Raw genomic sequence first — 63,781 nt, 5'->3', positions numbered from 1 at the left:
TTGAATGTAAAATTGTTAAATAGATTGACAATGTAGTAATCTTTAAAATATCAATATGGTGGTCCAATACAAACTGATCTATATGTTAAACATTTAAGTATCTAAAGTAGATTTGAATTGGGATATGACTAATTTAATTACTTTTATATCTATATGAGAATAGGGTGGTTTATTTAAGTATCTGTAAAAGAAAAGTTATACAAACATGCTTCTTTTCATGCTTGTTGCTTTAATTTGCTTACAATATTAATTGTTAGGCCATCCAAAACAAGTAAGGTGTTGAACGGGAAATCTGACTGAATGAAGCATTGCTACCAATAAACATATAGTTTCTGATCACATGGGCCAGGTTATTTTTCTTATAATCAAACCAGCCAGATTCATTTGATTGTTCATGCTCAACTGCCGGTCATAATAATGGACTGAACTAGATTATAGGCTAGTTTTGGCTTTTCGGGGGGGACCGGCAGGTCCAGTCTGGGTTATATAATACTACTTTGCTCTTATTTTGAGTACTGGTACATTCTTTATTATGTTTATTGCCTACTTGGTTTGCCAGAATTTAATTAATCCCCAGACCTATCAATTTAGTTGAAATTTTAAATCTGTTGGGCAAAGAAAATCAAGAGCAACTCCACAAAATATCATACTTAAGTGTTGTCATTTGATGCTTTTTCGTAATGGGCCAGAAAATTTATAATTATCACAAGTACAGTATTTAATTCAGCATGAACGGGTATGCTATAAGAAAACTATATATGGACTGATATGCTAATGACTAATTCACTAGATACAAATATGGTATGGATTTGCATATCTGTGCTATATATAATAATCAAGCTGCTATCTACTATTATAACAGCATCTATCAAACTGCTAGAGTTGATGGATGAGTTTCACCATAATCTTGCCAAGATTGTTGGAATATGTAAGTTTTTTATTTAGTTTAATAATCTTGTCATTTGATATCAGTAATGACAAGTTCAGATTAAGAATTCAACATTTAATGAAGAATCCATCATAAAATCTTGTAACAATAATTGACTTGCCTGATCATAAAAGAAATTCTTTCAAAGTCTAAATCATTTTCCATATAAGGTCTGCTGATCATTTCTGGGTACAACTAAATTGTCAGAAGAAGTCGGTAATAGAAATGATTAGTCTGGTGGTTACAACTTTAGAGTGATTAATTGGTTCTTTCAAGAAAATATTCGGTCTGTGTAATGCAAATATCCTTGCATCCATCTTTTGGTCAATCATGATCTGTTGGCCGGTCCCTTTTATTTGATCGATTACATTGTCAGCTTAAATATGGATTTTATTTATGTCAATTTAGCTTATTTTGTGCATCTTATTTTGATTAAACTATGGTTTTTGGAGGGTGGTTAGTTTAAATTTTATGGACAAAATTCCTGTTTACTCATTTAAAATTTGATTAATTTTTTTGTGTTAAACTTTGGAGGCTGTAATTGACTAATTTCTGTTGCATTGCTGCATCCTGTCTCTCCATATTTGGAACTAAACGAAATTTAGTCCCATTGATCCTTCTTATGTTGCTTTTATGTGATTCATTTGTTGTAAATATCATGTCTGGGTTTCCATATACTATATATATGTGCTACTGAATGAGGGAAACAGATTATTCTTGGATGTCATATTTTCCATTGGGAGTGTCCATCAGTACATAATACTTGATATAGGCCAGGAGTTGTTTACATTGCAAAACCTAAAATAAGAAGCGTGAACAATGTGGTTTAATTAACTTCTAACTTAAAAGCTGAAAAAACTCAACAATTGGACCTATATAAAACTACTGAGGTTTTCCTGATAATTTCTTTTCACAGGTAGGCTGATTTGCTCTTGCGTAAATTTGGTGAACATGATTTAACAAAGGTGATTGACCAATCAGTGAGTTGGACACGATTAATGGTAAGTCAGTATATGGTATAATTTCTTGATGATCTCCAAGCTTGTAACCAGCATTTAAACTACATGGGTTTTACTTTTCTTTTCTCTTTTTCCATTTCATTCTATATACTCTGTACTGCTTGCATTTCTGCAATGACATGTCTACATACTTCACTTTCCAGAAGAAGTTTGTACAGTGATATGGATCCCTTCCCGGGCAACAAGGGCATGAGATGGATTTTAACATGATGGAATTGCTCAAGTAAGCATTTCCAATTATAAAAGGTTAATCTGTTGGTGTAAACTTATCTTTTTATACAGCAGGTTATGTTTTGTTTTTTTTTTAATCTGGTTTTTTTATTTTAATGTGATCAAGATTTTAGGTAATTTGACCTGGTATGCTACATGCAGAACATGAATGATATGATTGCTTTGTTTGGCCAGAAGTCGGTAGGCAATTGTTCAATGCATTGTCTTCACAGCTTCTTGAAATGGGAATGGACAGTTCATCCGTAAGTGGTTAACTCATCTGAGAATATTGAGATTAATTAGATCATAATACCAAGTATGTACAATATTGTCTTATTTTTAAACTCAGATAAAACAATAATGAATTTCAGAATTCAATATAATTAAATACTAGTGCGTAGTAAAAGTTTTGTAATTTATCAAGATTTTTTGAAACACAAATCTCCGTCAGCTTTTTATTTTGTTTTTACTTATCGGTTGGCTGATAGGGGACAAAGTAAAATAGAACAAGTATTTACTCGAAATCTTGCAATCATATCTTTTGGACAACATGATTTAGTAAAACATAGTTATAGATGAAAGTGTCATGATTTAGTATCACAAGTTTATATTGGTGCATTTAACAATTTAGTTACCCTAGGATGACATGAAGTTACCATATGAGGACATAGGTATCTTAATTCATAAAAATGTTTGCATGTGAGGAAATTATATGTAGATTTCTTTAGATGATGATCATCAGACATTCATAACCATTGTTTTCTGGGGTTCAACTATCCATAAAGGCCTCTTTTAGTTAAAAGAGACCATTGGGTCACACAGCTTAGCTGTATAAATTTGTGGTTGATGTCGAAATTTTGTACCTTGTCTGTAGTTTGGGTTAATAATGGGCAGTCTTTACAAAACCAATCAGGGGTATCATGTCTCACTAGATTACTCTAAAAGCCAAGGTTTTGTGTGTGTTAGTTCAGATTATCAATGATATGTTGGTGTTGGCAAACATTGTAATTTGGGGATAACTTGGGCATAAACAGGATATTTTTTTAGTTTTATAATTTTTTATTATATGTATTCATGATTTTAAAAAATTATGTATGTTTACTTTTGCATTTATGTTAATATCCATTAAATTGTTCAAGTGAAACATAGGTAAATTGGGCCTATTTACTTGACATAAATGAATCTTTATATGTTGCAAGGATCTCAAACCTACAAAATTATGATGATCCTAATTCCTTTTAGCTTATGGCGATAAATTGGGAATACATGCTGACTAAAAACTACTTATCATACAATAGGAGGCATACTTCTCTCCATTTCTTTTTCCAATGTTTAACTGATCGGTCAAAGTAGTTTGTAAATGTTTTATCGACAAATTCATTGGGCGTCTAAAACAATACTTGGCCATTTTCAAGTAAAACCAAATTGACAGGACCAAAATGAAGTAAATTTTATTTCAACACTGTACAATGCTCTCATCAGTTGGTGAAGAAACAGTTGGCTTGTTAACTGTTTGAATAATATTCCTTTTTCTGAGGTATACCTTTAATAATTATCCTCATTTGTCCATTGGATGGTCTACTTATGCACCCATGTTAGACTGTGAAATAATAAAATGTTTGTTTGTCCTCTGTATTAACCCCTATGTACTTTACTGAACCCATAGCTTGATACTTCTTAAATGATTGCTCTAGTATGTGCTGAGCTTAAAAGCTGATTCTAACCTTATTGTTGCCATGATGACCGATTGACAGGAAGTAAATCAAAATCATGCTATTTCTATGAAAAACAAGTGGCAGCAGCAGATGTTCAGAGAAAAATACTACATATATTTAGATTATTGTAAGTTGGTTGTGATAATTTACTGTTGATATGTGCTAAATACTGTCAGCTGTAATTAAATTGAAGTTTCAATCTGTTAACTGTGGGAAGCATGTTTGTTTACTACAAAAGTTGATTTTGTATGTTATTTAAAATTAATTCATGTTAAATGAAGTTATTCTATATTTCTTTGGTTGTACCATCTAATAGGGATTTTCAAGAATTTTTTTTATGCATTTTAATAATTGAAAGTTGTTTACATGGATATTAGTGAATTTTACAGGAGGAAATAATTAATTTCAAACAGCGGCATCATAGCCAGAAAAAAACAGTTTTATAACAATTGCTAATTATACCATGAATCTCAAATCCCATTAATAATTAAGACCTTGTGCTGGTTCTATTCATTGAATAAGCAGTAATGACATTCACAAGAAATACAAAGTTCACCTAGAAGGACCACAGGGTTCAAATTATTTTGAACATTAGAAACAAAGGAAAGGATTTAGATATTCCAAGCAAACCCTTTTTGTTCATTCCTCCTGTGAAGATGAAATTTTGGTGCCTCAAATTTTCTTTAAGAGTGAGGCTCCAGCCTCTTTTTTTTTTTTAATGAACTGACAATGGATATTGATTGAAATCTGTCTGATTTCTAGTTTAAGTCATCCGATTCGTATCAAGATACGCATATCATGGAGGGTTTATATTTACAGGGTTGAGATTAGTGTATATTTGAATCTGCTCACACGAACCTCAATGCTGATTGAACTGCTTAGACCAGACATCGGATGAATATCGGTCAGATGTTTGTCAGAAACAGTGGTGCGGGCATCGGACCCAAATCGATCTGATGTTCGGTCTGAGCTGTCAGATTCTCGTTAAGATTCGCGCGGACTTGATATGCACGAATCTTGAAACAATACGTACTAATCTAACACGATTTTTTAGAATGATGATCGAAATATATCAAATTTCATTTTTTGTGAAACAATAAATAATGAAGAAAAAGATTATCGACATCATTATCAAATGGTTTAACCCACATTGAAACTTTCAATAATGCTCATAATTAATAAATTTTATAGGGTCTAGTTTGTAAAAGTGTAGACCAAAAGTATATCGTTCTCGATCTGCTTCTGTATGGTTTGTACTTTACGATATATATCAACCGACTGATGCAGATTTAACGTCTGTAATTTGCTAGCATACATCTATCTTGCATACAGCAAACATTTGGAGGCTATCAATTCTCTTCCAAGCGGAAATTAAAGAAGTGCAGTGGGTGGCGGGACCCAGTGCGTATCCTCAGAGATATCTCATATTTTGCGTGACCGACGTGTCCGATACCTACTCGAGGTCCAGGATAGCGCGGGGGCCAGTATTATATGAGCTTTTAGATTCGTGCATAACGTATTTCAACAGTTGAGATTTTCCAAAACCTCACGCAAAAGTTATGGTATCTCAGAGGATACGCACTCGGCGGGACACACCTACTCATTAAACCAATGTTATCAGAACCGGACCGGACATTGACCCGGTAAAGCTCCGGTTCACTGGTTTATTGGTCGGACCGGTGGGTCAACCGGTTCAATTATTAGTTTTTTATAATTATAATATTTGATATTGAGATATTATTTCTTATTTTAATAAAGTATTAGTTGAAGTAATATTTTATGTATATAACTTAATTTGAGCAAATAAATTAACTAAATAATTAAAACGAGAATATTTATATATTTTCTAATTGGTGTACGCTAGCTTTTTACAATTTATTACATAAAACATGAAAGTGACAATTTTCTTAAAAATTAAAAACAAATAGAAAATTATTTTTACATACAAATAGAAATTTTGAGAGAGATGAATTGTAAATTTCATCTTTACACAAATAAATAATGTTACATACATGAAAAAAAAAAAAGTGTCTGAGAAAATAGTAGCATCATTTTTTTTTGCAATAAAAAATAAGAATTAATATTTTTTTTGTAATATACAAAAGTTAACCACTTGCTTATAATTTATTTATTTTTGCATAAGCATTCAACAATATATTGCTACAGTGTATATGAAGTAACAGCTACTTCAGAGTTCTTTTGTCTTGAGCTATTCCCGATGCCAATTAAAAAAATATTAAATAAAAAAACTATTGGGCTAAAGAAAAGTGAGTTCTCCTCTATAACATTAATTACACTCTTGTAATAGGTCCCACTGTCATAATCTTCTTCCTCTCTTCACTTTTTTTTCTTTCGCTGATTTGTTCTGTTTTCTTCAATTTATTTCACTTCAAATTTGAATATGCTTTGAACCGGATTTTTTCTCAACTGGTTCAGCGATTTTTTGGATATAACCGGCCGGTTAAACCGGTTTTTAACGGTCCAATAGCATAAACGATTCTTTAAACGAACCAAACCGGACAGGTGGGCGGTTCCGGTTTTTTCCGGTCCGACCGGCCGGTCCGGTCCGGTTCTGATAACACTGCATTAAACTCATTTGTTGGTAAAAAAAAAATTATTATTTTAGTATCCGCACTACAGTACTTATTCTACAGTATGTCCTTAAAGAAATAATATATTATGGTCTTCACTGATTTTATAGTTTCAACTAATTATTATTCTAAAATTTCAGCAGCATTATTTCTCTATGGTCCCCACTAATTACATAGTTTCTCTTTTACAATCTCCGCACTCGTTCTTACGTCAACCTTTCTCTAACAAAAATAGTTGACCTCATAATAATAAATACTTCAATTCATAGATATAAATACTTTCAAGACTTAGATATTAATACTTTCAGTGTCATATGTAAAAAATACTTAAATATATATACATTCGTAGTTATAAATACTTAGAATATAAGATATTAACACTTAAAAAATATATATTAATACTTTGATGCGTGACTTGTTATGATTATCCCTTTTTGAGTTCCTCAATCATCACCACGTCAGCCTTCCTCTAACAAAAATAGTTGACCTCATACGTATAAATACTTCAATGTATAAGTATAAATACTTTCAATACTTAGATATTAATATTTTCCAGTGTCATATGTAAAAAAATACTTGCAAGTATAGGTATAAATACTTGTACGGTAAGGTATAAATACTTTGACGACGACGAGTTGAAAGCACGTCATCATGGATGTCATTTGAAAGAAAAAATTGCTTAGGTATTAATAATGTGGAAAAAAAATTGTAGAGATTTTGCAGTTCCTACAGAAAGTTATTTTTCTACATTTAATTTTCGGTGGTCCCTCGCGGGTACAGTGCTACAGGTACTATTATCTTCGCGCTACAGCACCCGCACAATAAATAATTGTTCACCTCATAGCTATAAATAATTCCGTACATAGGTATAAACTATGCATAGATATTAATACTTTAGGAAAAAAAAATTAAAATTGTGGAATTTTTGCGATCCCCACAAAAAATTATTTTTCCACATTTAATTTTCGGTGATCTTCCCTGTAGGTACAGTGCAGGTACTATAGCACGGGTACTGTTATCAGCTTTAGCTTCCGTAAAAAAATAGAGAATTGATTAGGTTTATTTATATATTAAATTTTTTTATTTCTTGATTTAAAATTAAAATATTTTCTTATGTGTTGTAATGGAACTGTAATTTTGTAAATTTTTCTATGATAATTAATTAACTATAAAAGTTGTACGACTGACGCTACACATAATAAGAGACAAAAAAAAAAACGGAAGGCTACAAGTTAAATGGACGTGTCCATTTAAAAGTATTTCAACAATTAAATGGTAATAAATATTAAGTTAAATTTAAAATTTTCAGATTTAATAAACAGAAAATTTTGAAATGTTCTTTTATCGAAAACTATCAAACAAAATATATCTCTCTTCTAAAATTATTGACAACATGCATGTACATTCACTACTGAGTTGTACATTATTCTCAATATTTTTACTTTGATAGATTGCGGCGATTTTTATTAATATCCCTAAAACAAATCAAAATTTTAAAAATGCCCCTGCTCCCAATTTTTTTTTAAAAATGCCCTGACCGCCTGGGGTTCGGGCGGCCCAAAAAAGCCTGTGAGGCGCCACCCCCTGGGGCGGCCCAAAGCACAAGTGAGGCGCCACACAGCAGGGCGCCTCATGTGTGTGTGTGTTTTTTTTTTTTTTTTTTTTAGAGAAATCTTAGTATTTTGATTTGAATAATTTTGTGAAAAAAGTTTAGGGTTTATGTATATGTGTATGTCAAAAAATAAAATATTATGAGTATGTCAAAAAATGTAAAATTTGGTCTCCAAGCATATTTTATAATAGATTGAACATCTAACGGTTTTAATTATATTGTTACGCTTTTAATTATATTGTTCAACTTTAATTGTATTATTAAACTGTGTTACAATAACGAAATGTAAAGTGCAAACAACATAAAATATGCGCGCCAATGTAATACAGCGGTCCCATAGTAAAAATACTACAATCAGAAATATATTACAATAAACAAAAAAGTTCACACAAGCAAAATAGCAAGTTTATCTGCCCCTACCACGACGTCTCAATAAACCTAACAAACGACTAGTTGTACTGGTATGAGCTGCAGGTACGGCATTACTTGTAGAGGCTTGGCTACTAGATGATTGGCTCGGAGGAGGGGGGGTTGTGTTCTACCAGTTGCTTCAGCAACAACTCTAGCATTTTCTCTTTCGTTGTGCGCGTTTATGGCATCTGAAAATAAGAATACAATTCAGTTAGTAATATAATAAAATCATAAATGAATTCCGAAAAATGCTACATACCTGCGTTGCGCCTGTCAGAAACGGAACGGCGAGCCTGATTTCCCGATGGCCTCCTACCACCCATCTCGTCCATGGTCATTATAGCACGTTTGTGTCTCCTCCTCCCCTTCCTTATCCATCCTTCTGAAGGGAGTATTCTATCACCGACATATGCAGGCCACTCGTGCTGATCGGGATAAGAATGGAAAGATCCACCCCAAGTGGAAGCAAGGTAATCGGTACGGTACATGTCAGCAACATAGTGATCCTCGCAGTAGTTCCTCACTCGGCATACCGCCATCACGTGACTGCATGGTATGTGACTTAGTTGGGGTCCCTGGCATGTACAGGTTACCGCCCTGGCATCTCCGAATTTAACCACGTACTTGCAAGCCCTCTTGACAAACGCCATAGTGCCGTCTGGTTTACGGCTGGTAGGAACGTACTCATTTGGATTTTGCACTTCGAATTCTGTTCTATCATTACCCATCAGGATCACGGTCATAGTTGCACCTTTGTCCCTGTGTCGTCTTAGTTTCTCCTCCACCCTTGTTGAAAATGACTGGTTCATCCTTATTAATTCTGCGGCCTTAGCACGTCGTTCCTGAAACCAGGCATTTAACTTGTAGAATGTGTCTTCTACAACTGCAGCCACAGGCAACATCCGGCTCTGCTTGAATACTGCATTCAGCGACTCGGACCCGTTGGTGGTCATAATTCCCCAACGCCAACCTCCATCACGGGATTGATATATTTTCTCGTATGCTGGATCTTCGTTGACATCTCGGGGATTATTTTTGCCCACCTTCATTAAGTAGAGATTTGCCTTTGGCATGTACTACATAAAAAATAAGGAAATAGAATAATGTAAGTAAACAATTGTACTAAAAAAATTGTTTTCTTAAAGTACAATAATATATGTAAACAATTGAAATACATGTACCTTTGCAAAACTGCTAGTCATCTCTACCACCCTTCTCGGCTTTTTCTTTCTGCAATTCCATCTAAATGTATCAGTAACCCACTTGTCGCCCCCGGTTGCCTTGGAAAGGTTCTCCGCAACGTGTTGCATACACAACCTGTGCACACACTGGCCAGTACGTGTTGACCAACCGTAATCTTCACGATCAAAAACATATTTTATTCCTTTGTGCTGGTCTGATATCACGCAGAAAAACTTCCCTTCCCCAATCACCCGTCTTCTTAAAAACTGCATAAAGAATCCCCAGTTCTCGCCGTCCTCTTTATGAACAATTGCAAACGCCAAAGGCAACAGCTGGTTCTCAGCATCATATGCGCATGCTATCAGTAGCCTCCCCTCGTAACGGCCAGACATGAAGCATGCATCAATGCTGATAACGGGTCTGATGTATGGCACAGCCTGGATACAAGCACCGAAAGCCCATGCTATGCCCTTGAATTGTTGAGCTCCCTCTATTAGTACTCCATCTTTATCAAAAAAAGGGCCATGCCATCGCTCATATACGGTGCCGACATTTGTACTTGCCATGGCCTGGAGCAATGGTGCCAGATAGCCATACGAATCCTTCCAACTACCGAATATCCTGCAGATAGCAAGTTCACGGCCTCTCCACAGCCTGTTGTATTTTGGGATTACATATTTGTATTTATGTCTGACGGTCATAGCCACCGCCTTGATGCTCATCGATGGATCCAACTTAATGTCCTCCTCAATTGCATCGGCAATTAGTGATGTCGTCAGCTGCGCATGGTCTGTCCTTGTGGACGCAGACTTGCATGTATGAGGTGGTTCACACTTCTTAATCATCCATGCTTCCCCTGAACCCACAGGGGTTGCAAAAAGGCGGAACTCGCAGCGCGGGTGAGTTTTACACAGCACAACTAACCTTGTTCGGTCCCTTTTGTGTAGTATACATTCCCAGTTGCCATGAACATGAGTCTCATTTATTTTCTTTACAAGTTCGTCTATGTTGGTATAAACTTGCCCTGCGGCAAGTTCTTTATTGTATTCAACACGAGGACCGAAAAAAACTAATGTCTGCCTCTTCGAAAGCTGTGGTGTCGTTGAATGTGGCGACCGGATGCTTACTTCCCCGACCTGTAATCGGGAATTTTTCTGCCCTGGATAAACCTGGTACATTTGCATCACCATCTGATAAGTCATCAGCTTCCCAAACCCCTTGGTATTCATCCCCCGTTTCCATTTCCCTTTCTGGTATGGCATCAATAGCATCAACATCAATATCAATATCATTTCGATTAACGGGTACCGGTCCTGACTCTGGCATAGTTGGAAATCTAGGGATTATGGGTGTCTGTCTGGGTGGTGGTGGCAACTCTTCAGTATTTTCTGGGGAGTTGTGGTACCCCTGGTTGTCATAACCGGGGCTGTGGTACCTCTGGCTGTCATAAGGGGACTGCTGGTGATATTCCTGGTTGTCATAAGGGGATTGCTGGTGGTACTCCTGGTGGTCATAAGGGGAGTGCTGGTGGTACCTTTGGTTGTCATAAAGGGAGTGCTGGTGGTACCCCTGGTTGTCATAACCCGAATTGTCATAACCTGAAGGTCCCGCCCCAGCCGAACTTGAAGGTCCAGCCCTCGTCCGGGGAACCCTCTTCGAATATATGTCCATCACCGGGACCCCACAAGCCACAAATTGAGTATACACAACTCTCCACAAATTGGCATCTGTTATTGGAAACTTAACAAAGTAAGGTCTACCCCCCACACGTGAGTTGTCAATCCGTGTAGCCAATTCTATTTCATACCTGTTGGGGTTTACATATGTCTTTTCGTATATTAGCTCCTTCAGTTCCTCAAATGTGGTATTTTCATTAATCTCGAAGCCAAATGCGACTTCTTTCATGTAATGCACGCCATCTTCATCCCTTTCTAGCTTGCCGCCGACATACAGTGCAACTAACATCTCTTCTTTAACAAACTACATTTAAAAAAAAAAATTACAAGTATTACATGACATAATAATGGGTACAATAATAAATGACTAATTGAAAAATAATTAAAAAAATTTTTAAAAAAATTACAATGTTGCTACAGTACGTGTACAGCAATTGCTACAGTAAATATACGGTACGCTACAGTGCTTGTACAACTAAATTGCTACCCTAAACATACAGTACGCTACAGACAATGTACAGTAGGCAACAGTAAATGTACAGTAGGCAACAGTAAATGTACAGTACGCAACAGTAAATGTACAGTACGCAACAGTAATTACAACAGTAAAAAATAACTACAGTAATGACTAATTATTATAATTAAAAAACATACCTATTCACTCAGTTTCTCGCCTCGAGCGAAATTCTCAAATCGAGAAGTGACAGAGCCAGAAAACGGGGTTTAAATCAACACACACATGAGGCGCCCTGCTGTGTGGCGCCTCACTTGTGCTATGGGCCGCCCCATAGGGTGGCGCCTCACAGGGAATATTGGGCCGCCCTGGGCCCAGGCGGTCAGGGCATTTTTTAAAAAAAATTGGGGACAGGGGCATTTTTAAAATTTTGATTTGTTTCAGGGATATTAATAAAAATCTTCGGATAGATTGTCAAAAGAAATATGTATCAATTTGTATATTGTTTGAGATTTTAATTGTAATAATAAGTATTATTATTATTAAAGTTCACATAGTCGAATCTCAATGGGACCCAGCAGTGACTTTTTTTATAGAAAATATTAAAAAAAAATGAGAGAGAAATAGAAAGAATACCTGTGATTTTTCATGAATAAAAATACTGGTATGGGAGAAATAAATCCAAACAAATCCAATATTAGAATCGGTGAGAGAGACACTCAGCATACCCAGTTCTATTTTTTTTTCTCTATTAAAATATAAAAGTTTTTAAGAGAGGAGGATTTAAATGTCTACGTTTTTTTAGAATTTAATAACTCAAAATTTAAATAATAAACGTCAAAATAGAACCGTTAGATGTGATCTATGTTATTTTTTCAATGTACTCATAAAAAATTATCATATTTTATTTGAATCAATAAGTTGAAAAACGTCTAGAAATTATCTACATTAGTACATTTTTACAAGCTCTTAATGACAACCAATAATAGTTGAAATGTCATAATTTTTTACATGTGCATAGATAAAATAATGTAGATCTCATATCCAACGGTTTTGTTTTGACTTTTAGGTTTCAGATTTAAGTTATTAAATTCTTTAAAAATTGGGGCAACACAAATAATGAAGGTATTTGAACTCTCTGTGTGTTTGGATGAATCAAGGAATAGCTCGGAATAGCAGCTAATCCTGGGTTCGAAATAGCGGAATAACAGCTAACTTGAGCTATTCCTTTGTTGAGAATAGCGTTTTTTTTCATCCAAATGTGCTAAATTGCGAATAACTCGCCAGAAATAGCAGTTATTCCTGAGTTAGCGCTATTCTTGTGTCATCCAAACGTACCTAATAAATAATTTATTTAATTTATGTTAAAATTTAGATATAATAGATATTTGAAGACTATCTATTTTCTTTAAAAGAATTATATTTTAATATAGAAAATAAAAAAACCAAAACTGGATTGGGATCGGTGTCTCTAACATGAGGTTAATTTTTTGCACCGGTTTCTTCCATACTGTTTTTACTCATGAAGAATATAAGATGAGTGAGTCTATGGTACTATGCATATCACGGGTTGGTCCGTAATACGGCTCAATATTCGACTTTTTAAAATCCTAACGGTTGATCTGAACTGTTCATCTTGTTCTCCATATTAATATGTGTTTGGAGACCAAATTTTACATTTTTTGAAATTTGTTTACTATTTTTTTAGATATTTAGAAAATCACTTGATCTGAAAATTCTGGACCATCCAAAAACAGTGATTTTCAATAAATCTAAAAAAATAGTAAACAAATTTCAAAAAATGTAAAATTTGGTCTTCAAACACATATTAATATGGAGAACAAGATAAACAATTCGGATCGACCGTTAGGATTTTGAAAAGTTGAATATTGAGCCGTATTACGAGCCAAATCGTAATATGCATAGTACCATAGACTCACTCATATAGGATACTCTTTCTATTTACCACAATTTTTTTCTAATAATTTCTATAGACAAAAAAAACCCTGACCCGACTCGACTTAGTTTATCAAGTGTTGAACGGATTATATATATATATAAGAATCCCCGATTTTTTTTATTAGTAGAAAAAACATAAAAAAAAAAAAAAAATTGTTCATGAATTCAACAAATTTCAAAATATATAAAAATTATTATGGTTTATAACATCCTGCCAAACGTTATAGACCATAACGTCCAAATTAGCATAATTAATTAAACAACTAATTAACGGGAAAAAAAAATGAATGTCAACTATCTATAACGTCCAAATTAGCACAATGAATTCTAAATTTGAGAAATTTAGAATTTTTTTTGCTTGGACAATTACTTCACACAGGCCGTTATAGACATTAACATTCTGCCTTTTTGCATTTTTTTTTTTTGTGTTGTTTTGTTAATTGAGAGTTTAATTGAATCTGTTAATTTGAACTTAATTTATATATAGTTTATAAGGTCCCATCGAACGTTAATTATAAACAATCATTATAGTTTTCTTATATTTCGAAATCTATCAAAATCTTTTACTATTGTTCATTTTTGTTTTGTTTATTCTATTAATTAAAAAAAGCGGAAAGAATCCATCTGAGAACCTTCCGGGCCCACTCAATAGCTCGATTGAAAGTCTCTGATTAGCTGAAGATAGTATATAGATGCATATAGATATTTCGTTTTTTTTTCTATTTTAAAAGAAAGGAAGCTGATAACAATACTTGCGCTACAGTATCTGCACTGTATCTGCAAGGGATTACCGAAAATTAAATGTGAAAAAAATAACTTTTTGTGGATCGCAAAAACTCCACAATTCGAATATTTTCCTAAAGTATTAATATTTATGCATGGAAGTATTTATACCTATGTCGAAAGTATTTATAACTATGAGATGAACAATTATTTATTGCGCGGGTACTGTAGTACGAAAATAATAGTACCCGCAACATTGTACCTGCACTGTACCCGCGGGGGATCATCGAAAATTAAATGCAGAAAAATAACTTCCTACAGGGACTGCAAAATCTCCACAATTTTAATTTTTTTTCCATATTATTAATGCCTACGTAATTTTTTCTTTCAAATGAAATCCATGATGACGTACTTTCAGACTCATCGTCGCACAAGTATTTATACCTATACTTGAAAATATTTTTTACAGATAACACTAAAAGAATTAATATATAAGTATTGAAAGTATTTATACTTATATATTAAAGTATTTGTACGTATGAGGTCAACTATTTTTGTTAGATGAAGGCTGATGAGAGGATGATTGGGGAACTCGAAAAAGGATAATCATAACAAGTCACGCATCAAAGTATTAATAATTTTTTTTAAGTGTTAATATCTTACCTTCTAAGTATTTATAACTACGAATGTATACATATCTAAGTATTTTTTATATATAACACTGAAAAGTATTAATATTTAAGTCCTGAAAGTATTTGTATCTATGCATTAAAGTATTTATTCATATAAAGTCAACTATTCTTGTTAGGAAAATGTTGACGCAAGAACGAGTTTAGGGATTGTAAAAAGAAAACTATATAATTAGTGGGACTATAGAGAAATGATACTGCTGGGATTTTAAAATAATTAGTTGAGATTATATAATTAATGTAGACTATAATACATTATTTCTCTAAGTGCGAATACTTTAACATAAATACTGTAACGAGAGTACTGTGCAGTACTAGTACGGATACTATACTGATATTGTAGCGCGGGTGCTAAAATAATTATTCTACAGGAAATGGGTTCCATGAAACAATTTGCACACAAGCTGGGCCCGAGTTCTACGCAGATTGAATGTGTCGAATTTTTTATTAATATCCAAATTTAATATTAAATTTCAAAAAATAACCGGATCAGTAACGTTTTTCGAAATCTACCCTTTCCGGAAAATTTTTTTCCGGAAACGGTACCTACTTCCATTTATTTTTTTCTAATTTTTTACATTTTTTTACTATTATATATACATATACATATATTATATTATATATACATATACATATGCATATATTATATTATTTTTTTTTTTTACAGCCGTAAAAAATCCGGCATGAAAAATGTTGATTCGGATTATTTGTAGCAGTCCTTCGAATAAATCAAATTATATAGTATTCCATCTATTTTTTTAAAAACTATATTAAATATTTGTAATACTTAAATACAAAAAATAAATAAATTATAAATAAAAACTGAAAAAAAAAAATTCCTATAAAAAAAATTTTCGGAAAAAAAAATTTCCTAAAAAAAAAAAAAAAAAAATCCTATTTCCGGAAAAAAAAATTTTCCGGAAGTAGGTACCGTTTCCGAAAAAAAAATTTCCGGAAAGGATAGATTTCGAAAAACGTTACTGATCCGGTTATTTTTTGAAATTTAATATTAAATTTGGATATTAATAAAAAATTCGGTTGAATGTGTGTGGATGCAAGATCTTCTGCGCATATTGGAGCTGTGAGGAATATACAACTCAAATTTAAAAAAAAAAAAAAAAAAGACGTTGGCAAAGTTGAAATTTTAAAATTTTAAGATGGTAATTAAAAAAAAGTTCGGTACATTGTTAAGCATTATTACAAAAATATTTATATATTTTTTAATTTAATTGAAAATGGATCTTATCAAGAAATATTCATATATTTGATTTCAAATTTTAAAAATCAATTATTAACAGTTTGATATGTGACAACAAAAATAATGAACTCCAATTTTTGAAACATAAGAAGTTCAAAACTTTAGATTAAATATCAAATCATAGTTTTTTCTAATAGTACAAACTAATTATTTTGTTCTTCAATAATTATACTAGGATTGTTTGAAATTCTAAATTGCTGCTATTGTTTTTTTATTTTATTATTTAATTAAATTGCTGCTTAATTGTTCCTATATCAATAAGAAATTATTATGTGAATAGCACTATTTTTTTATCCCAATTGAGGTGAAATCTTCAAAATTGGTAAATTGAAAATTACCATTGATTATCAGTCAACAGTAAAAAAATGCAACTACTTTGTCAAGGAGGCAAAAAGTGTGACAACCATGCAAGTCTTGTGATTTGGAATAAGAATCTGACACCACATGCATTTTTTTTTACTGCTCCTCTCATCTCAACTCTTCTATAAAATTGTAAATCTGTTGGTAATTTCCAAATTGTAAATATATAGAAAGAAAAAAAAATATTGGTAATTGGAGGTCTGGAAAGTGAGAATTGGAGGATATTAAATAGATGCATTCTTTGTTTGTGCTATTTGATTTCCTCCAATATCTTATCTTCCAATACCTCTTTCTGAAGGCTACTTTAAAGGAAAAAAATAGTTGATTTCCAAAATTACAAGGACTTTGAAGGTAAGAATTAGATGAAATTAAATAAATTTATGTTATTTGATTTGAGGTTTATTTGATTTCCTCTAATATTTTATCTTCAACCGTTTCCTTTTTGTTATAACTAATTTTTAGATGAAAATTATTTATTTATTTACTTATTTTTAGATGCATATTTCATTATTTTATATAACTACATTCTTGATCTCCAAATTAATATTCTTATTTATTAATTATCTTATCTTCCAATGCCTCTTGTTGAAGGCTTTTTTTGTAAAAATAAATAATTTCCAAAATTACAAGGGACTTGAAAAATGAGAATTAGACGAAATCAAATAAATTTATGCCTATTTTAATTAGTGTTTTTCCCCTCTAATATCATACCTTCAACCATTCCTTTTTGATGAAGATCTAAAAGATAGTGTGAAATAAGATTAATTTGCAAAACAAGAAGGGGTCAATTTGAGTTATTGGTAAGTTGTTCCTATAAGTGGTTTTTTATTACTACTTTTCTTGATTAAAATTATTTTCTGCACTTCTTTTATTGATTACAATTATTTCTTCCTTTTAGTGGTTACTGAACTGTCATATGCACACTTAAATTTGTATGTTCTATTTTCCAATCTTTTGTAATTTGTTATACTTTTAGAGTAATTCTAGCATATACAAATTTTTGTGGTTCAATTTTTTATATATTTGACATTTTTTATAAATTACAATCCAGTGGCCACAGGCTTTTTTTTAATTTTTTTTTATAGTAAAGGTTGGAGGTCAATATATTAGCCACATACTTCTACTGATTTTCTATTGGATCTACCCTACAACCACGGGTTTCAGGTTCAGAGTTCATTATTTGAGATTTTACCAGAAAGGAAAAATCCCGTAAAAAATGAATTCACATCTTCTGAGATATCTCATATTTTGCGTGATTTTTTTGGAAAATCTCAACCGTCCAAATACATTGTGCACGAATCTCAAAGCTCAAATAATACTAGCCCCTTGCGTTATCCCCAAATAGGCACCGGACACGTGGGTCACGCAAAATATGAGATATCTCAGAGGATACGCACTCGTAAAAAATCGTGTAAATTCTGGAAAATGGGACAGATACGTCTGGACACGTTTTGATACGGAAACACACAAAAAAACACTAGATGTGAACTAATTCATTTTTGGTTGGTACATTTTTATAAAATACGGAAACTTAGAATCTGAACATACCAACTCCAAAGTTCTAAACAAGCATTCAACAGCTAACATGACAATGAAAATATGCAAAAACACCCCTTAAGTTTTCTAAAATGTTTTAGCTATGAAGTGTGAAATTTTGACAGGTTTTGGGAACTTCCTGCTCTAGATTGTTTTTAAAGATACACTAATTAAAGAGACTAGAATGTCAAATATATTAAAAATTAGAACTTGTAGGTCAATAAATTGGTGAAATTACATATACAAACCTTCCCAGAAAAATTGAACATACACATGAGTTAAATTTAAAAGGGTAAATATGATATTTCGAATTTTGTGGGAGATGCCTAATTTTGAGGTTTTTGAAGAATATACATGAAAATTCGCCCGTTTATTGTACTGAGATTTGATGCACTAAGGGGAGAAAATGCGAGGCATTAGCGATAAAAATCAACCGAAAACATCTCGAAAAGTTTTCTCATAACACATACTTATTATACAAGATGCAAGCAAAGCTGCACATAAATGAAACTCATAAAGGTTCTAAAGCTTAGTTACATAAACCTGTTATTAGTGCCAGTATTCATCAACCCATAGAGTAAGAAGGCGCCGGTAGATTAATCACAATGCTCTTCACTTTAACCATCATGTTTATACTGTTAGTTATCCCTTGAGATCCAATCCCACTGTCCTTGAGACCCTACAATGTTTTATTTAAAAAAAAAAAAAAAAACACAGAAGCATTGATTTACTATCAGTTAATCTATTACCAATTAAATATGTACTTTCTATGCATCCATCTAGGTGATATATACCTGGAAAGGAAAATGGTCGGGCCCACGGGCAGGTGCTGAGTTAATCTGAATAGTTCCAGACTCCATAGCATCACTTATCATGATCGCCTTGTTGATGTCTCTTGTGAAGACACAACCCTGGTTTTGCAAAATGGAATTAGAATACTAGAGCTTTCGACTGAGGTTACAAAATTGGTACAAAATACAGTAGTAGGATTAATTTATGCTTATTTCTAAATTAATCCAAAGAGCACTCTATAGGAAATATTTAAAATAGCGGAGGAGAAATTATGATTCCCACGCAGACAATTATCTTTTAGCAAAACACCATTAAATAATTTCTATAAAGTAAAAGAAAAGGAGGAAAAACCAATGACCTCAGAACCCCAACCTGACAGGCCGCAAACTCGAAGAACCAAACCCCAAGTGATCAGGTTTTACCAGTTTTAAATTTACCAGAATAACACAAATTGAACTGGCAGTATAACCAAAGAAAAAAGATTCTCAAGAATAGCATACAAAATATGTTGGGGTGTACCAGGGCCCTTTAAATAAAAAAAAAACAAAGCAACAAGAACCATGATACAGTCTTACTAGAAATTACACAAACTTCAATGCAAATTAACTTAATTTTGACAAAATTCAAAATCTCATCTGAAATTTAAGTTGCTTCGGAATTCAGACAGATGCCTCAACCTGGCTGAACCTCAATGAACCAGAAGCCAACAACCCATAATATTACAACAATTAACAACCAATTCCCTAAACCCAATTTGAAACTGAATTTCACCAGATTAAATTCCAGTACAAACCAAACCCCCATATCATGGGCAGACCTAGGAATTTGGCCAGGGGTAGGCAAGATAATGAGTTGATCTGAGAAGAAAATGAGTCGGGCTCAAAAGAAAATGACTTTGGCCTAGGGCTAGACAAACTTGTTCATCAGGAGTAGGCAATAGCCCAAAAATACACGGGCTAACATTTTTTTTTTTTTTTTTGCAAAATCTAGGGGTAGCAACTGCCTACCCTGGACACTGGGTCTGCCCCTGCCCCATCTAAACTGACCAAAACCAAATTTGAAACCATGAGAGAAATCTGAGAAGTTTAGAATACCTGAAGTCCAAAATTACTGGCATTGCAGTGGTGGATGCCCTCCTCGACTGACAGTATCCTGATAACAGGCAGCACTGGCCCAAATGGTTCCTCCCATGCTATCCTCATGTCAGGTCTGACATGATCCAGTAGCAACGGCCATATCAGGTTCCCTTCCCGCCTGTTCATGCAAAATCCAAATTAGGGTTTTTAAGTTTTTCAACAATTTGAGAAATTTGATATGTACAAGGTGATTATCATGTATGTGCTGCTTTACAACCTGAAGACTTGAACTAACAATCATTTACTAGTCCAAAAAGAACAGAAATGTGAGAATAGTATAAATCAGGCATTGTATTCTTGGATTCTGTTACAATTACAGAGATTGCTGTTCTGGATTTTGGTATTGCTTTTGTTCCTGACGTAACTTAAAATGAGACCAGAATTTCAGATTGGTCAACTTTGTAAATATGAATTGTAATTGGAGAAAGTTGGAAAAGTTGGGATAAATTTAGTGAAATAAACAAGTTTTAATTTTGGTCCAATTTCAGTTGCGAGTCCAAAATGAACAGAAATGCAAAAATATAAATCAGGCATTGTGTTATTGGATACTGTTACAATTACAGAGATTGCTGTTCTGGATTTTGGGAATATTTTTGTGCTCGAGGAACTGAAAATGAGACCAAAATGTCAGATTGGTCAACTTTATAAATATCAATAGTAATTGGAGAAAGTTGAAAAAGACTAGACAAATTTAGTGAAAAATAACAATTTTGTATTTTGGTGGAATTTCACTGAATCAAACCCTTGATAAAGGTAATAATGTATTTACCTGTACTCCTGGCAGAATGTGGCGCCTTTCTCCTTTGCATCCATGACCAGGCCTTCAATGAAATTAGCTGATGACTCGGTGACCACAGGGGTGATATCACAGTCATCCTCTGGTGGACCCACTGTCAGTTTTGCCACTTTGGATTTAACTTTTTCTACGACTTCATCGGCTACTGAATCCATGATTAATACTACTTTCACAGCAGTGCACCTCTGACCACTGCAGCAAAGAAAGATTGGAACTAATTGTTAATGGGCAATTTGTATTTACCTAAACAAAACACTGAGAATATTTTGCACATCCCTGTATGGTGAGAAAATTGTTCATATCCTTGCAAAAAAAAATGAAAAAAGTTGAGGGAAAAAAGTGATTTATGCATACTATTTCTCTTTAGCTGGGTTCACAAAAGATTTTGAGCTCTGCCGGGGCACACATAAGTAGCATCTAACTTGTTCTTCCATATTTTATTGTGTGTTTAATTACCCAGTTGACAGTATGTTGATGTTAAATTTGAGTTTATTGAGTCTCAAACAGGTATCCTTGCAGAATTGAGAATTAGTTGGATGCTCAAAGAACCGATTGTATCTTGTATGAAGAAACTACTGGTAAATAAACAATTGAGGTAAGGAAGAATTTCAACAGTTAAGTTTGTTTTGTATTTACTAATTACTTGAGGGTATACAAGTAATTAACCTGTAAGAGAAACCTCCTTTGACTATGTTAGCAGCGACCAAGTCCAGGTCAGCATCTTCTAGAACAATACAAGCATCTTTTCCACCAAGCTCCATCTGTAGCGGTATCATCCCTGCCTTCTTGGAAATTGCAATTCCAGTATCGCCGCCGGTAAAACTAACATTATTTTTTTGAAAAAAAAAACATGTTGGAACAATAATTAAGGCTTTTATGTTATAGGCAAACAATATAAGATCCTAACCATTAAAAAAGTTTGATGGCAAACAATAATAGCAGACTAAATTTTACATTTCTTAGAATTTTTTTACTATTTTGCTAGACAGACAATGAATCACTATTTTTGAAAGGTCCAGAATCTTTAGTTCAAGTGATATTCTACCTATCTAAAAAATAGTTAAAAAATGCTAAAAAATTTCAAATTTGATCTACAAGTACATTTTCATATGGTGATCATGTTGAACGGTTAAAATCGATTGTTTGTACTTTGTAAACGGAGATATTGATCCAAAGTGGTGATTGGGCTGAACGGTTCAGATCGATTGTTTGTACTTTGTAAACGGAGATATTGATCCAAAGTACAGATCAATGAGCACTATGCATAGTACCATAGCCTCGTTCATATTTTAATATGTTAAGTTTGACAATTTTACCCACTGCCGCCCAGTGATGTCTATCCCTCAAGAGTGAAACCCCGGTTAATCAAAACCAATGATCAGGAATCAGATGCTTAGTCTGTCTCTTTCTTTATCAGGTCTATATGCAAGACATTAAATGCAAAGCAAATTGACAAAGAAGCATGTTACAATACCTAATGCAGTTAACCCCAGGATGCATTGTCAGAAAATCACCAATCTCAGAACCCTTTCCAGTGATACAGCTAATCAAGCCTTTTGGGAAACCAGCCAAGTGGAAACAGTGCATCATGTGAAGAGCTGCTACGGCACCCTGAATTGTAATTTTGTGCATAGAAAAACAACGATTTCATTTCATTTTCTGACAACATTCACCTAGTAGCTCATATTTTTGAATAAGATGTACAAGTTCTTTGGTTACTTTTGGAGAGCAGTCAAAAATTAAATAATTAATTAATACAATAACTACACATAACTTGTGAACAGTAAATAAATTCAGTCTCTGGTTGATTCAAACTAAAACAACATTAAGATGAATTGGCATGAATTTCAACAATGTAAAATACCAATTCAGTAGGGGGGTGTTGTTCTTTTATAATCCAGAGACCCTGGAGTTTGGTAATTACAAGTTATGTCTAGGTGCATTTGCAATTAGTGAAATACAACAAATCTTGGTTGACCCCACAGAAGTCCTATTTTCATGAAGAATGAGATGAATTTCAACCTGAGTAGGCGGTTTTAGCACGAGTGCATTTCCAGCAATCAAGGCAGGTGCTATTTTCGAGACAGCTAGGTTGACTGGGTAGTTAAATGGAGGGATTGCCAGAACAACCCCCAATGGAACCTACATGAAGTAAAAATAAATAACTAAATATAAAAGGAAACTACAGACATCAATATTGATTTTAATTGTATGTCAGTGAAATTGCAAGTGAAATGTACATCCATAAAATGTGCCAATTTTTAATTGTATGTCTGTGAAATTGCAAGTGACATCGCTATGTTTACAAGGATTTCATATTTAATGTGAGCCAAGCAAAGCAAAATTTCTCATAATTCTAACAAAATTATGTGAGCTAACCAAAATAACTTTTCGGGTAAAGAAAGCAATTTAATAGAACATTTCCTTACAAACCTAACAACCTGTCTCCTACCATAGTTACCTACCATGAATGATTACGGTTGAAGAAAAATTATAACCTCCCAATATGGCACCAATTTATTACCAATAACTATTGTTAGAAGTACATTTATATGTCAGGCATGCTAGGTGGTTGAAAGACCAGAGCAACAGCAGGGCCCTCATTTATTCCACTTAAATAAACTATACAAAAAATAAAAACATCTTTTCTGATATTATAGGAAACATAATAAACTATGCATAATTATATCTAGGCCATCAAACCGGTTACAATTTTCCCTGACAAAGCAAAATTACTGTAGTTGTATAAAAGGGATAGGTTTCCTGTAAAAGTTAATTGAGCAGTATACCTTAGAACTGAGACAGTATTTGTTGCGTTCATTTCCAGGAAAGCTGTCAGAAACAAGCAGCTTTCCCTCTCCTAGAATTCGAACTCCTTCCTCTGCAGTGTATGATACTAGATCTCCAGATCTAACCACCTAATTAATCATGCAAAAATAAAATTTCCTAATTAAAATTACTGCTTTAATATGGTAAAAAAATAACAAACAAAATCTAAAAACAGTGATTTTCAAAAATCCTAAAAAAAAGTAAATTTTTTCCAAAAAATGTACAATTTGGTCTCCAAGCACAATTTAATATAAAGAACATGTTGACAATTTCAGATCGACTATTGAACTTTGAAATAAAAAAAACCACTGGGTCGGAGATTAACCACTCCCCCGCGCTTGGAGATGATAAAATATATGATAAAGTTTAGGACTTCATCAATACATATTAGTAGTATTCATTATTCATTTTTTCTTTCTTTTTCTTGCTTTGAAAAGTATGTTACCAAAAGCACAAATCGGGATGTCGATAACACCTTTTATTCTGTTTATACGACCCGTGCCGTATTCAAAAAGACGGGTAAGGGTAAGAATAAAGTTTTTTGTCGTTATCATAATGGGTACAGATATGAAAATACTTCCACCCGACCCATAATGCCGACCACTTTAAGTCTTAAAAAGAAGAGGCAGGAGTATATATGTTATGTAAAGAAAGGATGCAGTGTACCGACCTCAGTAACAGCATCTTTTGCAGGCTTAGCGATCTCTTTGACGAGGCATTCGGCAATTGGCGCCTTGTGCTCCTTCAAAATGGCTGCCGCCTTGTGCAGTAGCTCTGCTCGTTTCCACAGTGGCGTCCGAGCCCACGCCTTCTGTGCCACCTTGGCCGCTTCCATTACTTTGTTCACCTCTTCTTGTGTGCATGCTATAAACCAACCCCACACAAAAATTAGAGAAAATTCCATACTAACAATGCTTTTACTCCACTGATTGATTGAAATTAAATGGAGAAAAATTATTCATAGTAAAAAAGGAAGGCTAAAACTTTTACTCTGTGTGGATGTATTAATTGAATTTTTGATAGTGATGGTTTCCATATTTCTATTAAATTCATAGTTGAAATAATGATAAAAAACCTCAGATTTGTATATAAGTACTGGGGAATCCCAGAATACAGTACTCTTTATTTTTAATTATAAAACAATTTTTGGTGGTTATGTCTTATGTGGAGTTTGGGGCTAAAGTAAGATTAATTCATGACTGTTGATACAAAATTCATTCTGAAGAAATCAAGAGAAGCAAAAGCAACTCTTCTGTACCAGTAATGGCCTGGTCTGGTACGGCATGCACCAACTGGTACCAACAAAAAACAGCTGGTACACAATTATTCGGCTCCCTGACCAGGGTCAAAACACAAAGTTTCATGCAAATTAAGATTAACTATTACTTAAATTACAACTTGCATGCATCATAAGTTCTTTTAAATTTAAAATTTAAAATTTTCTAAAATTGAGAAATTCGTGGTGCTCTTCCTTCTAAATTTGACAAATTCGAGGTGACAACTTGCATGCATCATATCTCAGCTAAGCTCGAACGAATTAAAAATCAACAGATCAAAGCTCATCTTAAGAATCCAAAACCCCCTTTCCAACGGTTTCAAAATTGAGGTGAACTTCACTTCCCACAAAATCAATGCGTAAAGGTGGAACTTGTAATCACTCACCTTGTACTTTGAACTGTACTTTCCTTGTAGTAGGATTGATGATGGAAACGGACTTGCCGGAAGTGGACTTACGCCACTCGCCATCAGCATAGTATTTATACACCTCCTCATGAAAGATCTCCGCAAAGACTCCGGTTCCCGCCATAGAAATCAACGAAGGAGATTCGATCGGTAGGGAATAAAGGAAGGAGATCCGATTGGATATTCGTTTAAGTAGTGTATATAGTGTGAGTAGAGAGAGGAGTTGGGGAGGTAGTAGAGAGAAGTTGGAAGCTGTGGTTTAATTATATAAGCCTTATAAGGACGAGATTAGCCACACGTGGCTCATCATCACTGACTGCGCCAAATGGAGTTTGATTCTCTGCAGTAAATCATTTTTTGAGTTTATATATGGACCATCCGATCAGAATCCGCGCCAAAATGGAATGGAATGCACTGGTCTCCTTTAATGTTTGTGCCAGAGAAGATCAGACAGTCCGGATCTAAACTCAAAATTTGAGTTACTTTAGGGATTGCTATTCGCAAAATTGACCTCTCATCTGTCTCTCTCTCTCTCGCGAGCGACTCCTGGTGATGCCGCCTTCTCTCTTCCCTGCAATTCGCGCCAATTACAACTACTTGCAATTTCACAATTTTAAAATATCATAATTATTAAGCTCTTTTCAAAAGAAATCACATTTATTATACACTGATAAAAATTATGGATTTTAATTCGCGATTATTAATTGCTAATTCTATATTGAATTTTTAAAATCTAGTATCTAAATTATAATTTTTTTTTTTTTTAAATAGAGATGGTCTAAATTATTTTTTATTATTTGTATGACAGTTGTATTTAGTTTTATTCTGATTTACTTGATATTGAAGTCAAGTTATTTTAAAAATCTAATTATGAGTTTCCATGCATTCCAAATTTCCATTCAAATCTTTATGAATAATTTTTTTAGTTATCATGATTTCTAAAAAAATAAGTTATGTTAAATAATATCGGTAGATGATTTATATTATTTTCTCTGCATACATAAAAAATAGAGAAATGTTCTGGTCTCCCAAGCCATCATACCCAGCGCGTCCCCCAAATAGTTTAACAGAAAAAACTTCTAATATTATCTAACTTCCATTTTCAGCGCTAATATCCAAACATTTAAAGCTATGTTTATAACATTTTAAAATGTTAATCGCAAGCATATAAATCTCTGTCTAAAAGCATTTCTAGATAGCTTTAACTCTCAACTACTTTTGTCTTCAAGTCAAAAAACGGAAAAAAAATTTCACCCACTCTTTTTTATTTTATATTTCAAATAAGATCCATGAAAAAATATTTTTGAGTAATTTTAAAGTTATTTGTTTTTTTTAAGTAAAACTAATGAGAACTTTAAATTTTTAAGTTTTTAAATCTCAGTCTACAATCATTAAAAATTTTAAGACTTTGTACATGAGTTTATATAATTTGTACATGAGCTTTGTAAATGCAGTGTTATTGTTGAGATTTATACGCTTTGAAGTGTTATTGTTGAGGTTTAAATTCTTTGTACATAAGGTTTATACATTTTATTCTAAAGATTTAAAGTGTTATTATGAGGTTTATATACTTGTACATGAGGTTTTTATGCTTGTAAATAGATATTTAAATTATTTTGAAGCAAAATAAAAAAAAACTAAAAGTCACATAAATTTAAAGTGGTAAAAAAAATTACGACACAAATATAACTCGAAAGTTATTTTTCATGGATCTCATTTGAAAGAGAAAATTGGATAAAAAAATGTTCGTATTTTTAGATTCGCAAAATTCATCACGGATTATCGGAAAAATGGATGAGAATGATTAGAGAAAAAAATAAAAAAGTGGGTGAAATGAACATTTCCGTTTTTTGGCTTGAAAATAAAAGTAGATAGGAGTTCAAACTATACGAATTTAGAATTTTAATGCTTACAGATAGATGTTTAAATGCTTGTGAGTAGCGTTATAAAATGTTATAAACATAGTTTTAAATGTTTGAATATTAGCACTGAAAATGAAAGTTAAATAACATTGAAAGTTTTTTCTCTTAAACTACTTGGGGGATGTGCTCGGGGATTTTGTTTGGGGTACAATTCTCAGGCTCCAAAAAAAATATTATTCTTCAATTTTAATTTTGTATGAGTTAATAAGTTGTAAATTCAATGTCCAAAAATTATTCGCATAAGTATTTTCATAATCTCTTAATAATAAATAAAAAAAAAATTTAAATATCAAATAATTTTTTATATGCGTACAAAAAATAACCTAATTATACCATTATTCCATCCTTGTGCAATAATCAAAAGAAAAAGAGTGTGTGAAGGAGAAATTCTGGTCGTAGTGGGGCCCATTATAAAACTAGAGGTTATGGAAAATTGAGAGAGAGGCGTTTGTCGGATCTGATTTTATTCTGTGGTGAGAAGCTGAGAATTACATCACAGCCATTCATTGAGATCCTCTGTAGCTGGAGATGAAATTAAAGGTTGTACTACAAGTGTCAATGACACGTCCGTTAAGTCCATGTAAGAATGTTAGTAATGCAATATGAAATATATATCTCTTGCTAGTTGGTAGCATCTACCAAGCTTCTCAAAAAAAAAAAAAAAAAAAAAAAAAAAAAGACACATCGATCCGTTAATAGGAGATCTGTTTAAAATTTATTATTTTAGTTTTCCATATTATTATTTGTTAATTATAAATTTTAATTCTATCCATATTTTATTATTTGTTTATAAAATATAAATTATATTGTTATATGAACAAATAAAATATTACTATATATAATTTTATATTTATTCATTATTCGAAAAGATATAAATTTATTGCAAGAGATGTAAAAGGAAATCTTTTATAATTAGTAGATCCAAACCTTTTTTTTTATTTCGCACGAATCTCAAAGTACAAATAATATTAGTCTTGTACCATTCCGAATAAGTACCCTTTTTGATATAATCGGACCCAGGATTTTCGGGGGGGGGGGGGGGGGGGGGGGGGGGGGCAAAAAAATATCGAATCGGATTTAAACCCATTAACTAATTGGACCGGAATTTTTAAATATACCATACCCAAAAAAAAAGATAAACCAAACAACCACAATTTCTGAAAATTTCGAATTTTGACACGGCCGCATCCCTTAGGTGCGGCTACCTTTTTGCGGGCCGCATCCCCTAAATGCGGCTACCCCTTTTTTTTCGTTCAAATTGAATTGCCGCACGAGAAGAAAAAAATAAATTGGGCCGCATCCTCTAGATGCGGCCCGCAGAAAATTCGAATTTTTCAAAAAACGTGGTTATTTGGTTTGTCTTTTTGGAGGGTATGGTATAGTTAAAAATTTCGGCTAATTGGGTACTCGATAAAAAAACAATATTTGACTTATAATTTTTGATCTTATAACTTATATTACCAATCATAATTCAAGAAATTTATTTTGATTTTAATACTAAATTTAACCCGAATCACAAATCAAACATCTAGAAGGGGACAAAAAAATTTTCAGAGAAAATTAAAGTCAATCGGTACCAATAAATCACCACTAAAACTCGAAATCTAGAGAAGGCGGCTACCTCCCCTGTGTTACAGTAGATCCGCCTCTGCCTTAGAGGTAGTTGTTTCTGCATGAGAGAAATTTCAGTGACCTTCAAAGGAAATTTGCCTTTTGGAATATTTAATTTCTTGTCGGTGGAATCAGCCTACCTTAAAAATAAAAAATAAAAAAGTGTTTCAGTTATCGTTTTGGTTTTCTCCTTTTCCGAGGGAAAACCGTTTGCAAACAACTTTATTTCGGTTTAAACCAAAGCAGAATCAATAGAAACTAGGATTCGATTTTTTGTGGAATTAATGTTGATTTGTTAATTGTTTGTGTGAGAGCTACTTCAACTATTACATTGTGCTCTTTACTACTCGAATAATTTGGCAGCATGCGTTAAAATTATTTCATGATACACCAACTTTGAAAATGACAACCGTATAAATTCGTGTTTAATTCAATTTTTTTAACGTTTTCAAACTGAATTCCGAACAAAACGCGAAAAAACGTATAATACATTTTATTCGCGAATAAAACACGAATAAACGCCAATTTTGTTTTGTTTTTAGTTTTTTTTGGGTCATTATTGTACCGAATCATTTTCGCATTATATCAAAATTATATCCGAATCACAATTTTTTTACCTGTCGAACTGAATCTGAACTATTCGTTTGTCACTATGATGACAACTGTAGATTTAGAATGATAAAAATTAGAAATTGAAACTGAAAATAAAAGCAAATTTGAGACGCAATAATAATCTGAAAAATAAAAGCAAATTTGAGCTGCAATGATTCATTGCAACGCACTCTTTTTAAGCCACAATAGTTCATTAATTATGATCTTTTTATTTTTCAAAATTTTAAAGCTACCAATTTAATTTTTTTTTATGTTATTGAATAAAAAAAATCTGAATCCTACCTCTTTGTAAATAAATATAGCTCCAAATTAATGTATAATAGTAAGTTTTGTCTAACAAATATATTGAATAAATAACATAAAAAATCCAAAAAAAAGGGGGATTTTTAGAGTAACAACAAATTAGGGTACAACCGGGTGTTCTTAAGCTCACCGAATCTTGGTGATCTTAACTTCAAAACGTATCGGTTTTATTTCAAATGACGAATTCAAACCGTTACAACCGATCTATTTCACGAATGATGTGTTTACATATCAAACATATAAATAATTGAATTAATTTAATATAAAGTAAAATGGTAAGAAAATTAAGAAAACGATTTATAATTAAGATTTTAATACGTTGATTTTCACTAATTTTTTTACTGCTTTACTTTATACTATATTAATTCGAAAACTTATAAGTTTTGCATGTAAATACATCACTCATGAAGTATATATAACAGTTTTAACAGTTTAAATTCATAATTTGTAGTTAATTCGATAACTTTTATAGTTAAGCTATTCAAAGAGTTTGGTGCCATCTTAATTATAACTAAAATAACGGTTACTTCTTCACTAATCTCGTTGGCTAACCAAATTGTTATGTGATCAATTTGAATATGTCAACCAAATTGTTTATAAACTGCTCAAATCAAAGCAAAGCATATCTTGGTAATGTTCTTATTTTTTTAATAATAAATCAGAATATACTGTGAGAAAACTAAATTGACACCAATAAAATGCTAAATTGATAATGACACTTTTACAAATTTGACCCTGAAATGTTAACCTATATACTGCGTTCGTTCTATAATATCCATAATAAAATAAGATAAAAACACACACACACACATCTAACTAACTCAACAATGCCTTTAATTTATTTTTAAGTGGAATATCATCAGTTCAGTATCTTCATATTATTTCTTGTGCAATTATGAGGATCATTTGAATTGAAAAAGAATTTATTATATATATTGTAAGAACGAGAAAATTAAATATCTCATTCTGTGGTTGTTGGCTTCACCTAGAGTATTAATTATACCCGTTAAGGGTATACCCTACCCTACCCGCCCGTGCCCGCCGCCCGGGGTACCCGTGCCCGAGCCTGGGTATGGGTCGGGTACTCGGGTACGGGCAAAAAACGGACCGGACCGGTTTTTTTGGACAAATACCCAACCATACCCTACCCGACCATACCCGTACCCGACCTTACCCGTACCCTTATACCCAACCCAATAATTCAAACCCCAAATTCAAATTTCCCCCCAAATTCAATTTAATTTCTGTTTTTAAAATTCTGTTTTTTAATTTCTGTTTTTAAAATTCTGTTTTTATTTCTGTTTTTTAATTTCTGTTTTTTTAATTTCTGTTTTTAAAATTCTGTTTTTATTTCTGTTTTTTAATTTCTGTTTTTTAATTTCTGTGTTTTAATTTCTGTTTTTTAATTTCTGTTTTTAAAATTCTGTTTTTAAAATTCTGTTTTTATTTCTGTTTTTAAAATTCTGTTTTTAATTTCTGTTTTGTAATTTCTGTTTTTAAAATTCTGTTTTAATTTCTGTTTTTTTATTTATATTTATATTTATATTTTATTGTTTTAAAGTAAAAAAAAAACATAACAAAAACAGAAAAAAAAAATAACAGGAAAAAAAACGGAAAAAAAAAACAAAACCAGAAAAACCAGAAAAAAACAGCAAAAAAAAAAAATACCCATACCCGCCCTACCCGTACCCGGACCGCCCTACCCGTCAAGGGTACACGGGTACGGGTATAGGACGGGTAGGGTATGGTTTTTGAAAAAAATACCCGACATACCCATACCCGTATACCCTAGTACCCGTCATACCCATACCCGAGACTTACCCGTACCCGTGCCCGGGTATAACCGGGGTACCCGTACCCGCCCGACCATTAATACACTAGCTTCACCATACTTTCACTTTTTAAAATATTAATAAATAAAAATTCTAAATTTCATATGTCAAAATAAAACTGTTAGATGTGATCTAAATGAAAAAAATTATCACTTTTTAATTTATTTTGATTTTATATAATCAATAAGTTGAAAAAAAATGATTCCATATAATAAAAAATAACATTTTTGAAATCTAGTATCTTAAGATAATTCAGATTCTCTTTTAAAAGAGTATGTATCCTTTACACTAACATAAACTTTAAAATTTGGTTCATTTGATTTAAATTATCTTAGTCTGTGATTTGTTTTGTGGTTATATCTTAGTATTCTTGTTACTTAGTTATCATCGCAAAATGTTATGCCTTGTATGCTCTATGAATTTAGTAGTAGATATCCTTTTGGTGCTTCACACCTTCAGGATCTTTATCTTTTCTAGTTTTATCAGTTTTGTATGAACTATTTTGTTTCTAACGAAACAGGTGACTTTCCACTTCTATATATATATATAAAATTTGGTTCATTTGAGCCTATTAAGACCAACTTAAAAAATTTACAATACCTTTTTAAATTATATTAGAGTACTAATGACAGTTAGTTAGTTAGTTAGTTAGTTAGTTAGTTAGGTTGTTAATTAAGGAATTGGTTAATAGCTGTGTGGTTGTGAGAGGTGGTTAGAACTATGATTAATAGTCTAAACTATAGTCAAGAATGATATCTTGTATGAAAGGTTACTCAATTCAATGAAATATTGAGACTCATAAAACTATCTCTTACATTCTCTTTAAATCAGTACAGATTTATAACAAAAGGTCCATATTGAAACTTAAATTTGAAGTTATCTATCTTGAGAATCTGAATTCCTTTTAAAAATGAGATGATGAGATGATGGCACATGAGGCTGTGGCGGTTGAAACATCAAACGGTGTTGGTTAAGTTTGTTTTTATTGGATAACGCATTTATTCGGTTGCCTTTTGTGGTTTCGTAAGAGATGGTTCTCTCTTTTGAATGTAACACAAGATATGAAAATAATGGCATTTATTTCTTACAAGTTTTGTGGAGACGTGGCGTCGATTTGTCCATACACAGATATAGGCCCAATAAGTGGAGCCCATTTTGGCCCACCAATTTTGTACTAGAAAATCATCAGGCCGAAAGAACCGTTCCGGGCCCACAAAAGGTCAAGCCCGTTACCTGTTATCCTTGGTTATATGATCCGATAAGCTTACCGTATTCTTTTCTATTTACACCACTTGATTTTATGCGTCCGTTACCGTAAAGTAACTCAAATTTTGTGTTTGAATAAGAACCGTGCGATCAGAATACGGCTTATGTACGCTCCCTTCAATATTCGTGTTGAGGTAAATTTGACAGTCTGGATCCAAAATTCAAAGTTGAGTTACTTCAGTGGATGTTAGTTCCTCTATTTTGGGTCCAATTCTCTAAAGTAACTCAATTTTTAGTTTTGGATTAGAACCGTCCGATCAGAATACGTGTCAATGTGGCCCGAGTTAGAAACTTAGAATGCACAGATTCCTTTAATATTCGTGCCAAAACAAATCGGACGGTCCAGATAGCCTTTAATATTCGTAATCTCGATTCTTTGTATTTGGTTTCTACTCTATCATCTTTATTATTATTTTATTAGAGCGGGTGGATTATTGAATTCGTATCCTCTGAGATATCTCAAACTTTGCGTGACTTTATGGAAAATCCCAACCGTTCAAATACGTTGTACACGAATATCAAAGCGACATAATACTGACCCCCTACATCACCCCCGAATAGGCCGTTCACGCAAAAGTTGAGATATCTCAGAGGATACGCACTCGTGGATTATCCACCTCACCTTCGTTTGTGCCTTCGTGGCCTCAAACGAGGAGGCTCATCGGTACGGCCACTGCCGACTAGGCACTAGCACCTCTCCTCTCTCTCTCTCTCTCTCTCTTCACCAACTAAGCAAAAACCCTAGAGAGAGAAAGAGGGAGAGAGAGAGAATGGCTCTCAGACTCTCAAACCCCATCCTCCAATTCGAGGTAGCAACTTTTCTTCTTGTTTTTTTTTTTTTTTTATCAAATTTCCTATATTTTTCTTATTTTTGATTTTGATCCGTGTTACTTTTTCCTAGGCGCGACCTAGAGGATTATCAACTGTACAAAGCAGTAGAGCAAGAATTCCATTGTCTCAAGGTATATCTGATTTATCATTGTTTTCATTTTTTTTTTCCAATTCACAATGTTAATTTCCTTTTTTGTATATGATTGTAATTCTGAACAGGTTTATTTTGCTGGAGGAGAAAATTTGCGAAAAAGGAAAATTTATTAGTAAGAGCTGCTGTGGTTCCCGATACTACTTTGTTGTTGTCAGATAATGAGGAACAAAACACTTTGTTTTCACCAAATAAGAGTAATGAAGAGCAAAAGAGGAAGATGTGTGAAATGTATGGATTTACACAAATTGGGGATCCAATGCCTGATAATATTACCCTTAAAGACATCATGGAAACCCTCCCTAAAAAGGTACTAACACATTCTCTATATTATTCCATTATGGGTATGTAAGAAGATGTTGTGCATGGGAGCGGGGGGCATGCAATGTGCGATGCCCAAAACACTCAGATGTCCGGTCCGAACCTTCCGATTTGTTCCAAGATTCGTGTGTGCTGCTTTAAGCAAATCATGTGTTCGTGAATCTTGGAGCGAATCTGACGGTTCCGACTGGGCATCAGATTGATTTTGGTCCGATGCCCATCAGAACTGCCCCGCTTCCGTTGTGCATGAATTGCCTAAATGTCAAGTATCAAGTAGTTGCATGCACATATTCTTGCTTTTGACATTAGAGTTGTTGGCTGCCTCTTTTTTGTGCTATCGTAGTACAACCCATTACCATTATTTGGTGGTAATTTTTTGCTTGTTATAACAAGTATTTTACTTGCTTGTTGCTTGTGGTGTTACCTCTCACATCGAGAAATTAAATTGTCTATTTGAAGGTTTTTGAAATAGATGATATGAAGGCATGGAAATCAGTTTTGATATCGGCCTCTTCTTATGCCCTTGGATTATTCTTCATTTCAAAGGCTCCCTGGTACCTGCTTCCGATTGCTTGGGCTTGGACTGGTACGGCGGTAACTGGGGTTAGTCTCCTTTCTTCGTAACCTCATTATTTCCTTTATAAAACCTGTCGAGTTGTAGATTGTTTTACATAGTACTAGTGAGATCCTGTTCCTATAAAACAGCAGTTAGGTACTTTTGTTTCTTGCTTTGGTGTCCCGACCCCTGCACGAGCCCTCGCATTGATTTAAGTAGTAGTGAGTAAATAATAAATCAAACCAAAAAACACCAGGAAAGGAAAAAAAAGACAAGAAAAAGAAAAAAAGTATATCAGGAAGAGAGATCTCTGGAATGGAAGGACCAAAATTGCCTACTTTGCCACAGAAACAATCATTTAAGGTAATTTAGACGATCCTTCCTTTTGTGATATGTGCATGGAATGAATCATAATTCATGCATAACAGCATAACTAATTAAAAAAGTCCCCAAAATGAAAGCCCCCAAATTTTGTTGTCCGTGCTTAAAAGTGTACTGAATTTTATATCTTCACAACACTTAATTTCATGTTTTTAGCTATTTAAGATAATTTTTTGTTCCTTTGTGAAGTTCTTTGTCATAGGTCACGACTGTGCTCATAAATCATTTGCAAAGAATAAATTGTTAGAGGATATAGTCGGTACACTGGCCTTCTTGCCCCTGATATATCCGTATGAACCGTGGAGGTTTAAACATGACAAACATCATGCAAAGACTAACATGTAAGTTAATCTCTTGACTCCATCCTTCTTTCTTTAATTATTACTCTTGCTTTCCTTGTTTCACTATCAGACTGTAATTCAGGTTGGATCAAATTGGGTCAGGTTAATTTTGTGTTGTAGGTTGTTCGTGTTCGATTTTGTCACGATTCAGTTCAGTTATGTTTTGGGTATATTGGGGCCTATGCTAGTAGGCCTTTGATATGCTCGGGGCTATTTTAGATCATAACCCCAGATAATGAATTAAACATGATTTCTCATTTGAGGAAAATGGAAAATTTAAATAAATTCCATATTTATCAAATTGAGAAATTGTTTACACCAGGGGTATCGAGAATTCTTAAGAATCTGGTATAAACAACATGAAGTATCTTTTTTATTTTGACAATATGTATAATATAATCTTACTCTTTCCTAAAAAAAGAAAGATGAAAATTCAATTACTCAATTTAAATTTTTTGATAAATTTTGCCTAAAAAATAAGAACACCTGAAATGCACTATATTTAATCCTATAATTGACTGATAGCACTTGATGTTGGCATGTCTGATGCACTATATTTGTGCTTTTCTCACCTTGTTGATGAAATGAAATAACTAGGGTTTTCACCTTACTTCCGCATTCTATTTTCTCTGTAAACCCTAGGTTAAAAGAAGACACTGCATGGCACCCAGTTTGGGAAGAGGAGTTCAAATCATCAACCGCTCTTAGGAAAGCTATTGTCTTTGGTTATGGCCCATTCAGGCCTTGGATGTCTATTGGGCATTGGTAATGTACAGATGCAATTATTTTGAGGTTTAAGTGATCAATTCTTCCATCGGGTTCAGGATAGGTTCCAATCCCATTTTGTTGTACCACCTTTTGCCGGTACTCTAATTTGTGTGTATGTGGTGGTATTGAAAACTAAGACCAATAATTCTTACCTAGGCGCAAATTACATCCAATATTTCTGGTACTTGCAGTCGAAACAAACACCCATCATTTAAAACAAGCGCCAAGTTTTGTAACAGAATCATCAGTTGCCTCGAGTGTATAATCTAGTTCATCTGAACTCAGAACCCTATATATAAATTCATTTTTTTTAACTTAATTTTAATTGTACTCAATTAAAGACTAATCAGAAATTTAAGGACAAAATAGTCAACAGTAAACTGAACTTGTCTACAATCAGGTGTGAACTGCATATATCTCAGAAAATGTTAGGTGTCAGTTGATCACTATAACGAAGGTTTGGTGCTTTGTAACATGTCAAGTTTCATTTGCTAGGTTGACATGGCACTTTAACCTGAACAAGTTCAGACCAAACGAGATTGCAAGAGTAAAGATAAGCTTGGCATGTGTATATGCATTCATGGCAATTGGTTGGCCATTGATTATTCTCAAGTCGGGCATAGTTGGTTGGTTCAAGTTTTGGCTCATGCCTTGGCTCGGGTACCACTTTTGGGTAAGCTCCTCTTTCTGTTTGTATATTTAATCTCGCTTTACTTTACCCTGTTATGTATCATAGTTGTACCTGTTACAGTACCAGTATGTACCAGAATTCAGTGTGTTTCTGTTTTCCTTCTTTTCCCTTGTCTGTTTTCATATTTTTAGGTGATTAATTACTCAACTGGCACCGCTAAGATACATATTTCCTACTCCTTTGTTCTGAGTACCACTATATTGAAAAATAAGGAAATTTGATATTTTTTTCTTCGATTTTTTAGATGAGCACATTTACAATGGTACATCATACTGCTCCGCATATACCTTTCAAAAATGCTGAAGAATGGAATGCAGCACAAGCACAGCTCGGTGGTACTGTCCACTGTAACTACCCACGCTGGTACAATATTTCTTACTTTTGGTAGTTTGTCTATACTTGGTAATAGCAGGATTCAAACTGTTCGGAAGAATCATAACTATATGGACTAATATCCAACCATTTGATCTGTTAGCCTGGGAATTAATTTCCAATTGCACTTATGGAACCGATCTGATCATACTAGCTCCTAACCTGTTACTCATAAGACACAGTTAATATGGAGATATAAAAGACTGAAAATTTGTTAGTTTATCACTGGCAGATTTTATACCAGTCTTGACCAAGGTGGTCGACCTTTTCGTTACCTTTTTATGGAATTACATTGCCTTGTATTGGTGGTTAAGTTCCAAGTCATCTGTAATTGACGCCCATTCATTTTCAAATTTTTTGTAGTTATACATGATTTTCTATATAGTTTAGAGTAAAACACTATGGGTACTGTAAAATTGACCCCCATACATAGAATGAAATATTTATATGATTCGACCCCCATTCGCATTTGACCCCCATAGCCTGAAAGCCTGGCTCCGCCCCTGTCTGTACATAACCTCAAGTAGTGTATTAATGGTCGGGCGGGTACGGGTACCCCGGGTATACCCGGGCACGGGTACGGGTACGTCTCGGGTATGGGTATGACGGGTACTAGGGTATACGGGTATGGGTATGTCGGGTATTTTTTTCAAAAACCATACCCTACCCGTCCTATACCTGTACCCGTGTACCCTTGACGGGTAGGGCGGGTATGGGTATTTTTTTTTTTTTTTTGCTGTTTTTTCTGGTTTTTTTGTTTTCGTTTTTTTTTTCCGTTTTTTTTCCTGTTATTTTTTTTTTTCTGTTTTTGTTATGTTTTTTTTTTTACTTTAAAACAATAAAATATAAATATAAATATAAATAAAAAAACAGAAATTAAAAAACAGAAATTAAAACAGAATTTTAAAAACAGAAATTACAAAACAGAAATTAAAAACAGAATTTTAAAAACAGAAATAAAAACAGAATTTTAAAAACAGAAATTAAAAAACAGAAATTAAAAAACAGAAATAAAAACAGAATTTTAAAAACAGAAATTAAAAAACAGAAATTAAAAAGCAGAAATAAAAACAGAATTTTAAAAACAGAAATTAAAAAAAAGAATTTTAAAAACAGAAATTAAATTGAATTTGGGGGGGAAATTTGAATTTGGGGTTTGAATTATTGGGTTGGGTATAAGGGTACGGGTACGGGTAAGGGTAGACGGGTACCCGGGTACCCGGGTAGGGTAAAGTCGGGTACGGGTAAGGTCGGGTACGGGTATGGTCGGGTAGGGTATGGTTGGGTATTTGTCCAAAAAAACCGGTCCGGTCCGTTTTTTGCCCGTACCCGCGTACCCGAGTACCCGACCCATACCCGGGCTCGGGCACGGGTACCCCGGGCGGCGGGCACGGGCGGGTAGGGTAGGGTATACCCTTAACGGGTATAATTAATACTCTAACCTCAAGTAAGGTCACTTGAGCACTTCGGAATGAATGAAAAATATAATTTCAGAAAAGCACCATCCATTAAATGGATAAAGGAGGTCCCTGCACTCTAATTATTGCAAAAAATCACATATTCTGTCGAAGTTAAAAAAGGAGTGTATTTTTGTTAGGGGTGCAAACGGATCGGATATTATCTGTCCGAATCCGGATCCGTATCTGAATTTTTGCGGATTCGGATACGGATACAGATTTGGATATAAATTATGCGGATACGGATACGGATTCGGTTTCCATTTCGAAAGCGGATACGGATACGGATGCAGATAATTATCCGTATCTGATTTTTTTCAACTTTCGGATATCCGTATATCACTTGCAGAAATATATATTAAGCTACATTTTAGCTTTCGGATATCCGCACAGCAACAGGCCTGTTATGGGAAAAGGTTTTTCAATTGAGAGAATCGAGGGAGCTTCATTGGATAGTGCTTTTTTATTTTCGCTACTGTACTGTGTCAGGTATACTCTGACTTTCATGTTAGTGCTTTAGAAAATTTTATATTATTTGAACTTGCTTTTTAGAAGCTTTTAATTTTTTTAATCATATTTTCTTATTTTATTCTTTGATGACAGTTCAATACGAATTTTTCTTATTACATAAACAAACTATTCAAATACGTGTTTACATAGAAAAGCTATTTTTTAAACAAACTATTCAAATACGTGTTTACATAGAAAAGCTATTTTCTCAATCGGGTAGTGAAAATATAATTGTTAGTTAATCAGATATATATTTTGTAATAGCTTAACAAGTTAATTAGATATATATTTTGAATTAGAAATCCGAATTATATCCGTATCTGTATTCGTATCCGATCCGAAAATATCCGATCCGTATCTGTATCCATTTAATATCCGATCCATATCTGTATCCGATTACTTGATCCGTATCCGAAAAAAAAATACGGATACAGATATGGGTTGAGCACTATCTGATCCGTTTGCACCCCTAATTTTTGTAATTAGAGGCATTGTTCTTATGCATTTATTAGTAGATGGACTCAGTATAACACGATTACAAACAAATTATGTCGTCTACTTTCTAAAAAGTAGAAAGAAATGAGATTTGTATTATCAAATGTAATAGATGTTTCTTACCTTATGCATCGGTTGATCTTGTACAAAGTTTTGTTACTTATTGTGTTAACTACATTTTTTTTTCTATAGCTGATGTTATTTCTTAATTGTAATTACTACTGGTGTTAGTGGTTTACTAACAATAAAGACCTTTTTATAAATATTCTAACTCCCTTTTACAACTATTGAGAATGTTGGAGCCTTTTAGTAATTTGTGGGTACTGCATGTGCTTCTCTGCAAAACTTCACAAGGAGCAAAAATTAGTTACCGAGACACTGGTTCCTGAATAACTTTTTTTCCAGGGGTGTGTTGGCATTTTGTGGATATTTTGCACTATTATATTTATGCTTAAAATATTCAATTTTTGTTTTTATAGGATAGAAATTCTATGCCATGATATCAATGTGCACATTCCTCACCATGTTTCTCCAAGAATACCAAGCTACAACCTTCGTGCTGCTCATGAGTCTCTCCAACAAAACTGGGGAAAGGTTCTGTCACTTTTTTTTTTTTTTTCTAACATTAAAAATAGATCGTCTTGTTTTGTTTTGTTTTTTTCATGTTTATGCAGCATTTTCTTACTTTCAATCTAGGAACATGTGAACTGTCTTTTCAAAAGGTGATATTTCATGTGAATTCTGCAACACAAGAAAAATGCATAGAAACCCTGGATTGTCTAGAAATCACAAACAAGTTACACACTTTTCTGGATTTGCAGCATCTTATATGTTGTTATAGGAGTAGGAACTTTAGAAATGCCCCTCTACATGAGGTTAAAAAAGTAACCTCCATAGACCTTACCCTATTATTACCATATTGTCCATTCTATTGTTTGGTTGGTGTTTGTTTCCTCTGTCATATTCAAATGTATTTTTTTTTAAATATTGACAGAGGCGTCATATTCAAATGTAAAGGTTGGCAAAATATATGATTTAAGAAGTCACAGGGGTTTAAACAAGTAACCTCCATTGACCTTACCCTCCAATTAAAAGCTCAACCAAACAAAAATCCTTTCTACACTTTCCCTCCCCTCCCCTTTGCCTTTATGGTGACAAACACATATTTTTATGTAAAGTATATCTTTACATTGATGAGTGAGGCTATGGTACTATATGCATAGTGCAAATTGGTCCATACTATGGATCAAATTTTTAGTTTTTAAAGTTCAAATAGTCGATCTGAACCGTTCAACATGATTTCTATATGAAAATGTACTTGCAACCTAAATTATATATTTTTTAGGATTTTTATACTATTTTTTGATAGGTAGAAAATCACTATCTTTTAATGGTCTAGAATATTTAGATCAAGTGATTGTCTACCTATCTAAAAGAAAATAGTAAAAAAAGTTCCAAACCAATATGCGCTATGCATAGTACAAACCAATATGAGAATGGAGATATTGATTCGTAGTACAAACCAATATGCGCTATGCATAGTACCATAGCCTCACTACTTCAAATATCTATTACATTGCAGTTGGTAACCATACTGATATATTTTTTTTTTGGTATTTCTTATCTCAGTATCTAAATGAAGCAAACTGGAACTGGCGACTTATGAAAACCATAATGACAATGTGCCATGTTTATAACAAAGATAGATATTATGTGCCTTTTGACGATATTGCCCCTCAAGACTCGCAACCGATCGCCTTCCTGAAGAAGTTCATGCCAGAATTTGCATAATTCTCATACTCATTATTTATTTTTAAAAATTTTCATTAGTTACAACAATTACAGAAATACAATGGTTATTAGTTTTTGTCATTTGATAAGAGTAAGGTCTTTCCTTGGCTGTTTTGTTTTCACTTGTTTCTTTTTATATGTGAACACTAACATGTTATACAAACTATACAAGTTACATTCAAGCTATCGATAGCACAATATTACGGGGTAAGTACATAATGCTTAATTAGAGTTACAATAAGTTGACCCTTGTTAAGATAAAAAATTACTTCTATCTCAAGCTTATAAATTACTTTTATCTTCATTGTATATGTTGACCTTATTCTTTTATATTATCATGTTGGGTGTATGCACTTGATGAAATCATGCTGTATAGTAGAGGTACCTTCTAAGATTGTGTTTGTTATTGACACAGACATGAGAGAGATATTTTGATGTGAAATATAGGATAAAGAACAAGACCAGATTGATTATGCTAGGGGCGGACCCAGGATTTTCTTTGGGGGGTAAAAAATTATTGAATCGGGTTTAAATAGCTTATCGAATTTAAACTCATTAACTAATTAGGTATTTGATAAAAAAATAATGCTCCGACTTATATTTTTCAATGCTCTGACTTATAATTTTTGATGCTTTAACTTGTAATTTTTATTACCAATTATAATTTAAGAAATTTATTTTGATTTTAACACTAAATTTAATCTGTCTACTCTGGGTCTGTCCCTGGATTCTGCTGCTTTTCATGCCGGAAGTCTCTGTGATTCCTCTTGAATTGCAAAAGGATGAATGTATTTTGATTTGGTATTGTGGAGGTGCTTAGAATTAATTTGTTCATTCTCTTGTTCAAAAGAAGTTAAGAAAAAGAAGAAAGAAGAACCATGCTATGAGACAACAAGATATCACAAGTAGTAACAGCTACTTGTAAACATGTTATGGTATGAGTTTTCTAATTAAGCACAATACTTAAAATAATGATGATTTTATGTTGTGAAATAACATGAAGAACATGAAATACAATAAGAGTCGAAATTTATAAGAAACCTTCTTAATTAACTTGACTGTACCTTACAGCATTGAAATTGATATTTATGCCACTCCAAATTTGGAAATTCAACTTATTCATCTAGCTAGATACAGCTAAAGCAAAGAGACTGAAAACACAAATCCTATTACAAAAACTGGACCTTGGAATGTTTTATCAATAAGACCAGTTCCTCTTATGAACATGAAATAATCCCAAATTAAATCCATGTACTACTCTAAACCTACATCCGAGATATTCTCGAAAATTTTGCCGGATATTGCGTTCGCTAGCGCAGCCGTAAAATCGGGATCTTTGGTCAAAGAACTCGCCATTTGTTTCACAAGTACAGTTTGAAACTCTTGATTTTGGATTTCTCGACAGGCTGTCTCCACGTTTGGCCTCGATCCCTGTTGTGTCAGATCGACGGTGATAGTTGAACCGGAAGTGCTGTTTGCTGTGTAGCATGACAAAAGTCGGTTTTCATTCAAGCTTGTGGAAGGATAACCATGGTTGTGTTCTCCTTCGTACGTTACAATTATTACTGATTTGTCTTCCGCACTTCTTTGAACCTGATAATTAAGCCGAGATACCGACAATGTTCTTTAGATTTTGGTACACTAATTAAGAAATCTAATGGCCAAGTTTCCTCATATGATGTACTGAATTATACGAAGTATGGTTTTCTATTCTATAATTAAAACCTTCTAGCTTAATACCCGGAATTAATCTTCATATATATATGATGCAAGTATTTTTGAATGATAAACTCTATTAGCTTTATTTTATGGAATATTAAATCAGGCGATGAAACAGTATAAGTTTAATCGAACAATTACCAGATTCCATACATTAATACTGATTCTCTTTGTACTGTAAAATTTCATTACTTTGATTAAAATCTGAAATTGATATCTTTACAACAACAAAATCATTGTAAGTTTAGAAGCTTTCAGCATATAATATAACAAAATATGTTGTATAACAACATAAAATATCAATAAAAGGTGTTTGAATTACCTTTTTCTTGACAGGACATGAAGGGGCAAATGAGCATTTGAAATAGGCTCTAGGAGATGGATTATCTCTGGTCACTTTCTGTCCATACTTTCTCCATTGGTACCCATCTTTCACAACCTATATATACATGAAAAACACAACTTACACCTCAAAGTCAATTAAATTCCCAAGAGATATTTGTTATCTAATTCCACTCACGAGGCTTGAATCTTTCGGATCGGTTTGCATAATGATTCTGGTAAACTTGGGCTTGATTTCCTCTTGGAATTTCATGCATGTCTCCTGACTTGTCGGGGTATCTTTTTGAAATGCTTCATCGATTGTTTCTCTACAATAGTTGCCATTGAACTTCATCGTCAAATCATTCTCAATTCTTCTCCTCTTTGCCAGGGAGGCCACGTTTTGTTGGTCTTCGCTTGGAGAAAAGTGATCAGTGCGATCATCAATCTTATTTCGTAATGTCTTGTTTTCTTCAATGCAATTGCCGAGCATCTCATTGAGCCTCTTAATCTCCTCATTCATCTTTGTCAATTTCTCTTCTAGCTCGGTTGCCTAAAACAATCAAACAAACATCCATCATGATATGTACAACTAATTATGTACTAGATAATGGAAGGATGATTCATCGTGAGATGCAAACCTGTTGTGTATCCCTTGCTCTCTTGAGGCTACATCGGCTCGTATGAAGTTCTGATTCATTCTGCGAAAAATTGTTTTCTTCAAATGAAACAACATGAAATACCAAAACTATGTTATACTCAAAGACAGAGAGATTAACTAACCGGAGGTGTTGCGTGTGACATGGCATCAACCGGGCCCAGACCGACACTCAGCTCAAGACTAAGAGGGGATCGTCGGTTCCATACCGCATCCATGAGAAACAGAGACAAGATCAATTAGTTAATTAGTTGTTACTTTTTGGAGGAAGAAAGTGAAGGAACCTGAAGGAGATCAAGGAGGAGATTGCCTATGTTATATAGAAATCTCAAGTTTTGGATACATGTGATGGATTTCAGTAGAAATTCTAAGCCATGTGACGTAGGTATACCCACGTGGCACATCGATCGTCATCTAAGCTTCGTCATCCAGTGCTGCTGTACAATTTGAGGTCATATATTTTTCTTATTTACTATGACTAAGTCAATCTTTTTAATCAGCTAGTGGGCCAGTAGGCCAGTAGGCCTCTAGGCAGAATAATTGGTCTGTGGTTCTCTGTGGCAGTTCCTTTTATGGAGCGGGTTGTATATGATGAGCATCAGATTAAATTCGGTGTGTTATGCGGCATATATATATCATTCGATTAGTGTTGCGATTTGTGCATACAATTAATAAACAGTTAAATTTGGTGCACGAATCTCCGAGTGAGATGAGCAATCCAAATCGGATATCGAACTGGATTTGATCCGATGCATATCGAATGAACTTCTCTCTGTTAATTTTTTTTTAAAGAACCACTTTGTATGGAAAGTAAAAAAAGTCAAACATGGTTGCTGTATTTGGGAAATTATGTCTTAATCATACAAAAACTAATATTTTTTCTATGCAAATAAAATATTGTAAATAATTAATTATGTTTTTGTTGCTCCATATTAATAATACTTTTAGTTCTATCTCTGTTTATCTTCATATTTTTTGTACCTTTCTATGTTTTATGACCGTTACATGTATAACTACAGGGGAAGAGAATACATAAAATTTAGGATGCCAACGTAAGGGATCTGACGTAAGCATGTGATTACCAAAACCTCTGTAATTACATCATAATTGTTTGCACGTGCAGTTTCTTATTTAGTTTCTTAGATTTTGAAGGGTTCGTAGAATGGGAACAGAAAAGAATAAGCTAGTGACTAGAACAGAAAATTCAATTTGCTTTGCAATCAAATGTTTAGAAAGTATATTTTAAGACAAGTGTAATGTATTAAATCATCAATTTGTCATTTAAGTTTATGTTATTTATACTTCTATGAGTTATCAAATGTTGTGTCGATCTATACATATATAACAATCATATAATATATTTTTGACACTGTATTTGATCAAATTTAATTATTCTAGATATTTTGTTGAATATTAATTATTGATAGTAAACACGATGGTAATTTTAATTATACAATCATATTTGTGCTTCAACAAGTCATTAGTAAGTATGTATATATATAGATGAAGAGGTAAATACATCTGAAATATATAAGTATGAATCTATGTAACCTCTAACACATATATATCAACGGATTCAATCAATAGTCAATTATATTTGATTCCAATAAAGTTAAATATGAAACTGATGATTTCTTCAATCTTTTAGGATTAAATAGTAAGAACATAATTATTACAATGCTATGTTCTGGTTTTCAGAAATAGACGTGTAAGATTTCTATCGTGTTGCCTTGTATTTTCCAAACTGTTGATAATTAATGCAATGAAACAAACAATTTAATGAAAAAGTTACCATTGAATGCATATGTTTCATCTGATGGTCACTACCTGGATTTCAAAAAAGAAAATTAAAAAAAAAAACATTCAAGACTAAATAATACGTACAATTCTTACTATTAAATATTTATAACGGAAGCTGAAATATACTGCACTTTCTATGTATATAAAAGAAAAAAAAATCCTATATAGTTTCTTAATATTAAAAAATCAAAATAAAAAAAAGTTAAATCAATTTGAGTATTGAGTATAAATTTGGACTGTTCAAAGTCATAGGAATTGCATAGCAATTGCAGAGAGGCTTTAAAAGTGATTTGTTGAGAAGTAGGAGACAGAGATATTCAAATTGTGTTTTTGCTTGTCGTGTCACAATACAACAACCAATTAATTTAGTTTGTATATATACACAAGACTGACTTGTTAAAGAGAATAGTCAGTCAAGTCAACCGCTGTCTTCTTAATTTAGTGCATGCTCTCCGCGTGCTAAACAATGTAATACAACCATCAGAAATTTGAAATTTATGTAACTTAGCTATTGTTCGAAATCTTATGACGTCATACGTACACGTGACGTGTAAAAATTAAATTCGACCGGTTCTGTTTTTTTTTTTTAATCTCAAATTTACAGGTCAGACCTCACGTGATCGATTCAACCATAAATTATACTTTACTCATCTTTTTCTAAATAAAAAGGAAAGGAAGGTTTGTTTCACACTAGTGTTGTAAAAAACAGCTGTTTAGACCGATTAATTGGTCAATTAATTATAGACAACAATTAAACTGTCACAAAAATTTTCGATTAATTGTTTGATAATACTCTATCTATCTGACGAGCGCATACCGTTATTTACAACACTGCTTAATACACCATAGGTATATCTCAACACTTCAAAAGAAAGGAAAAAAATATATTCGCTTTGAGATTCATAGTGTTTCAATATAAAATTTTATCTGTTTGATAACTAACATTTGATCAATAAATAGTAATCTTTGTATAAAAAGTTGCAGTTTCAAAATTCGAATAAAGTTTCCTTTGTAACTATAAACAATTTCAATAGCATTAAGCCCAAATTTTTTTTTTAAAAAAATCGTAGGCTTTTACAACTACATGTGCTTGCAAACTCATCTGGAAACATATCCATTTAATATTAGAAGTGACTTAGTCATTCCTATTAAATAAAAATTTACAGTTTTGTTCTTTATACTTTATATTTTTTTTATAAATATTTATTTTATTAGTCCATTTAAATAAAATTACACCACAACATCTAACTCACTTCTAATTTAAAACATCAAGTTTTATTCTGAACTCATCTAAGATAGATTCGGAAAATGGATCCTTTGAAGTATGTACTACCTCACTCTACTCAATCTCAGCTGAACGATGCTTTTTACAACCAAAACAGTAAAGAGTTTGTGTCCCCTCAAGTGAAGTGCAATTGAAAAAAAAATAGACGGCTTAGATTAATCCCATCCAGGCCAAACTCAATCCGGTGGTGGCTGTTGAGGTTGTAGGGTGTCTGCTTTGAAATTCATGCCAAGTGAAATGAACGGTTCAGATTCACTACCTGCACCTCAGGTACCTGGGATGATACAGATTCAACAGTAAATGCATAGGAAGTTTTTGAGATTCGTGCCAGGTTAAACCGATGCCTGTGATTCCTCATTCTATAGGTCTTTGGGCTCAGTCAACTAATTACATATTATAAATTCCGTGGTGTGTTTTCGTCGCTTAATTCCGTCCCTGATCTGGAATCTGATCTTGACTTCTTGTCAAGTTCATTTGAAGTTATATATAACTTCTCCAACTCATCATGCCACCTACACTAATTCGTCACCGTTGCAACGTCATCCAAGACTTATCAAAATGACGCTAATTAAACAGCCGCACCTTCTATTCCCTGCTCACACCAACAATGTCTTTTTCATAAACCTCTGTAATTGCAATTGAATTTAGGGGTGCAAACGGATCGGATACGAATCTGACAGTAGTAAAACTCTATCCGTATCCGCTTTTATTTTTGGGACACGGATACGGATCGGATATCGGATATCCGTAGTTATATACATAAATATTTTTATAATATATATTAAACTATATGGTATATATCTACTATTTGGATACGGATAATTAAAATTCAAAACCATATCCGTATCCGTATCCGTATCCGCAAAGATATTCGAATATCGAATATCCGTATTAAATTTTCGGATACGGATCCAGATACGTTTGCATCCCTAATTGAATTGCAACATATATATATATATATTAAGCAACAGTTGCAGAATTTAAGACCTTTTTTTTTTAAACAATAGATGGCGGTGTATGGTATTGAACTAGTATTAGTTCTATAAAATGAACTTTTTAATTTTTTTTTTGAAAACTTGGTAGGTGCTACCAAGATTATATTAATAAACTTGATTACAACAACTATTCCTATTACAACACAACTACATCAATAATTTTTTGGGTTTATACCCTTTCAACTATTCTGATTCACAACACTACAGCCCATCTTTCTGACCTTCCCACAGTAACGAGCCCAAAGTATTGCATCCTCCTTTGCCCGAGTTGCCACCAGCCAAACCGGTTGTTTAACATTATGGAATATCATCTCAAAGATGCAAAATCTGACTTGAAACAAGTTGAAATCTGCTGATCCATACCCAAACCGAATCAGTCATTGGGTCAATCAGACGAAACCTGTTTAACTTAATTTAAATATGAGGAGGGCTCAAATGCCCATTACTTCATGCCTCAATCTTACTTCAATATTTTTATCTTAAATTTTAAAGTCTAAACGAACGATCCGAACCTCTTAGTATGATATATATCCATGTTAAAATATGATTGAAGACTAAATTTTTTATTTTTTTTATTTTTTTACTATAATTTAAGATAGGTATAAAATCAAATGTTTTTAGATGGTCCACAATCTGCTGAAAAACAGTGATTCTGTACCTATCTTAAAAAATATAAAATTTGATCTTTAAGCACATTTTAATATGAATATATATATATTTTTTTTAAAAAGGCAAACGGCCCAAACTTTAATTAAACAGAAACGATACTACAAATTGTTTTCCGGCCTCCAACCCACGGGACAGGCCATCAAAAAACTAGCTACTCAAAGTAGAACAAAATATGGACTAGAAGCCATGCACACAACTGCCTCCAAAAGGTTGTTATTACAAAAGGATTAGAAAGGCAGAATTAATCAAATTTAAAGGGAGTCTTCAGTATGTGCAGATTCCACCAGCACTTGCTCCTGCTTCAGTATGCTCCAATTTTAATATGAATATTATGTTGAGCGGTTTAGATGTTTTATTTGGACTTTGAAATTGAAGATAAAGATATTGGACTACAATTGGAGCATGAAGTAACGAGACATTTGAGTCCTATTGTTTAAATATATACACAATTTAGGTGTTGTTTAGTTGAAGCTATTCTAACTTAGGTCGGTTAAAGTTGTTTATGTTTGTTGAAATTTAAAGTCAAGTCATGACTTAGCAGTTAAGTTATTTCTTGTTTAATTGGTTTTGTGGTTTATTCATGGTCTATATTGATAAAAAAAATTATGTATTATTTGCATGCAATTCTGATTGAAAATAAATTTAAAATAGAATAATCAAATTAAATACATATAACATTACATAATATGAGAAAAAAATGACATCTTATTTTTTTGAGATAGAAAGATGAAAGTCTAGCTTTTCAACTTCTATTTAATGCTCATATATAACTCCTTTTTCATTTGAATTTTGAACTCACAACCTCCTACAAAGAGGATGTTTTCTTTGGTCGCTAGATCAAAGACAGACTTTTAAAGACATCCTACTAAAAAAATTGAAGGTATTAGTACATAATTTAGAAATTAAATTGATAAAAAAAATTGAAATAAAAAATTACAGTATATTAATTTATATTCCAAAAAATAATAGTACATCGACAATCAAATTGCTTCAAGCCAATAGGCAAATTATTGCTTATACTAATTGCGGATAACAAAATAAATATTAGTTAATGGAAATTATTAATCATAAAATATATACATTTATATTAGGTAAATTATTTCATAATTTTTAAAATAATGTTTTCTCACGCAAAAGAGGGAGAGAAGTGGAAAAATACACTAACATAAAATCGGAATAACACGAGTTAATTAGGTTTAAAGCCGGACTAAGCTTACACCACCTCTCTAGGTGGCTTAAGTTTTTTTTGTCTGCCTTTAATTAAGTGATATAACTTTAGACTCACGCTTAGTTACACCGGCCGAACTATTTCATGTTTGGTCGCTTAACTGAGGCATAAACCCCCTTATTTCCCATTTAGGGTTAAATTTCTATTAAATCTTAATTAAGGTTAAATTTCTATGAAATTGCTTCGACTTGGTCTTGTCGTACCTTGATATATATGATCATATCCGAGATGAATAAAACTTAATTATTTTAGATCTATATCCAACCCACCAATTAACTTTGTTTTTGTTTCTTTTCATCGTTTCACTTTATTCCGCAATATTTCAAGAACCATTTACATATAGGGAAGAAATCGCGGATACAAAAAATAAATGAAATAATAAACCAACAATGTGGAGTGCCTTGACTATTTAATTAGATATCTATCTCCAAATCAAATTGTATTTATTTGATGGTTAATTGCTTGTAAACCGAATGGAGATGTTCTACAATAGCAAGTTTCAGTTCTCTTAACAATTGAAAAAGTCTACAATTTAATCTTGAAAACCTCATATCGCTGCAAACACACATCGGTGACACTCTCGAAATCATTCTCCGAAATTGCGTTTGCCAATGCCGCTGTAAAATTGGGATCTTTGTATAGACAATGCAAGAAACTGTTTAGATTTATGTGCATGTACAAATTCAGTAATTTCATGGTGAATTCTAAAGCTTAAACTAATAACATCCATGCTCTAATTCCATTGTCAATGATGAAATTATATATCATTATTTATAACAAACATATGGTGATTTAAATAGTTGTAATTAGCTTATAAAATAAAAGAGAAATGATGCTTTTGAGTTTACCTTTCTCTTGACAGGACATGAAGGGGCAAAGGAGCATCTAAAATAGAGATGGATTATTTCTGGTCACAACCTATACATGAACAACACAAATCATTTGATTATTTTAAAAATTAAACATCTCTATATTTCAAATCAATATGTTTATCATCAATAATAGTTTTATCTAACTCTACTCACAAGGCTTGAATTGGCCGGATCGCTATGCATAAGGATCGTTGTGACCTTCGGGTTGATTTCTTCATGAAATCTCTTGCTTGATGGGTTATCTTTCCTAAATACTGTTCTTTCGTTACTAATACCATCAAAACTGATTGTTAAACCGTCATCAATTTTTCTCTTCTGTTGGAGATGCCGCATTTTTTTGGTGGTAATAATCAATTGTTGAGGTCTGTGATCTTACTATTATTGATATATTGATTGATGCATGTTAATTCATGTTGAGTGTTCTAATTCTGCAATGGTTGCCATTGATTGATCTAAATTCAGATTGAATTTGAGTTTTTCAATTAAATAATCTGTCATAATTTGATTAAATACATTATTTTTTCGTATAGAAGTCTTAATTTAATTATAAATATACTCGCTACACGGATTACCACTAAAATATCGTGCGACACCTTTTTTTTTTTTTTTCTCTGATCCGAAATTTACCAAGAGATGCTTCTCTTTCGTTCTGAAAACCCTAGACCGCCTCCAAAGCTCCCTCTCTCGCTCTCGCTCAATCACCTAAATCTCTCTTCCCGTAAATCCAAATTTCTCTTTATCGTCACTGCTTCTTCGTAGATGATCGCCATGGCTGCGGAGATATTCGCCAACAACTCCTCCGACTCCTGCTCCACCGACTCCTCCGACGACGAGATGACTCGCCAGCACAGACGCCATCTTTCTTTACAGGTTTTGAAGTACATTGTGTGAGTTTTGAAGCACAGACGCCCCTCCAAAATTAATTAACATTGTGTGAACCGAAAGAAAGTAAGTTGTGAAGTACCTCTTGATCTTCATCTTCTTCATCTTCACAAACCTGTAAAGAGCAGTTTTCAATTCTAAATTGGCAAAGAATTTCGGCGAGTCTGGTATGTTTACAAACATGAGAGTTGTATGCTTCTTCTTGCATCTGGTATGCATGCAGTGTACAGTCTTTTCTGGGTATCAGGTGATATGTACACACCTCTCATTCTGATTTTGCATGCTTTATATCTCCAATTACAATCAATTGAATTTTAACTTTTTGATTTGGTGTCTCAGTTCTCAGCAACAGCAGGCATAGTTCGTCCACCGAAATTTGAGATGGGTATGACTAAATCTGAGGCCAATTTAAAACCAGTTCTTTCTTTTAACGATGTTCATATTGTAACCATGTAGTTTTCTCTTTCTTTTAATGATGTTCATATTGTAACCATGTAGTTTTTTATGTAATTGTGCTTGTTTCAAGTACATAAATGGCAAAAGAATATGCGCTCTTCCGTCCTCGGCACCTTTTTTCTGTTGTGTTAACCTGTTTTTCTATTCTTGTTCTTCCTCTCGTGCTACTCCAAGAGGTTGTACTGCAAACTGTTTTTTCAAACAATCATTTTCTTTGGTTCAGTTTTCTATTTTTTATGCATCTTAACATGTCTGGAGTAAGATATAGACCTCACCATTATTTTCACAGTAGATGTCAAATGAAGGTTGTTTACAATTATACCGGACTCAAATTTATGTCTCTTATTTAGTTTGAGATTAATAGTATTAACATGCTTTGAAATTTTAGGTAGGATGCTCCTTTGTGTGAGAGAGAGGTCTCGGCTGAGATACACAAAATCACTCATCTCTTCGGAGGCAATCCTAACATAGCAACAGCCAGACAGGAGACAACACTAATACTGGTACACTAACTAACATCTTGAATTTCATGCCTACATCTTGACATATTGTTCAATTCTCGAATGGAAAGATAATATTATCATCCACCTAATTTTTAGGCTTTCCATTACAACAAATTAGGATTCATTTTGTTAGATGATGTCAATAATTCAATGCATGGTCCAAAGTACTGATCTTTATAAATATTAGTTGAGACTTGAGAACTCATATATTCTTCCTTGGTGACTTTTACTCATGGGGATTCGCATATACCACACAGTCAGGTGATTTTCCATGTTTGCCCTTCTTTTTTTGCTAGCTTCGGTTATGTAGTGGTATTGCACATAAATTCTCATGTATGTTTGTTGATCTAAGATTTTTCTTAGTTAATTTTTAATTATAGTACCACTTGGGGCCAGCACAGGCCAATAATGAATTACATGGGAGGAGTCTTGAGTGTTTTGGCTTGTCCTAATGTGGATGAGGTTATTATTAGTGCTCCAAGTTTCTAAAGATATTGTATTAAATTATAATTCTCTTTCTATTTCAAAAATATTAACGGATGACTAATTCCATATTTACCCTAGCAAAAGGTCATAATGTCATTTATGATAATGAAGGAATATGTCATTTAATAAAAGGATAGTTTCTAATCACCGGGCTTTTCAGGTGAATTAACAAGACTATAATATACCTTTAATGGTCATGATTTAATAAAAATAAACATTAGAGAAGTACACGGTTGTGCTCCGTCAATGACTGAAGGCTTCAACGACTGGTAATTCAATGGGATCAGTAGCAAAGAAAAACCTGAAGAAGACATAGAAGAAAGGAAGTATGAAACATCCCCATGTACTCTAATACCTTTAGTGTGTACACTTGTGTAAAAAGAAGTGGAGTGTAGTTTGGAATTATTTTGAAGAAAATGTAGAAGGGAGGGATATAAAGGACATTCACATCTAGGGTCTAAAATTTAATTTTCTTTTTTCAGAGGCATGTATTTAAATATAATATTTCAAATGTAAAGGGATAGATGTACATTGTTGTAAATATATTTTCTTATTTATCCAAATATTTATTTAGTCATATATCTAACCACATACTTATTTGCTTGATTGTTTTCAGTGATCGGTGGCTTCACCGGCTAAGAAAGAACTGAACCAATTGACCTCATTTTACATAGTGATGTTTGTGCGGCTGAACATGTAGAGTATGACAATTTTGAATGTGCATATTACTTATTCATGTAGGTATTGAAAAATGTAGGCTATCTTTTGTTTGTTAGTTTGGACATTTTTAATTTTGTGCCATTATTTCAGCTATGAACTTCAACTTTTTGTTTTCAGCTAACTCCAGTAATCGTATGCTTACTAAGGTAGGGATTTGATGTACTAGATACTAAGATGTAATATGCTTACTAAGGTAGATAGGTGTTTTTTACCTTTTTTATAAATTAGGAAACGTTGATAACTTAAAGTAGTCTGTTGTATTTTGCTTTGTAGGTTGTAAAGTACTTTGATGTAATTCTTAGACCTTTTCAATTAATATATTACGCCTATGGACTTCTTTAATGAAACCAAATAAATTGTAGTAATAATTAACACCTTTGAGATTGTTGAATTGACTCACACAGTAGTGATTATGTTCTTTGCAAATGGAAGAAAAGTTACGCACATTTTCATCTTAAGTAAATTGTGGCTAATACGCAAGGAATTCTACAATGAATGCATCTATGTTAAGAGTTTTGTATCTATTGACATATCGGATTTGTTGAATAATTATTCATTTTATTGGTCTTTATTTTATGAAAATATATCATTTTGTATGAATTGTTTTTCTCTTACCAATTGGTCTTTATATTTGATATATCATTTTAATGCATTCTGTACCAATTGGATCTTCACCACACCATATATAATGCTATGTTTTGCAAAATTTAGAATGAAATATCAAATATAGCAACTAACGCTACGTGGTTCTGAGAGCGCAGCCGAGCTCAGAGCGACAAGCCGAGGCTAATATCAAATCTCTGGCTGTATGATTCCATGATAAACTAAGACAATTATATTTCTCTTATATTGTTAAATATATACAGTTTCATTTATGAGAGGAAGGAGAGAAGGGACATGGACGAGACTAAGGATCGAGATAATTGCTTTTGTTATATAGGAATCACTATTCTGGATCATGTGCAAGAGAAATTAATTGCAATCAAAATGACAAGAAATGATATGCCAGATACTGACATCATTATATAGTAACGTCAATTTTTTAATTTTGTTTAACTGTAGTTGTAGCTTGATCGGGACCTGCATAAATCTGGATTAGTTGATAATGACATCATTATAGCTGGAAGCAAGATTGTGGCTCAAGGTTTGCAGCAATCAATGGCCTGATAGAGTTAGTCCTGAGGATTTGAGGTCAGAAGGTTTTGTACCAAGGGGAATTGGTTAATTTTTTTGACCATTTCATGTAATATTTTAGGACATTTATTGTCGTAAATATATCTATTAATTAGATTTTAATAACCACTACTAAGCTTTTAAAAAAACATATTAATTTCGAATTTTTGATGGAAAGTATGTGAAGTTTTAGAGTACCTCCAACCTAGAAACCCCCCACCCCGCTTCCAGGGGCTGAACCAGAATTAGTTCATTTGATAAGTTTGAGGGTGCCAATCGGTATGCATCTGTAAAAAACCATATGAAAATAACCACCCCAGTAAGCAACTTCCGATTTTATGGGGGGTACCTGACCCCCCTTTGCACCCCCTAGTTCCGCCCCTACGTCCTCCCATCCACTTCTGAAGTCACTACACAAAAGCCCTAGAAGGGAAGGGGAGGTTTGAGATTTTGATGTAGCTTGATGTTGATGATGTTTTAAATATAGAACGATATTAATGAAAATTATACTTGATAGCCACTGTCAATAGTTAAAAAAAAATAGAACTTAATAGTTCAGATTATTTTCAAATTGAACCGGATTGTTCCGACGATTTTGATTGAGGTATGAGTAGAACTAGGATGTTTTTAAGTTCACCAAGTCTCTTGATGAACTCAAGTCTAAAACATATTGAATCGGTTTTAAATGACAAATTTAAACTGTTAAAATCAGCCTACCTTATGAGTGATGTGTCTACATGTAAAAAAAAAATTAATTTTGCATCAAACTAAGTGGTAAAAAAAAATTCAAAAAATAAATGCATTAAAATTAATTTATTAACCTTCTAATTTTGACTGCTTTACTTTATACTAAATTAATTCGAATATTTAGAAGATATACCACTCATAAAATAGACGGATTTCAGTGGTTCGGATTCGTCATTTGAAACTGATTCAATAAATTTTAGATCTGAGTTCACCAAGAAAACTTGACTAGTTCTAGTCCTAGATATATATCGTCCTGTCGATCCGTTGTCCGTCTTTACATCTACGGTTTAAAAAGTTTCCATGTGTGCATTTATTGCCACACGTGAATAGCGCATAAATCGATATTTGGGCGGTGTGGATCCAACTTTTTTTTTTGGGGTCTTTTTTGAACTAAGCCTAGTCAATGATATAATTTCTCTCCCGGTTTCGGTGCCGGTAATTTCTATTGAAATTTAGATTTAGGGGAACTTGTATTCTCATCTGGTCAAGTTCTATGTGAAAAGGTCTAGTACACTCTTGACAATATCTGTTGTTTAGTGGAAGATATAATCAAATCAATTAACAACAATTACATCTAACACAGGTCATTAAGATATCTTTTTGTGTGAAACATTTTCTTTATTACAAAATAAGTATTGAAAGCAACTAGGGGTGTAAACGGAGCCGATAATGCTAATACCATATCCGTATCCATTTTTCAATGAGCAGATACGGATACAGATAGTAAATTGATATCAAAATTTAAAACCATATCCACCTTAAACGAGGACCGATACGGATATAGATAGTAAATTGATATCAAAATTTAAAGCCATATCCACCTTAAACGAGGATGAATACGGATACGGAGCAGATAATCAACAGATACGGATACAAAACGAATAATTGAGTTATGCACTTTAAAATACAAAAAAAATAACTTGTTGTCTTGAAACAATAACTAAAATTAATTTAGCGGAGATTAAAAACATATATTCACGGACTAAAGTCTTGAATGAAAAAGAATGGAGAATGACGAAATGGAGGTAAAAAAGGAAAGAAAATTGCGTTATTGTAGCACCATCACTAGCAAAAAAGATATTAAATTGAAAACCATATCGTATTATCATTTATATCACAACCAAGATTGAAATGAATATGGGATAATATAGAACAACTTATATCCGGAGCAATAAAGTTAAAGCTGGTTGGGAGTCATTTCTGATCTAGATAATTGCGGATACGGATACGGATATTCATATTTATGAAATTATCCGTATCAACTATTTTTTCACCATATGCAAAAATTATCCGTATCCGTATCCGCAATTATTTGTATCCATTTAATCCGGATTCGAATAATCTCCAAATACATAGTGAATACGGAGTAGATTATCCATATCCGTTTACACCCCTAAAAGCAACTATTTGGACTTAATTTGGACTAGTTGTCATTAACAATCAATCATGTTTTTTCTTTCTTAAAGATGTTGGGGTGGAATATTCACAACTGATCTTTGGATTTTAAATATGCGGCCTCCCACTCAAATCATTTATCTCTAAATCAAAATTAAATTATTCTAGATATTTTACTATATATTTTTTTGACCATACCATCAAAGTTCATACAATTGCATATTATTTGAACACACAATTAGTGAAATATACAAGGTTAACAGATCAATTAGCTAGTATTTCCATGTAGATTTCTAAAATATGCAAATTTAATTTGGAAAGTTCAGAGCACAGCAATTACAGAACAATTGCATAGCGCGCCAACTCTTTTATATATTGGTCCAATACAAGGGGAGCCAGGAAATATTTAATTTTTCCTGTAGATTCCTGCAAAATTACAAAATGCATATAGTGCTTACTGCTTACTACCAAAACCGCAAAAGGACTGAACAGGAGTTCAATTTGGTCATTTTTTGTGGGCGCATCCGCGTGCATGCATGCTGTACTGTTGGCAGTGACGGATATAAAGGGAATCATACCTTATCTATCTGCCTGTAGAAAAAAAATTAGTGGGAATTTCATTTATACCCACAAAAACTTGAAATTATGTATTAATGCTCTAAAGTTCATAATATCATATGTATTTACCCTTCTAAACTTAAAAAATACACAAATCTATTCATCTTAATGACTTTTCTATTAAAACTAATTTTAAATTTCTTAAATACCCATTTCATCCATTATTATAAAAAAAAAATATATGTACGTAGCGTGTTTTAGAAAAATATCAATCTTCTAATTGAATGGTTTCCGATGACAAATGGGCAATCTTTCTATTTTACGCTTACACAGTGACATTTAAGTATATGTTAGTGTAAGTGTCAAAAATAGAGAAATGACCTATTTATTCTCGAAAATCAACCAATAAAATACTGATATTTTTCTGGAAACCAAAAAAAAAAGAAAATTGAACAATATAAGATGAAACTTCAAAGAATGGAAAAAAAATATCAAATTGTCCTCAGTCGTCTGTCAATCAAATTAAGGCCCGACAAGTACCATGACATTGCTTTCACAATATATATCCCCAAATTTACCTCAAATTTTGATTGAATCCAGACCGTCCGAGTTACCTTAACACAAATATTAAAATGATTACGTACGTACATTGAATCTTGGACAGAATTAGCCTAAATTCTAAACGGACGGTCCCGATGCAAACTCAAAAGTTGATGAGTTACTAATTCATGGAATACGGACTAATTATTAATAGCTTTCATCCCCAACAACCTACAACTTGTGTGTAGAATTAGATCGAATACGCCCAATTAATATTGACTTGATAGTCTTTGCCTCAGTATAGTCAAGTAGAAATTCTATTAATTATTGTTAAACAAATCCTTAATTATTAGGTTGTCAAATATTATCTGTAACATCATGAGCTCATTTTTGTAAACATCATCAATGATACGCCTTTAGCGGTGAAAACGGGTCGGATATTATCCTACTTAATTTGGATCCGTATCCGAATTTTTGGGATTAGGATAGACGTCGGATACGGATAATTTGCGAATATGAATACATATATGATTTATCCAGATACGGATACAAAGTCAGTTTTAATTTCTGAAGTCACTACACAAAAATCCTAGAAGGGAAGGGGAGGTCGAGGTCTGCATTGGCGTGCCCGCCTGCTACAGTAACAAGATAAAAAAAAGATACCTCATTTTCTCTTATTGAAGGTTAGGTAATGTTAAGGGTTTAGGGTTTAGGGTTTAAAAGTGTAGACAAGTAGAATTAGATGATTAGAGTGAAAAGAAAAATGCGGGAGAGGGAAGGGAGTGAAACGGAGAGCACAGTATCGTTGGAGTTCAAAGAGTAAATTCTACCTTTATTTTGATTGGAATGCGGTAGCTATCAGATGAAAACAAATCCGGTCATGAAAAGAGATGAAATTACGTAATTAGGTGTTTAAAAGTGTAGACAAGTAGAATTAGATGATTAGAGTAGTTTAGACGAATTTATAAAAATAAATGAATTTAGATCGAAAAATAATTTGACTTGTTATAAATATGTTATTTTATTAATAAAATTGTTTGTAGACATTTAAAATTATTAACTTTAAAGAAATATATATATAATACAGACTCACGCGGTAAGAGACGTCTCAAGAAACTAAGTCATTTGAGTGTTTGATTGTGGTCTAGATATATATTGTTATGTCCGTTGTCCGTCTGTTAGGGATGTAAACGGAGCAGATTCGGAGCGGATAATGCTAATACTATATCTGTATCCATCTTTTAATGGGCAGATACGGATAGTAAACGAATATCAAAATTTAAAATCAAATCAATCTTAAACGGATACGGATACAGAGCGATTAATCTATGAATACGGATTCGAATACGGATACGAAACAAATAATTATCAGATAATTAAGTTATACACTTTAAGATACAAAAGAATGCCTTGTTGTTGTCTTGAAACAATTGTTAAAACCAATTTAACAGAGACTAAAATAATACTACATTCACGAGCAGTGAAAAAGATATTAAATTGGAAACCAGATCGTATTCTCATTTATCCCACAATCAAAACTGAAATGAATATGGAATGAGATAATTATATAATAACTTCTATCCAGAGAAGTAAAGTCGAAGCAATTTCGGATCCGTATAATTACAGATACTGATACAGATATTCACCTTCATGAAATCATCCGTATCTGTATCCGCCATTATTTCACCATATATAAAATATATGTATTTATATTCGTTTAATCCGAATCCGGATAATTTCCGGATACGGAGAAAATACAGAGCAGATTATCCCTATCTGTTTACACCCCTACGGTCCTACCATCTGTACATCTACGGTTTAAAAAGTTTCCATGTGTGCATTTATTGCCACACGTGGATAGTGCATAAATTGATATTTGGGCGGTGTGGATCCACTGTTTTTTGGGTCTCTTTTGAACTAAGCCTAGTCAATGATATAATTTCTCTCTCGGTTTCGGTGCTAAACTGCTATTGAAATTTAGATTAGGGGGAGAAAAGGGAGGTAGAACAATTGGCTAGAAAAAAGTCCTAAAGTTGTTGTACCCAAAGGTCGAGAGTTTGATTCCCCCTCACGACTTCACAGCTTGTGCGAAGATTTAAAAAATAAAAGAAATTTAGATTAGGGGAAGTTGTATTCTCATCTGGTCAAGTTTTATGTGAACAAGTCTAGATGAGAATTATATCATTGACTTTATCTGTTGTTCATCAATAGAAGATATAATAAAATCAATTAACAAAAATTATACATCTAACACAGGTCATTAAGATATCTTTTTGTGTGAATCATTTTCTTTAGTATAAAAAAAAGTATTGAAAGCAACTGTTTGGATTTAATTTGAGCTAGTCGTCATTAACAATCAATTTTTTTTTTTTTTGGGAAAGATATTGGGTTTGAATTATTGAACTGTTGAATATTCACAAGTGATCTTTCGTGTCTTAAACCTACAGTCTCTCACGCGAAGAGTATTATCATTTAATATTAAATTAAAAATAGTTCTCTGATAAAAATAAATTATTCGAGATGATTTTGCTATATATTTTTTGGACCATACAATCAAAGTTCATACAATAGCATATTATTTGGACACACAATTAATGAAATATACAACACGGTTATCAGATCAATTAGCTAGTATTTCCAAGTAGATTTCTAAAATATGTAAATTTAATTTGGAATGTTCAAGGCACAGCAATTACAGAACAATTGCATAGAGCGCCAACTCATTTGGTTGGTCCAATACAAGGGGCACCAGGAAATATTTAATGTTTCCCGTAGATTCCTGCAAAATTACAAAGTACATATAGTGCTTACTGCTTCCTAGCAAATCTGCAAAAGGACTGAACAGGGGGTCAATTTGGTCATTTTTTGTAGGCGCATCTCCGCGTGCATGCAGTGTTGGCAGTGACGAGGCAGAGGGAATCTTATCCTGGTCTCTTTCTTTGTAGAAAAAAAATTTAAGGGGAATTTCATTAAACTCTACAAAAACTTGAAAATTACGTATTTTCTTTTTTAAAGTTCATAATATCATATTTACCCTTCTAAATTTTAAAAATTTAAAAATTTACCCATCTTAATGACTTAATTTTTATATTAAAACTTATTTTAAATTTATGATAAAAATATGTAACATGTTTTAGAAAAATATCAGTCTTTCAAGTGGATGGTTCTAAGGACAAATGGATAATTTCTCTAATTTTTATGTTTATATAGTGACATAATTTGAAATCTACCAAATTGCCAATTTGTTTTCGGAAATAACTCATTTGTTTTCGAAAATCAACCAATTTGAATACTCAAATTGTCCTCGGTCATTTGTCAATCAAATTAAGGCCCAACAAGTACCATGACATTGCTTTCAGAATAGAGGAGGGCTCAAATGCCCCATTGCTTCATGCACTAATCATACCTTAACATCTTTTTCTTTAATTTTAAAGTTCAAATAGACAATATGAACTTCTCTACATCATATTCACATTAAAATATGATTGGAGACTACATTTTATATTTTTTGAAACTTTTTACTATTTTTTAAGATAGATACAAAATCATTGTTTTTAGAGTTGTACTCACAATTTTCTAAAAATCAATGATTTTGTACATGTCTTAAAAAATAGCAATTTTTTTTCCAAGAAAAATAAAATTTGATCTCTAAGCACATTTTAACGTGGATATTATATTGAGCGGTTCAGATCTTTTATTTTGAAATTTGAAAATAAAAATAAAGACATTAAGGTACGATTGAAACATGAAGCAATTTGGCATTTGAGCCCTCCTCTTCAGAATATATATCCCCTAATTTACCTCAAATTTTGAATTTGAATCCGGACCGTCCGTGTTACTACAACACAAATATTAAAATGATTACATATATACATTTCATCTCGGACATAATTAGCCCAAATTCTAAATGGATAATCCGGATCCAAACTCAAAAGTTGATGAGTTACTAATTCATAGACTACAGACTAATAGCTTTCATGCATCCCCAACAACCTACAACTTGTGTAGAATAATTAGAATACGCCCAATTAATATTGACTTGATAGTCTTTGCCTCAGGGGTCAAGTAGAAATTATATTAATTATTGTTAAACAATTCCTTAATTATTAGCTAGGTTAATTGTCAAATATAATTAATTATCTGTCACATCATGAGCTCATTGTTGTAATTAAACGTCATCAATGATATGACTTACATGAATAGTGAAGCAAAATGAAAAGGAGAAGCCATATATTTATATGCCATCCAATTAAGATTTTTTTAATTAATACGATGGACAAAATTTTAGAATGAGACACAATTTCATAATTATATTAAATATTAAGAATAAATTGTTTGTTAAAAAAGCGCAGAAATAAATACATAATTTGGAAACAAAAATTATAGTGAGACACATAATTAGGGCCGGCAAAAAAAGCTCGTAGCTCGTGGCTCGTAGATGGCTAACAACTCGTTCATTATTGGACCGAGCTAGGCCTAGCTTGTTCACCACTAGCTCAGTTCAAAATTAATTGATGAGTTCAAGATGGGACTTGGTTCACTCTCCAGTTCGCGAGCTAGTTCGACTAGACATCAATTTGTGAATTTGTATGAGTTTGTAAAATTTATTTTCTTCTTAAAACAAAATACAGCGAAAACTAATAAGTCAGTTACCAGCTCGCAAGCTCAGTCTAATGATTTTCAATTTTAATTTCAAGCCGGATCTTTAAAATCAATTCACTCGTAATTGAGATGAGCCAGCTGGTTGCCACTACTACCCATAATGTTATAATTATTTTTTCTACCCAAACCACGATAGACTAGGCTATAGGTCTTGGGGTCAAGTCAACTAGCATAATTAATTAAATTGTAATTAAATGCATTAATTTCCTGTTCCTGATCTGGAGTCAGGTCTTCACTTCTTGTCAAGTTTTACTTGTAATATATATCTTCACCAACAGATTCAATTCAATTGGATCATGCTAGCAGCTAGCTACACAATTAAGTATTAACATGTCATGTGTC

The 63,781-nt window shown here is 32.9% G+C and overlaps 3 protein-coding genes across 3 annotated transcripts; 1 reads left to right on the top strand and 2 right to left on the bottom strand.

Moving 5' to 3' along the window:
• Positions 1-18,765: 18,765 nt before the first annotated feature.
• On the bottom strand, positions 18,766-25,802 carry ALDH11A3 (aldehyde dehydrogenase 11A3). The gene is made up of 10 exons (XM_078294158.1): positions 25,539-25,802; positions 24,547-24,740; positions 23,837-23,965; positions 23,070-23,189; positions 22,522-22,658; positions 21,714-21,869; positions 21,021-21,239; positions 20,210-20,369; positions 19,118-19,234; positions 18,766-19,002 (listed from the first exon to the last, which is right to left on the bottom strand). The coding sequence occupies exons 1-10, from the start codon at positions 25,681-25,683 to the stop codon at positions 18,889-18,891; spliced, it is 1,491 nt and encodes a 496-aa protein (XP_078150284.1). The 5' UTR covers positions 25,684-25,802; the 3' UTR covers positions 18,766-18,888.
• Positions 25,803-33,703: 7,901 nt separating this feature from the next.
• FAD6 (fatty acid desaturase 6) lies at positions 33,704-41,952 on the top strand. The gene is made up of 10 exons (XM_078294159.1): positions 33,704-33,914; positions 34,007-34,067; positions 34,156-34,397; positions 34,868-35,011; positions 35,535-35,686; positions 36,329-36,451; positions 36,950-37,127; positions 37,390-37,508; positions 40,459-40,573; positions 41,609-41,952. Exons 1-10 carry the CDS (start codon positions 33,876-33,878, stop codon positions 41,768-41,770), a joined length of 1,335 nt encoding a protein of 444 aa, XP_078150285.1. The 5' UTR covers positions 33,704-33,875; the 3' UTR covers positions 41,771-41,952.
• Positions 41,953-42,816: 864 nt separating this feature from the next.
• LOC144545594 (WRKY transcription factor WRKY76-like) lies at positions 42,817-44,733 on the bottom strand. The gene is made up of 5 exons (XM_078294157.1): positions 44,594-44,733; positions 44,452-44,511; positions 44,010-44,363; positions 43,812-43,928; positions 42,817-43,363 (listed from the first exon to the last, which is right to left on the bottom strand). Exons 1-5 carry the CDS (start codon positions 44,684-44,686, stop codon positions 43,025-43,027), a joined length of 963 nt encoding a protein of 320 aa, XP_078150283.1. The 5' UTR covers positions 44,687-44,733; the 3' UTR covers positions 42,817-43,024.
• Positions 44,734-63,781: the final 19,048 nt, after the last annotated feature.

This window comes from Carex rostrata, chromosome 28 (assembly GCF_964058835.1).
Source record: "Carex rostrata chromosome 28, lpCarRost1.2, whole genome shotgun sequence".
In the NCBI taxonomy this organism is placed as follows: Eukaryota; Viridiplantae; Streptophyta; class Magnoliopsida; order Poales; family Cyperaceae; genus Carex; species Carex rostrata.
The sequence above is the reverse complement of the archived record's forward strand: the minus strand, read 5'-3'. Positions and strand labels throughout refer to the sequence as shown.

Excerpts from the sequence above, each read along its gene's own strand:
- LOC144545594 (XM_078294157.1), bottom strand. The coding sequence starts at position 44,686 with ATGGATGCGGTATGGAACCGACGATCCCCTCTTAGTCTTGAGCTGAGT. Across the intron at positions 44,364-44,451 it reads GAGCAAGGGATACACAACAG|GCAACCGAGCTAGAAGAGAA; the intron begins GTTTGCATCTCA and ends TGATTGTTTTAG. Across the intron at positions 43,364-43,811 it reads CATGTCCTGTCAAGAAAAAG|GTTCAAAGAAGTGCGGAAGA; the intron begins GTAATTCAAACA and ends CTTAATTATCAG.
- ALDH11A3 (XM_078294158.1), bottom strand. The coding sequence starts at position 25,683 with ATGGCGGGAACCGGAGTCTTTGCGGAGATCTTTCATGAGGAGGTGTAT. Across the intron at positions 21,870-22,521 it reads CCTGGGGTTAACTGCATTAG|TTTTACCGGCGGCGATACTG; the intron begins GTATTGTAACAT and ends AAATAATGTTAG. Across the intron at positions 21,240-21,713 it reads AAAGGAGGTTTCTCTTACAG|TGGTCAGAGGTGCACTGCTG; the intron begins GTTAATTACTTG and ends TCTTTGCTGCAG.
- FAD6 (XM_078294159.1), top strand. The coding sequence starts at position 33,876 with ATGGCTCTCAGACTCTCAAACCCCATCCTCCAATTCGAG. Across the intron at positions 33,915-34,006 it reads ACCCCATCCTCCAATTCGAG|GCGCGACCTAGAGGATTATC; the intron begins GTAGCAACTTTT and ends ACTTTTTCCTAG. Across the intron at positions 36,452-36,949 it reads TGGATGTCTATTGGGCATTG|GTTGACATGGCACTTTAACC; the intron begins GTAATGTACAGA and ends TTCATTTGCTAG.